The sequence below is a fragment of the Hydra viridissima genome, unplaced genomic scaffold, assembly GCF_058129835.1.
Source record: "Hydra viridissima isolate aposymbiotic clone 2 unplaced genomic scaffold, HvirCarnegie_v1 scaffold_11, whole genome shotgun sequence".
NCBI classification, from domain to species: Eukaryota; Metazoa; Cnidaria; class Hydrozoa; order Anthoathecata; family Hydridae; genus Hydra; species Hydra viridissima.
The window spans coordinates 15,731,243-15,802,125 of record NW_028324310.1 but is presented as its reverse complement, the minus strand read 5'-3'; the positions used below and the strand labels follow the sequence as shown (position 1 = coordinate 15,802,125).

The 70,883-nt window shown below is 29.2% G+C and overlaps 7 protein-coding genes and 3 long non-coding RNA genes across 16 annotated transcripts in view; 6 read left to right on the top strand and 4 right to left on the bottom strand.

Annotated features, from left to right (window-relative positions):
* Positions 1-1,131, bottom strand: part of LOC145191813 (uncharacterized) — a 37,038-nt gene extending 35,907 nt beyond the window's left edge. The window contains exons 1-3 of one of the 2 annotated variants that reach the window (XM_090066189.1): positions 984-1,131; positions 610-740; positions 121-299 (exon numbers count right to left, since the gene is read on the bottom strand). In XM_090066189.1, coding sequence (XP_089922315.1) covers positions 121-299; positions 610-740; positions 984-1,029 — 356 coding nt within the window. In that variant the 5' untranslated portion in view covers positions 1,030-1,131. Of the gene's footprint in view, positions 1-120; positions 300-609; positions 741-976 lie in introns of both variants that reach the window. The other variant, XM_090066190.1, reaches the window with a different exon arrangement.
* LOC145183220 (uncharacterized) overlaps positions 1-3,742 on the top strand; it is a 21,617-nt gene extending 17,875 nt beyond the window's left edge. Inside the window, exons 1-4 of one of the 3 annotated variants that reach the window (XR_016444845.1) lie at positions 1,167-1,271; positions 1,978-2,072; positions 2,270-2,828; positions 2,896-3,742. Coding sequence is in view for 2 of the 3 variants with exons in the window: in XM_090066192.1 (XP_089922318.1) it covers positions 2,314-2,682 (369 nt within the window). In the remaining variant the exon portion in view is untranslated. Of the gene's footprint in view, positions 1-1,166; positions 1,272-1,977; positions 2,073-2,269 lie in introns of those variants that run through there. The other 2 variants (XM_090066191.1, XM_090066192.1) reach the window with 2 other exon arrangements.
* Positions 3,743-4,827: 1,085 nt separating this feature from the next.
* LOC149882427 (uncharacterized) lies at positions 4,828-6,367 on the top strand. Its single transcript, XR_016444846.1, has 3 exons — positions 4,828-4,962; positions 5,097-5,175; positions 5,723-6,367. It is a non-coding gene; the product is annotated as an uncharacterized LOC149882427 (long non-coding RNA).
* A 14,773-nt stretch (positions 6,368-21,140) lies between these two features.
* Positions 21,141-24,994, bottom strand: LOC149882426 (uncharacterized). Its single transcript, XR_016444849.1, has 2 exons — positions 23,490-24,994; positions 21,141-23,314 (listed from the first exon to the last, which is right to left on the bottom strand). It is a non-coding gene; the product is annotated as an uncharacterized LOC149882426 (long non-coding RNA).
* Positions 24,995-26,039: 1,045 nt separating this feature from the next.
* On the top strand, positions 26,040-32,248 carry LOC145191317 (integral membrane protein GPR180-like). 2 transcript variants are annotated; one of them, XM_090066204.1, is made up of 10 exons: positions 26,040-26,621; positions 28,785-28,919; positions 29,045-29,224; positions 29,461-29,567; positions 29,796-29,869; positions 30,186-30,235; positions 30,380-30,519; positions 30,648-30,791; positions 31,175-31,252; positions 31,629-32,248. In XM_090066204.1, exons 1-10 carry the CDS (start codon positions 26,501-26,503, stop codon positions 31,788-31,790), a joined length of 1,191 nt encoding a protein of 396 aa, XP_089922330.1. In that variant the 5' UTR covers positions 26,040-26,500; the 3' UTR covers positions 31,791-32,248. The 2 variants fall into 2 exon arrangements, with proteins under 2 accessions (XP_089922330.1, XP_089922331.1); XM_090066205.1 differs by lacking the exon at positions 26,040-26,621 and adding an exon at positions 27,349-28,055.
* Positions 32,249-32,969: 721 nt separating this feature from the next.
* Positions 32,970-34,362, top strand: LOC145191782 (uncharacterized). Of its 2 annotated transcripts, none has more exons than XM_080068951.2 (5): positions 32,970-33,062; positions 33,341-33,670; positions 33,760-33,850; positions 33,941-34,022; positions 34,192-34,362. In XM_080068951.2, the coding sequence occupies exons 1-5, from the start codon at positions 33,005-33,007 to the stop codon at positions 34,204-34,206; spliced, it is 576 nt and encodes a 191-aa protein (XP_079925077.2). In that variant the 5' UTR covers positions 32,970-33,004; the 3' UTR covers positions 34,207-34,362. The 2 variants fall into 2 exon arrangements, with proteins under 2 accessions (XP_079925077.2, XP_079925079.2); XM_080068953.2 differs by having other exon boundaries at positions 34,183-34,362.
* Positions 34,363-39,108: 4,746 nt separating this feature from the next.
* On the top strand, positions 39,109-48,211 carry LOC145191818 (ATP-binding cassette sub-family G member 4-like). 2 transcript variants are annotated; one of them, XM_090066202.1, is made up of 13 exons: positions 39,109-39,455; positions 40,285-40,359; positions 40,491-40,533; positions 40,692-40,833; positions 41,362-41,418; positions 41,561-41,706; positions 43,831-43,954; positions 44,189-44,303; positions 44,390-44,619; positions 46,388-46,604; positions 46,685-46,785; positions 46,888-47,046; positions 47,191-48,211. In XM_090066202.1, the coding sequence occupies exons 1-13, from the start codon at positions 39,227-39,229 to the stop codon at positions 47,560-47,562; spliced, it is 2,010 nt and encodes a 669-aa protein (XP_089922328.1). In that variant the 5' UTR covers positions 39,109-39,226; the 3' UTR covers positions 47,563-48,211. The 2 variants fall into 2 exon arrangements, with proteins under 2 accessions (XP_089922328.1, XP_089922329.1); XM_090066203.1 differs by lacking the exons at positions 39,109-39,455; positions 40,285-40,359; positions 40,491-40,533; positions 40,692-40,833 and adding an exon at positions 41,070-41,133 and having other exon boundaries at positions 47,191-47,730.
* Positions 48,212-51,252: 3,041 nt separating this feature from the next.
* LOC145191817 (uncharacterized) lies at positions 51,253-57,466 on the bottom strand. Its single transcript, XM_080069002.2, has 9 exons — positions 57,351-57,466; positions 56,224-56,759; positions 54,060-54,150; positions 53,648-53,871; positions 53,359-53,539; positions 52,967-53,110; positions 52,758-52,866; positions 52,171-52,622; positions 51,253-52,096 (listed from the first exon to the last, which is right to left on the bottom strand). The coding sequence occupies exons 1-9, from the start codon at positions 57,388-57,390 to the stop codon at positions 51,327-51,329; spliced, it is 2,547 nt and encodes an 848-aa protein (XP_079925128.2). The 5' UTR covers positions 57,391-57,466; the 3' UTR covers positions 51,253-51,326.
* A 2,998-nt stretch (positions 57,467-60,464) lies between these two features.
* On the top strand, positions 60,465-61,765 carry LOC149882425 (uncharacterized). Its single transcript, XR_016445288.1, has 2 exons — positions 60,465-61,254; positions 61,435-61,765. It is a non-coding gene; the product is annotated as an uncharacterized LOC149882425 (long non-coding RNA).
* A 7,800-nt stretch (positions 61,766-69,565) lies between these two features.
* Positions 69,566-70,883, bottom strand: part of LOC149882424 (soma ferritin-like) — a 2,846-nt gene continuing 1,528 nt past the window's right edge. Inside the window, exons 2-3 of the mRNA XM_090066704.1 lie at positions 70,557-70,649; positions 69,566-70,066 (exon numbers count right to left, since the gene is read on the bottom strand). Coding sequence (XP_089922830.1) covers positions 69,743-70,066; positions 70,557-70,649 — 417 coding nt within the window. The 3' untranslated portion in view covers positions 69,566-69,742. The remainder of the gene's footprint in view (positions 70,067-70,556; positions 70,650-70,883) is intronic.

Sequence of the window (70,883 nt, the reverse complement as noted above, 5' to 3'; positions counted from 1 at the left end):
TCTGGTTATAAACCTTATAAAGTACTCAAACAAAAAAAGTCTTCAAAAGTTGAATAAAATGTACATTTTTAAATACTTTTTTTTTTTTTTTTTTGAGTAAAAAAAATGCTTGGTTTATACCTATAGTAAGAGTCTCTTAACCAAAAGTCTGCAATACAAAAAATACCAGTGTAATTGTCCACCAATGTTATGTTATTTTGAGCTGCATCCCATACTTTCTTGGAGATGTGTTGGATTAAAGGTTGAGTTTTAAAATCAATTAGTTCTCCAGTTTCATTATCCACCAACTGGACCACAGACTAAGAAATACAAGTAACACTCTTTAATCTTTATGATTTCTGAATGAATGATGGGGTGCCATTAATTAATGTTCATCATAAATATTTTGAAAATTAGTCTTTATTAAAGACTAATCCTCAAAATATTTATGGTGAGTATTAAATCATGTAATATCAAAATCAATATATTTTTTCAAGTTAATAAGAGTGATACAAAAAATACAAATCAATGCAAATAGTAATTTACTAATAAAACGCAACTACAAGAGAAAAACAGAAATAAACTTATCACATAATATAAGTAATAAACTACAATAGTTAGTTTACATACAACTATACTCCAACCAATATCCTCATTTGCAGTGTAATAAGGTTGATCTTCAAGAGGAGCGTCAAAATATGTTCCAGGTATTGGATAATCAGGATGCCATCTTAAAGTTGGCTTGCTTAAGACAAAGGGAACTAAAACATTACAAATAGTTTAACTGTAAACTTTTATTTCACAATATATAATTGTTGTAGGTGTCCACGTGTGTACAACGCGTATAATTTTAACGCAAATTTCTTTTTTAAAAATGCGAATTAAGTAAAAACAAATGGAATAACTGATTATGCAACTACGCAAAATTTAAGACAAATTTAATTAGCTGAAGATCAGATTTTGAGTATTAAATAGTATTTAGAAATAGACCCTTTACTATTTACCGCATGCACCAACAACCAATACGATCAAAAAACTCTGGTCAGGCATTTAATATAAAGTGTTTTCATCAAAAATTTTCTAACATATTTCTCTAACTTTAGTGATAAAAAAAAAAATAGTTAACAATTTTATTTTTACTTTGTTTCCATAGTAATTAATGTTTCGAATGTTAGTCGAATGATATTCGAAGTTATCTTATTCTTTTGATTGCAATTAAAACTCTTGGTAGTTTTTTAAATAAAGAAAAAAATAAAGAACACCTTTACTTCAAATGCTAAAAGAACTACAGTGTAAGAATAGATATAAAAAACAATTATATAAATTTGCGATAAATTTTTTTCCTATAACTAAAGATGATAAAAACCGTTTTATAATTGATTAAGATACCAAGCTTTTACTAAGATTTCAATGTTGTTCGAAGAACGTCGAGCTGCATAAAGTAATGTTTTAAAACGTTAGATAAAAAAAAAAAAAAAAAAGTTCGGAGATTTTTAAAACGCTATTCAAGATAATTCACAAAGTTTTGCTGGAAAAGTAGAAATACATCTTTTAGTTATAAGTAAATGTAAAGATATACATAATATAAAAGATGGTTTTTAGGATACATGATGATTGGACAAAATCTGTTTTACATTTTTATAGTTCTTTTTCATAAATATCAATAGGTTGGTAAGTGTATCAATTTTTAAGTATTATTTTTGCTTCCCTTGTCCCCTAAGCTATTGTCATTAAAGTTTATTTGTAGATCATATCGCCCAACGCACCCACGCAGACTTACTTGCATAGGCGTAGAACGCGCTGGGGCTAGGGGGCTCGAGCCCCATCCGGAAATTTGTCCACACCCGGGAAAATTCACCAAGCTTTCAAAAATATTTAAAAAATAAAAACCATAATATACTTAAAGATTAACAAATATAACAATTTAAAAACGATTGTAATATTTCCGCAAATACCTACGGTGATTTTCAAAAGTTTATACTATTTTTTGAATTTCAGAAATTCCACGCTTCTGATGAGTCTCAAGGGAGTTTGAGATTTGTAAAAACGTAACAAAAAGCAAATTAACGGAACTACTTAAACTAAAGACTTGTGTGAGTTAAACGTTCGTTTAGTATTTTTTTTCTTTGATAACTTTGGCAGTATTATTTGTATACTGCCAAAGTTATCAAAGAAATTTTTTTTAAATTTAAAATCATTTGAATTTAAAAAAAAGGTAAGTTTTTGGAGTAATTCTTTAATTGTTCAACAGTACATTGACTTTTAAATAATAAGTTGTACGATGTTGTAGAATGAAGAAGATTAGTGAATACTTTTCAAAAAAAAGAAAATCAAATGGAAACAGTTGCACTATTTTCTGAAACTCAAAATGCTAATAACTTCCAAGATAATACTCGTGAAAGTTTATCATTTGTTCAGTCAGATGATACAACTGTTTCAACCGCTGTTGTTAAGTCGCCGTCTTTTACAAGACAGTCATCAAAAAAGGGAAGAAAATTTAAACAAAACTGGAATGAAAAATATAAATGGGTTTTACATGACCGCGAGAAAGAAAATGTTTTTTGTTCTACCTGCATCAAAGCTACCCAAATGAAAATGCTTTTACCTCGTAGTTCAAGAGAAAAAGATTCGTACGAAGCTTTTATTTTAAACGGATTTTCTAATTGGAAGAAAGCGTTACAAGTTTTTGGTTCTCACGAGTGATCTGCACTCCATAGGGCGTCTGTTAGTATGATCACCTCAGCAACACTGGAATTGACCGTTATCCAACAGCTTAATTATCACCAAAGTAAAAAAAAATGGATAATCGTACGGCTTCATCAAAAATATTTACAACACTTCTTTATTTGGTAATTCCTCAATTTTGTTTAAGAATTTATTTACTGGATAGCTAAATGTTTCTTCTTAATGTGTTAGGGAACGCAAGGCCTTGCCAATCGTGGAAAGGTTGAAAATAATTCAAACTTTCGCATGCTACTCAAACTACGAGCAGAGGATTCTCTGGAACTAAAGAAATGGTTGAATCGTCCTGAAAAGCAAAAGTGGCTCTCGCCTGAAATTGAAAACAAAATCCTACAAGACTTTGATGGCCGATGAAACAACGGGTATGTCCGCGTAAGAACCAGTTTCGATCTGCATTCGGTGTGTTAGCGAAAAATTTAAAATTGAGGAGCTTTTTATGGAATTTTACCAAACCGGGAACATCAAGAGCGTAACTTTGTTAAACTGTTTGATGGAAGTTTTGTATTAATTTAGCGTGTTGATTCAAAATTGTCGGGGCCAATGTTTTGACGGATTGTCTAACATGTCTGGAAGTATCTATGAATTGCAGACTTTAATGAGGGGGAAAGAAGAGCGGGCAATTTACGTGCACTGCCGCGCTCATAATCTCAACTTGGTAGCACAAGATTCAGGAATATTATGAATTTCAAGATCAGGAATAATATGAATTTAGTGCAATCATTCATCGCATTTGCCCGTGGATCTCCAAAACGATTGGTATGTTTCAATAAATTTCGAAATGTAGAGGATGCAGAAAGTGGAACATCACTGTGGCCAGAAAACCATTATATCTATTACGAGTAACTAATATTCCGCCATTATCAACTGGTTAGGGGATTCTGAAAATCATTCTGATAATTCAGCCAAAAAAAAAAATCAGAAGCAGCGGGTTATCTGGAATCTTTTTGTAAGTTTGACACATTTTTCAAATTGAAAATTTTGCGCATGATTTTCATCGAGGATGCTAATACAGCACTCCAAGGTAAATATTGTTTTATTTCATAGTGTCTTTTTTTTTTTTAATATTTATTTTTTTAAGCAAATTATAATGTTAAACGTTGAATGAAAATCATTTTAGGCATGCAGCTTAATTTTTGCAAAACAAGAAATACCATTAACACGCGTAAAGAGCACTGATCTCTATAATAATCCGAGCAAAACTTCAATTTTTTTGACGCCAAAATCGCCATATTGGAAAGCCCCAAAAATTTAAATCCCTTAAGCTTTAAGTTCTGTTTTTCGGCTTATCGCTTTAAATACACATATCAGATTTCAGCGTTCTGGGGCTTTCCAATATGGCGATTTTGGCCTCAATTTTGATATAAGAGATGCGCTATCCAGTTATTATATAAATCAGTGGTAAGGAGGTGTTAAAAGAAGCTTGGGGTGATACTCACTTCAAAGTCTTTTGGGATGCAGCCGTTGTAGCAGCAGAATGTAGTTTACTTGACAAACCAGAGATGCCACGGAAACATAAAATTAGATCAAAATTTACTGGAAGTGGAGTTCCATACTTTGATACGACTACAGAGGACCACTACCGCCAGCTTTTCTATGCATCTCTGAATTGTGTAATAACGGGACTTGCGACCTGTTTCGAACCGAATGAGACCACTGTGCATTTAGCAAATGTAGAAATATTTCTCATCGATCAGTGCTTGGAAGTTGGATTCGTTGAGGTTTTTTACAAAGATGACTTTGAAGATTATAGAAGGCTACAACTCCATCGCGACATATTTTTGGATCATGCAAAATTCAAGAATATTCAACTAATTGATTTTGAATCAGTTTTGAATGAGCTTGTAGACCATGATGGTGTTCTTTTTCAATTAATTCCACTGATTCCCGAGTTTGGGAAGCTGGTAAAAATTTTACTATGTATACCTGTCACCTCATGTACGTGTGAGCGCTCTTTTTCTTGTCTTCGTAGGCTAAAGACTTATTTGGGTTCTACAATGTCTCATGAGCGATTGAATCATCTCGCTATTTTAAATTGCCATCGCGATATTGTCTACACTCTTGATCTTGATCATTTGATCGATGAGTTTATAATGTGTGCCTCAATACGCATGAACACATTTTATGCCCATTGAAACACTTTTTTTTTTCTTATTATAGATTTTCAACTCCTACAAAATAGTTTATGCCCCATCCGGGGAAACTAAAACTCTACGCCTATGCTTACTTGTAGCATAAAAAAGGGTGAGAATTGGAGATTTAAACTATTTGTATCTCTCCCTCCCCCCCCCACCCCACCTTCTTATTCACTTGATTTTATTAAAATTTTTGATCTATTTTTATGACCTATTTAAAATTTTTGTTTCTATTGGTGACAGGTTATTGATTGTAAATTAAAGAATATGCGAAGATCTCTACATACGCAACAAGAATGATCCTACATAATAAACAAACCTGGTTGGTTTTTGTATTTTTATTATGTTGCTAAATCGTTTTTAAATGAATTACTTTTTTTCAACCAAGGAAGTTGTCTCGTAGTGAAGATCAGACTTTTCTTGGGGCCCAAGTGGTGGGTCAAGAGTTAAATAATAATCTGAATATTTTATTTAGAGTAATTTAAATACGGTAATTTTTTTTTTTTTTTTTTTTTGGTGAGCGTGACAATTTTTTCAGAGGTTTGAAAGTCTTCAAAACATTCGCTATTTACGACAACAAAAACACCTTTTTGTATTACTTTAGAAACAAAATTTTAAAGTGTTTTCAGACACAGACGCAAAATATGTCAGTACCCAAGATTTTTTTTTTAACTGTATTTTTATGGTCTGCTAGATTTTTAAAAATATATCACTGGCGTCGTGTTTCTTATTTATGGTTTGTGGAGCCTTAGCTGGTTCGTTTCGAACGAAGTTGTTAACATGAAGTTGAGTTTTATGAGATGTGTGTAGGTTTTTAATGACGCAAACTACGATAGGTTTATTCTATATTTCAGAATTATTCATCATAGGATTCGCTTAGGATGCATCAACATAATGACAAAAAACAGATGAGTCTAACATTGTCAATATTTTTCGCAAGTCTGGCAAGTTAAAATTAATTCAAAGAAATTATTCAAGAGTTTATACATTTAAAAAAGTATGCGACATCTTACCGTTGCTTTTTTTTTCATGGTTAAAGATATTTTACATTCATTTATACTCAACCAGGACTTTATTGATTGAAAGATAAAACTATGAAAAGTATGTCAAGGATTCTAGATTTCATTCGTTAAAATCATAAGGTTTTATTTTCACTTGTTTCAATTACATCCCAAATTTTATGATCTTTTTGCCGAACGTTAATTTGAGATACAGCAATTACAATACAACGAGTCATATATCCTATTCGATATATAAAACTATGACTCGTTGTATTGTAATTTTTTTTTTGAGCTATGCAAGAGCTTATTTTGTAAAGAAAATGAGCGAGGTTGTTATGCTTCGTGTGATCCAGAATCTTAAAAAGATCTTGAGAAGGCAACATCAGAAATTGAAGCATTAGTTATAAAATAAAGAATTATTTTAATAGATCAGTTTTTTTTTTGTTTGTTTGTTTTTTAATTTATTCTTTATAAATCTTTTTTTTTTAAATACTCCTGCTGATTTCAAAGTAATTTTTGTTTTGCTTGTTTCTTTTCCTGCTTGTTTCTTGTCTTGCATATTTCTTAAAGAATTGAAATAAGGAATCTGGCGTTTCTTCAAACAATATTTGAAAACTTTAATTAGTCCATTTTTTCCTCCTTTTGTCTCGATGTGCTCAAGAGATTTTCTTTAAGAAAATGTCATAATTATCTTTAATTAAGCAAACTTCGTTTTTTTATTTTTTTTTTAATTCACGAAAAACATGAGGTTTTTATTAATCGTTGGTTTAACTTTTATAAACCAAATTTTCGTTTTCGTTATTTAAAATAATGCATCTAATCACGTTGAGGAATTATCGATTTGAGTATGTTTAAATGTATAGAAGAAATTTTTTAAGTTTCCTCTCATGGCAACACCAGTACACAGCACCCCTTGCATTTTAGTAGATATATCATTAACTACACCACTGTGATTAATGAATCAAGGTGCGTAGGGATAATTTTCAATCTATGCACTTTTAAAAAACTGACGTCATTAACATAAATGGCCCGGAAATCTTATTAAAGATATAGTTAAAAAAGGAATAATACAAAAGGAATAATACAAATAGAATAAATATTCATAGATTTATTAAGAGCTAATTCAGACGTGCATAACTTCTTTGAAATGAATGCGTATTTCCTGTTTGTTTCCCAAACAATAGTATGGTAAAGAAAAACATGAAAATAATCAAAAACAATATACAATAATTTGTATCATCAAAAATTCTTATGCGTTAAAAATTCTCAATTAACAGTCTCTTAAAAAAAAAGATAGGCTGATCAAAGTAATATAAGTTTGACTTAAAATCAACTTAACTATTAAGATCTGAACATAAAAATTTCTAAACAGCAATTAAAACATATCCACCTGATTAAACTCATTATATTCGTTTAAAAATTTTAAAGTTATCAATAACTTGAATAATTAAACGATTAACTTATTTGCCTAATTAAAAACAGAACTTATTCCCAGAATCAGAATGTTGATGATTTTTTCTATCTTGGTTTTCGGTTGATTGATACATTTTAAACTAAAATGTTGAAAAAAGATGAAAGGTTGAAAATAACGTCTATTTTTATTTATGACCATTTTTATTAAATTTAAAAGTTTACTTTATCAAACAAGAAAACCAGCAATGTGCGTGGTATTATCCGGATATGTTTTAAAAAACAGAATAATTAAGGAAGAGTTGTTTTAATTTATCAATGAAAACATAAATGGGGAACCAAAGGTCTCTTTGTTTTATCTATTATTGTGAAGCACCGGCGGACTACTGCTATAAATAGCACAACTTAATTAGGCGATAATAGAAGCTTGGAAGACAGCGAAGAAGAAGTAAGTTACCACACAGCTGAAATGATGATTTGGGTGTTTTTTGCATGTTCGCTGGCACTAACATACAGAGAAAATGTATGTGGTGCTCCTTTAAAGGATTCGGAATTTAAAGAACTTGATAAAGGATTTTCGTGTGAAAGTAAATGTCACGGACAATATGACTTATGCGATAAAATTGCAAAATCTCTTGATGAACAGATCGTATGCATAAACAGAAGAATGAGCTGTTTGACAGAATGTGTTGGTATAGATCATCGAAAAACAACCCGAAATCCTGATACAATTAATGGCTTAGAAGTCGGAGAAAACGTAAGGATTCACTGAACTGGGAACGAAATATAAATTTATAAAAAAGAAGACATTTTGTTAATAGTAGTTTTATTTTTCTGTTATACTATATTTACATTTTTTTAGCTGTTATCCTAATTTGTTGTACTTTTTTTTTTTTTCCTAAATGTTTTTCTTGTTTATTCTTTCTTTTCTGCTTTTAAATATATATTTACTACTTTTTATTTTTTTAATAATAGTTAAGGTATTTATTACATATAAAACAAATTTTATTTATTTTTTAAAATTGACGAATATATTATGTTTTGGTAATAGATTTATATAAAACATATGTTGACTTTTTTCTATTTAATTTTCCATTAAGTAAAAAATAAAATTTTTAATTTATTTTTAAATCTATAAGCTTGATAGATGGTGAGAGTTTGCTTTTCATTGGGATTTTCCTGTTGTTAAGCTTTGCTAACAACTGCTATTCGTTTTGGTTCTTGTTGATGAAGAGTTTGATCTATTTTGGTTGACAAACGAGACCAGAACAAACAAATGAGAAATAGATGACAAACGAGGGTCTGATAAAGCTTCGATTAGGACGTAAAACATGCGTTAACAAGAATTTAATTCTAGGATTTCAGAAGTTGTGGCAGTTTTAGTTGAAAGTAACGTTGCAGCGGTGTTTGGTATTTTAAAACGATTTTACAAATATCCTTGTTCGATATATAGATAAGAAATTACGCACGGATAGCTCCAAGCCTCTTCAGAGTTTTTTTAAATATTTAAGAACCAGTTTTGTTCATTTTAACTCTGTTAAAGGAAATATTTTCTCAATGATGTGATTGATAAAATTACTTGTTAAAGTTGCTTTATTCCTGATTTTTAAAATATTTAGAGTAGGAAATAAAGCAAAATTTATATTTCTTTGTCAATCTTAACTTAAAATGTATCAAAACAAAAAACTCAAAAAACTATTTGAAATACCTCCGGCATTTTATCATATGACTTTTACACCATAAATTCTTAAAAGATTAAAACATTCCGACAATATGGTTATCAATTACGTTTTATTACGACTTAAAACTCACGTGTGTGAGACCTATTTTCTTACACTTTCGTTTTAAAAAGATCTGGGTTTGACTTGCATACATGCTTCATTTATCTTTCTTAATATTTCTAGGTCAGTGACTTCCGCTAAGTTTTTTTGAAATCCTAATTTCGAAGAATCAATAACGATTTTAATAGATATTTCAAAACTTGAAAAGGGATCAAATTTAAACGAGCGGATTATTTGATAACACTGCTTAAGAGCTACATCCAAAAGTATTTAGACATCAAAAAATACTTATTACCAAAAAAAATTTCAATATCAAATGTTAAAGCATGCAAATAATAATAAAACCAAAAATTGGAACATGTAAACTTTACGATTGTAAAAAATTATGGATCAAAAAATGATTTGAAATAGTTTCTACACTGTAAGAACAGTGTAAAATTACTTCAAATAATTGGTCTTACATCATTATACTGTAGCAATCATTAATAAAACCACTGTTGCAGTATCGTAACCCTATTTAATTGAGCACACCAAATCTTATTAATTTATATATCGTACATATTCTACATTATTTACAATTGAAAACATGGTATATATTTCGCTTGCAAAGATAAAGTTTTAAAAAGAACTTTTAAGTTTAACTTTTTGCACAGATTACGAAAAATTAAAAAAAAAAAAGCAACGTTGCTGCTGCTAAACGCACTATTTGTACTTTTAATTCATCTCAGAATGATGGACGAGAATATTCCTTTTTGGAATCAGCTCATTATCTTATATAAAAATGTGCTAATTTAGTGTCCATCATCTCTGGTTTTACATTCTAATTTGAATCGGGTGTAAATTCTTAAAAATAATTCATCCCGGAATATATTTCTTTATAATCGACCCCTAATTAAAACAGTGCTTATCATCGCAACATCATGTGTTCTTGTGTGTGTTCTTGTGTGTGTTTTTGTGTGTGTTCTTGTGTGTGTTCTTGTGTGTTTGTGTTCATATATATATATATATATACATATCTATAATTTATTTATCTATTTATTTATCCTCAAGAACTATTATATGTCTCTCTGGAAACATTATAATGATTAACTTATTTTTTAATGAAAGGATAAAAAGTTTCGCACTGCGGCAAATATTATCTTAAGAGACACAAAGAAAAGCCGCCGCGTTTAGATTATTATGTATACTTTAATTCCCACACGCGATCTGTTTATTAAGCTAAATTTAGTGCTGTAGTTTCTTATGTTCTTAGTTATGTTTCTTATAAACCTCTAAGAAACTTTTCAAATTTCAAATGGAAGATTAACCAGATGCTTGCGAAGGCATCAGGTTAATCTTCCATTTGAAATGAGAAGTTTTAGAAAAATGTCACAGCCTCCTTAAATAAAAGAGTCCTGAGGAATTCTTTACAAATTTATGAAAGACAAATTAATTGAAATAAAAAAACTTCTTAAATTTACTTTCTTCTTATGAATCACAATACGAATCTTATGAATCAGGCACAAGTTTCCTGTTTTTATAATTTTACTATTCATAAAAACTTTACGTTCCAAGTTCCAATATCTTATTTTTTTGAATTCAAACTTTCAATGAATAAAATTGAAAAACCTTAACTGTGCAAAGAACTGTATCCATAAGTGACTCCGAATGAATCAGACAGGACATGGAATGCTTCTATGGCCATCAAACGAGAAGATAACATTACTGCAAAAGTCTTTAATTAATGAAAGTTCACTATTTATTAGTACTGGGATTTAGTGTCACAAGAGACAACAATGGTATTTATTTTTTGGCAATGAAGACCTCATAATGCATCAATATGTCCCAAAAAACAAATGTTGTTTAGAGTCATGATTCATGAAGTAATTTCTAAAAGGTGATCAGGACATAGCTGATTGACAATGTCAACATTAAGTATTTTAATAGTTTTATGATCATTACAGATTTATTAAAAATTAGGGTTTTCATAGCTCGGTCATAAAAAGTAAACCAATCAGATTTTGTTGATTTGTTGTTTGGCGCTGTAGATATCAAAGTAAACAATTTGGATGGGGGGGGGGGGGAGGAGGAGGAGGTACACAGAGAAAACCTTTTACAAACTATAAAATTTGTTTATATTTTTTGATAAATGAAGTTTGTAAAAAAAACAAAGAAAAGAACGAGTTATTTAATCTGCTTTTGAGGACTTGAATACGCATGAAGTACATGAACATGCATAAAGTATGCAATTGCTGTCACGTATTTAATGCATGTTCACGTTGTTGGTAATTCTTTACTGAAGCTGTGTAAACTAATCGTATTTCTTTGTTTTATAAACATCTTCTGCAGAGCAGCAAAAATAGATAACTATTTTTGTTTTCTTCTATTTACATTATGCATATTAAAACAAAAAGTTATGGTAAACATATTTTTTATGAATTTAATTTTCTATGAATTTTAAAGACAATTATGGAGATTTATTAATATGCATTCATTATATACCCCCTCCTCCCCCTCTCCCCCCCCCCACCCTTCCTCATAAATAAAAGCACTAAACATTAGTATCATAACTTATGATGTAAAAATTTTTTACTCTTTATAGAAAAATAAATACCCTCAAAATACAGTTAGAACCTTGTCATAGGGAAAAAGACATATCTACACTATGACAAGGTTCTAGTTACCGTTACAGTATACTTTATTGTTTCAGGCACAAAATTTCATAGTACGTCACCATTTAAACATTTTTATATACTCATTTCGTTTATCTTCTCTATCAAACTAATTTTTATCGGTACATTTTACCAACGATTATGTTATGCATAAGGCTTGATCCTGAAGAGGCAATAACGGAAACGCAGCCCTAATTTCTTTCTTTTTTAGGTCTGTAAGTTCTTTTGTACAAGTTTGGATTTTTTACCTTTACATTAAAAACAATGGAAGTCGATAACCCAGTGCCAGCATTCTTTTTCTTAGGTTTATCATTGAATTTGACATCAGCACAGTTCATTGGTTCGTTTTGGTCATAGGTAGATTCAAAATGTATTATGTGTAATACTTGAGTAAGTTTTAGCACAGAAACGTTCAAAAAAGGAGCTTTCTATATTAGATTAGTACACCTTCGATTTTTTGTGTTAATATTTTACTAAGAGTGAAAAGTTTTTTCTTTTATGAAAAGTTAAATCGAACTTTTAACTACACTGCTTGTTTTTATTATTGCTATTAAAAAGTAACTTGAATGTTTTACTTTTTTAATATTAACTTATCACATCAATTATATTCACCGACTGACTATTAGAGATAAACGAAGCAAAATAAACATGTATTGATTGAGCGTAAGGGATATGTTCTATTTAATAATCAGAATAGAATAGAAAAAACAGCTATTTTAATGGTTACTATTTTAATAATTACTGTTAAAATAACTATTATAGTTATCTTAATGCTGATAGAAACCAGTACTTTTAAACACGACGTAACAGTAATTAATTTGAGTTAAGCTACGTAACATAAAGTTACGGGTGAGTTGACACCTTGTCAAACTGAATATCAGTAAACTAAACCTTCAGATAGAACTTTAGCATATTAGATCGCAGGAAGTTTTAGTTTATATTGTTCGTCATAATTCAATTAATCCAATAACCTCAATTTTGGCGAAAATGTCAGTTAGAACTGATCAAACCAACATGTCGAAATGATAAAACATTAATTGTAAAAATTTTCAACCATGTTTGTTTAAAGCTAAGAAAAATGAAGGTAAGGAATATAGGAGCTTTTGTATTCTGTTAAACACCCGTAAAAATTTGTGAGGGAGTGGTAAACAGCCGTGGAAACTTGTGAGGGGTAAAAAGGCTTTTAAGGGTTATGTAAACACTGGTCACAGTTGCTAAACTGTAAGTTTTACAACTAATTTGTCATTTTTAACACCTGTAAAAAATATTTGTAAACAAAGAAAGGGTGCTAAAACTAAAAATAATATTTAACCTAAAATGCTGAACACTCAATACGAAAAAAGAAAATAAAAAGAGCAGTAATTCCCATGGAGTTTGAAAAAATTCTATTGAAAATTCGACTGGAATATTATAAATATTTGGATCTACATTTTATGTATTCATGAATATGTTAACGACTGCCAAAACTTACAGTGCTAGATGAACTTTTTATTGACCTGGCGCAAACAAGACAAAAAAAACTAAAATAGGTCCTCAAAAATTTTAACAAATGGAAAAAAATAACAAAAACTAATTATATGTAAAGACAAATATAAATATATTTAATAAAAGTAAAAAAAAAATAATAATAAACAAAACGACAAAATACCTTCATAATGTTTTTTAGTTTATTTGTTATATTTAGTAACATTAAGCATTAGTGATATTTTTATCACTATTGCTTAATGTTACTAAATATGAAGGGGCTAATCAAGATTTCTGACTATTTTATCCGTTTTTCTGATAATTTTATCCGTTTTAATTGACCAAATGATCTTTCTCCATTTCAGTTACTAAAAGGCAGAGTAAATACGTAAGCAATAGCCTTTTTGTTGATTATAACACATTATATTTTATAGAGTATCTTATAGAGCATAGAGTATTTTATGGAGCATTGTTTATAGAGTAATTGTGATATCAGTTACAATTGATGAAAAAACAAAAGAAAAAAAATGTGGCTAAAAAAGTAGGCTGAACATACATATATTGATGTTCAGTGCCAGATAAATAAAGCGCTAGTTGCGCCATTTTTTATTTCGGATTAAAAATGTATATACATTTGCTGAATATTTTCCAGACCAAAACAAATTAATTTTTGCATGGACATTTTTGGACCTTTCATATTATCGAAAAACTTGTGCTACTTATAGATAAGTGTTACTCGTGCTTTTCACTAAATACTAATCTATATATCTTTGCATACTTGTAAACGGTTGTAAACATAAGTGTTTCTTTAATATAAGTTTTTCTTTAACATAAGTGTTTCTTTAACATACATTTTTGTTAATTATGAAGGATACTCCTGTAATCCTTCTAATAATTGTTTTAAACATTTAAAAAAAGAAGAGTAAAAACAAGGTTGTTCTACTTTCAAAGAAGGTGTTACTCATTTAATGAACAGATCAAATAAAGCTGTTAAATGTTGTATATCTTGAGCATATGCTTACAGCTAATATCATGATTTATGATTACCCATGATAAATCTAATATCATAACTACCCATGTTAAAAGTCCTTGGTTTTAAAGAAGCAATTTGCCAACTGATAAAATCCATAATTGGAATCAGTAAGTTGTTAGGAGCTATTTTTGAGAGGACACTTTTTAAACAAATCACCATATTTTTCTTCTTATGAATCACAACATGAATTTTATGAATCAAAATAAAGAAGGAACAAAGTTTCCTGTTTTTTACTGTTATGTATTTTACTATTCATAAAAGCTTGACGTTCCAAGTTCCAATGTCTTATTTTTTTTAATTCAAATTTTCAATGATTAAAATTGAAAAACCTTAACTGTGCAAAGAAACCTAATATTTTAAGCCGATAACCATTTTTAAACATGATGAAGAGCTTGCCATACTTTTAGGCATTTTTGTATGTCAGAATTAAAGAACGAGATGGAGCGATCCTAATAAGACTTGAGCTGTTTTGAGCGAAGTAGAAGTCTTATCGCTCAATCATTTCATACGAGAGATGGGAATCAAATCCTCTCTAAGGAATTCGGGTTCAACAAAAAAAAAATGATTGCTCATTCTGGTTTGGTGAATGTTTTTTTTTGTTTGTGTTTTTTGCAGTAGCAGTAAATATTTCTGAGTAAAAGGAAAAATTCGTATATAAACAAATAAATTTTTCCTTAAATTTTGACAACCATCTCCTGCTAGTAATGCATAATTATTTGAGACCTCCATATAACATAACTATTAGCTAATTACAATTGTGTCAGCCATTTGTTACTAAATAATCCGATAAATACCGTCAAATGGAGGTGATTTCGGACATGGAGCTGAGTTCGGACAAAACCCCAATTATAGTGCAAATGTGCCGATGCCTTCTATAGCAGTGTATCAGACTAAATATTTCAATGCTGAAAAATAGTGTTGTCACTTATTTAATTAAAGATGTGTGAAATTTACTACGTCATAAGCGGTAAAATAAATATTCTTTGAGTGAAGGTGTTTTTTACGTAAAAAGATTAATTCAGCAAAACTCTGTTCTTTAAGTTGCAGACAGTTTATAAAAATGCTGATGTAACGTTTGTGATAGTTATCGTATGTCAACTTTGTTTGAATAGACAAGTAAAAGATTTGATTTAAGTAGTGTTGTGACCAAAGCTAAAAATTCCAACTAACATAACTAAAAAAACCGTAACTAAACTTAGTCGACTAACTTTTTAGTTTAACTAAATTTAGTCGACTAAATTTTTAATTTGCGAAAAATATATTGTAACTGTTACCCAAAAAATACTTTTTTGAAATCTTGCTCTGCGTTAGTTGTGAAGTGGTTTGAGCGCCATGTTTTTAATTCCAAATTGCTGTAAATTACAACTTTTGTCTGCAAAGCATCTATTTCAAGGTTCGATTTTCAGAGTTTTTCAGGTTTCTGGAGAAATGTTTGCGACATATACACTTGGAATTTTGTAACAAAACTTATCTAATTAGTCCCCCGTTATTATTAAGTGCTTGTTTTAAATCTCAATGAAAAGCGGTTCAGATCTGGATTTTTTCAATTTCTAATTAAAGTGAATTATAAATTATAAAACACATGTGAAATCAATCTATAAAAAAAAAAAATGGTGCCATGTTTTTGAAAGGTGTATTATGTGCAGAAGCATTTTCGGATTTCCTTTATATAATACCTGCAATGGTTTTTTGAAGTAATAATACGTAATTTTTTTCGTTCTACGCTCATAAATACGCAGATATTTACAATGACAACAATAAGATTGAAACAGTTAGGCAATTAATGTTTTTTTATTATTTCTATATTGTGTAATTGAATATATATCTTGTTCAACTCTCGATTTTGTTTTTCTTTTAAAAATTATTATTAAAATGCTAATAACTAATAATGTTTTCGGTATAAAATATGAGCTGTTGACGGAGTTGTGCAAACAAACCAATTTTTATTTAATTGAATAAAAAAAATATGGGGCAATACTAGGTACAAACAAAACATTTTTATTACCTAATTGTCACAAATTATATTAAGTGTTTTAAATTTCTTAAAAACAGTAATAAGACTATAGAAAGACTAAAAAGTTAGCCTGCTAATTTTAGTTAGACTAAGAAGTTAGTCGACTAAATCTAGTAAAAAGTACATGTTTTAATTTAGAAATGAGGGGAATTCGGACACAAGTGAATGAGAAAAAATGTACAAATTATGAAGTTGAAATGTTTATGCTTATTGAATGCTTGAAAGTAAAAACAACCAAACGTTGACATATCGTTCCTGAAATAATACTTGGGACGCGGCGTCATGCAGTTTTCAGTGGACAGTCGTAAATGGCATACTTAAGTGATAAATACTTGTAAAGGGTATGGTACCCAACTAGAAGTACTGAGTGAGGTGGTATTGTAATTGTTAATAGAATATTCTAAGGCTTTTTTAAAAACAGCATGTGTGTACGAACTAACATCGCATGAATACTGACCTCCTACAACATGAAAGACAAAAATGTCCGAATTAAACTGCCCTGTAGGGTGAATTCGGACCATTTTTTGACTAAAAAAAAGGAGTAACAGTTATAGCAAGTATACACTTTTGGAATATATGATAGTCCTGGTTGTATATTATTTATAATAGCATTACATGCCCTAATTATATGGTTTATCAATTTTTTAGTTTACTGAAAACCCCTAAAATTGCCTGAAGTTGCCCCAATTGATGGTATTCTGCACAAATAAGTTTTATCAAACGAAGCTCGTTTCGGATCTGATTGGTTTCAATTCCTGTAGTACATACCACTCCGAGTAAAATCTTGGCATTTGAAATATCTAAGAATATTTAAGTCTCATCATTACTGATTATTACAGACTTTTTACGAGTGAACCGTTTAATATTGTTAAAAATCTGTAAAGATTTGGTTATTAAAAAGTAAATTAGATAAGTAACATTTCTGTAACTTATCAGGAAAAATAGTTAACAGAAATTTACTTATCACCATTTACAATATTACGTAACATTTCTTAATGCTACTTATTTTATTTCTTTATGATAAGTAACTGAAATGAGGACAGATTAATATTTTACAGCTTCTTGAGAGGCTAAAAACAAAACACTGCTTGTTTGCTAAAAGATCCTAACTATCCAGAACTATATATCTATCCCAAATGTGAAAAGATTACTATCCACTGCAGAGCTGCACTTTAGGCAACTAGTCACAAAGCGCTAAAGATATTTTTACCTAACTGTTGATATAAGTTAAAAAATATCAAAATTAAAATGATTATGAAACAGCAACTCTTCCACTAATGTTGCAGTTTCTAAGAAAACCTCTAAAAATCTGTTGCTTTTTAAAACAAAAATGTTATCATTTACCATAAAACTAAATCATAAAACTAAAATCAATGAAGGTTAACTGAGTAAAAAACACAACAAATTTATGAAAAATAAACCATAATTTTCCAGTTACAAAACTATATAAAACATTTAAATAAGAAAAATTTATAAAAACAATACAGTAAAATTTTTTAGAAATTTTAAAAAAGCATCTTTCAAAATTAACATCTTTTTTATAACTAAATACAAAATTTTCTAAATATAAATCTTTCTAAATATAATTTATTTATACTTAATTAACATTGAATAAAACTCTGGTCCATGTTTAATAATAGCATCTACAATAGAACGAATGATAACAAGATCAAATTGTCCTCCAGCAGCTTTCTGAAATAAATCTCTTTTATCATTATCTAAATAGTTTGTGACTGGCATCCCTAACTTGTATGCAGTTTCAAATAAACTAGATGAAATATAGGAAAGAAAACTTTCATTTTCTTTATACAAGTTCATTAAATGCTGTTGTGAACTGACTGAAATATTTGTAGCAAGAACATAGAGTAGTGTAGAAAGACCAAATTTTTGGATTGTCACTTGTTGCTGATTTGGAATTGAAATTTGGGCTTCAACAGAGTTAACACGAAGAATAAATCCTTTTTCAGCCTTCCATGCAATTGTTTCTTTGATGGTAGCAACAATATTGCCTAACAAACTAATTCCTTCATTAATGTATGACCTTGTTTGAGGTATATCAGTAACTCCGGCTTTAGTTATTACCCAACATATAGGGATTTTATATTGAAACAAATATGTTTCAAACATATAACGTATTAACTCTAAATTAGCATGAGCTCCCACCCCAACGCAAAATAAACAAAATGAAGGCAATATGCGCTTAATAGTGTAATGTAGGTACCAAAAATCATCAAGTTTTACTTTATCCCACTTTTCGAATCCCTTTGTGTCCCAAAAGACAACTGATTCATTTTCATATGAATAACAAGTTGCAAACTGTGTATTTGGATTAAGGCTGGCAGATGTTGGGACATTTTGACCAGTCAATGCCTTTATAAGACTTGATTTTCCAACTCTTGAAGGTCCACAAACAAGAAACTCTGTCCGATTACTAATAGCTGTAGCAGCGTCAACATTAATCTTATTTTCTCCAAATTTATTAAAACCCAAAACTAGCTGCTGAAGTATTGCATACTGATTTTTTGAAAAAGATTCCTGGTGTTCATCATTCTCACTTTCAATATAAGAGATATTAACGTCATTCATTTTCAAAAAGCTAATAGATACTGTGATAGGATCAAAATTATATTATTCAAATTTTAAATAACATTTAAATCTCTGACGGATTAAAAAAAAAATACCCAAGTTATCGCCCGGTATAATCTAAATTCCGATTAAGCCGGTTCTTCTCTGGTCGGAAAATGTCGCGGCGGGCGATCTATTTCTCTGCTTCAAACGCACATATTCTGTTTCTTACAAATATTTAACTTCTAGATTATCGATTAACTTTTTCTTCACTTGAATACTTTTCTTCTAAACAATATTTTACATTTATTCTAAACAACACATTTTAACTGATAAGACTAAATTTTAAAAAATAGTTCTTAGCGAGAGATAATTTAAGTGATTTTAAATAATTTGTAATGCAGATTTTCTATTTAAATTCTGTTTTTCTCCACCATATCTAGATTTGAGATATAAGAAACACCAATTTTACCTTTTATTTTCATACTTTTACTAAACCATGTTGGCTCACAAACTTGATTTTTACAACTTCAACTTCTTGTCTATTGAATTAATGAACTATTTGTTTTGATTGCGTCATCATGCTTGACAGAATCAAACCAAACTTTCGATATATCTTAACAAGTTATCTCGTCGTTAAGAACACAAAAAAATTTTTATTTAAACGAAAAAGTTGATAATTTTACAAAATCGGATATCTCTTGAAGTATATGCAACCACCATTTTACCCTGACAATTTAATTGAAAGAAACCTTAAATTCTTTTTTTTTTTTTTCTAGACATTTTTCCCATTAACACGTTTTAGTATTTACACTGCATGATATACTTTTTAGCAAGAACTATTTTTGGTGATTTTATTTAAATTTAGGGTACTGATTCTGAATTTGAAATCCATTTTTCTCCATCTTGTATATTTGCATCCACAAGTCCACAAGATTCTCTAAATACTTTTACTCACAAGATCCTTCAAATAATCAAAATTAGCAGAAGTGTATAGAATTATTTAGACAGCATTTTTTTCTAAACTCAATTATACATAATTAAACTTAGTTAAGTATAATTAAAGAACATATAATTTGATATAACAAATTCACATTGTTACAAAACACTTTCTGTAATTGTTCCTTCAAAAAAGAAAGGAATTTCTCATTTCTCAAATGTAGACGATAAAGAAGTTATAGTAGGAATAATTAGGAAAAACGGACTCCAAATTCAAAATCAGCACTACAAAAGTTGTTAAGCTTACGAAAATTTTCTCTCGCTAAATAAAAGCTTCTTTTTTAAAATTTAGCCGTGCAGTGTAGTTATATAGCCTTTAGTTTTAACTAAAACTGCTGCTAAATTGACCAGATTAATAATGATAATGATAATAGTAATAATAATAATAATAATAATGATAATAGCAATGAAAATAATGATGTATTTTAATTATTGTTGTTTATTTATTTTTTTTATTGGATTTATGATAAAACATAATCAAGCCATTCTACTTGGCTTCTTAAACAAGAGAGTGAGATGGAATAAAGAAGGCTTGCCGAATCAATCAACATGAACAACCATCTACTCATCCGTATCATCATCTACTCATCCGTTTGCGTTACAATAGATTGATGCATCGTAACAGATTGATAGTAATGTTGAAAGCTAGACTTTCTACAAAGCAAAATTTTTTCGTTGAAAGTTTCAGAATGAGCCTTGGAAAGTTCATTGAGTTGATAGACGTATAGACGTGCAGTGCCGCAGATCCTAATAGTACTATTGTTAACAAACTCTTTTTTTCTTTTGAGGATTCTTTTCAGATTCTTTTTTTTTTCTTTTTATCTGCAAAAACAGCTAATATTACGGAGTTGCTCTATTGATGGACTAAATTTATTGCGGATTGCATGATTAAAATCACATAGAAAAAAGTGTAGTAATTGCTGAGAAACCAAAGCTGAGCTCTGAATAATTTATGTAAATAGTTTTATGAAAACTGAGTTTCTAATTGGTCTGCTGAAACTAAAAAGCATGGCTAGATTCCGAACATTTCAACCATAAGAGAGCATGACCCAAAGTGTTTGATTTGAGTAAAAATTAATGCTTATATCTTTATTTTCTTTCGTTTTTGCGTCTTAACAATTATATAATACTAAATATTCACAAACAAATGTTAATATGCTAAAACGGTTTTAATTATATAGTCCACCTGCTATTAATTTCACCTGCTTTCTAAAGGTCCGTAACAAGGAACAGCTCTCTGCATCTGTATTTTTTTTTTTAAACTTAAGTTTATTTTTTTCCTTTAGTTATTGACCACTTTTCTTCATGCATCCTTCTCATGAAACTTCTTTATCTACTTTTTTTACAACCAAGAAAAAGGGAATCAAGAAAACCTTTAAAATAATTCACAAAAATAATTCACAAGATAAAATCTACCACATCTTAAGAGTTTGTTTTTTTTTAGATTGCAATTCAAACTGTTACAAACGTGGTACTTCATATTTCAGTTTCTCTTCCTCTATTATACAAAGCTCATTGCATTCTTTTGGTGTTGAAAGTTTGCTGACCTGCATAAATACTTTCAGATTTCTGATTTCGATCAGTTTAATTACTAAAGGCCAGTTATGGTAGTGACACTATGTTTCAAAACTAACTGTTTGAAACATGGTCTCATACACCATTATTGCGTCATGTAAATCTTACATAGACTCAAACTTTATGTAGCACAAAAAAAACCAATTTTCCAATATTCCAACATGATCTTACTTATCTGTCTGATAACCCTTTTACACTTTTTACTTTACAATGTTACTCAACGCTAGGTAGGGCCTAGATTAGTGTCTAGGTAAAAGGCAATCATCTTAAAACTCATTTAATGCAATCAAATGCTTTAATTAATAAATTATCTCTTCCTTTCAAAGTCACAAACAGTTACAAGGTGAAATGAGAGAATTTACTTTTCGACTTGAGCTTCAGCATTCGCTGTCAAGAAATAACGCGTGCACGGATGAAGCCATCTTGTAATAACTGCCCACAAACAACTTTGATAACGAATCACATCGGGGCATATCCGTGAACAATTCAGATTCTCAGATGGTTTATTGACGCTGAAACATAATCGGAGAAATCTATTGGCAGTTGTCAGTAATTGTAAGTGGTTCAGGCAACCCAGGTTTTGCATTGCCATTTGATACTACATGTACTTTTGCTGATGCTATTACACATTTCTAGTAGATACCACTGGTCTATGCTCAATTCCTTCGGTTCCACATCGGACAGCTGTTTAGTTAGCTGGACTGGTCTAAATGAAGAGACAGGCTGTTTGCTACTCGTTACTATCTGCATTCCGATAGATCCAGAGATCCCGCAGGCTTTTAGTCGCGTCACCAAGTGCCTGGAATAGATGGCGCAGGGGAAGCTCATTGGAATGGAGCAGGCATACTAGCCACTGCATAGGATGCTCGAAGATTTCTTCCAATTGCCGGATAACCCCCGATATGTGTTCCGTTTTCACATTTGTTCTGTCACTGCCTTCAACTTTTATTTCCTCTGTTTTTACATTCCGCTCTATCAAACTAGCGACTAATGAAGTGGTTATGTCTTTGCTGGAGTCTAATGACGGAGTTGTGTGGTTAAAGTACGAAGAACCCGGCGTTGCGATTATGCTTAAGTGTTCTCCGAGGGGACTTTTCTGAGGTACGTCAAGAACTTGTGTCAAAGTTAGATCTTTGCGGCCATCAAAGAAATCACCCCATATGTCCAATTGGTCATTATTCTGCTGAAGTTCTTTACGAATTTGTTACGTTCTCTGCGGATCTTGCTTCAATCAATTAATTTAGATTGGTCCATTGGCAACACAATACCAAGATTATACAGAATTGTTGGTGCTAATACAGTAACCAATCTATTTGAAACTAGACTTGACTAATTTTGGAATGTACTCATCGACAGTGGCACAGTCCAACGAGTCCGTGTTATCTTCGATACTTTTGGAAAAACTGGCTTGGCTTTTTCATTTGTTTAAAATTCGCTTCATCCCTTTCAGCTTTTCTCTTCAATTTTGACGCCACCTGAAATATACCGCCGATTATCATCTTTCTTTGTCGCCTCTGGTCATTATAGAACTCGCATTCGCTTACTTGAACTTTGTGTTCTTTCACACATTTACAGTTGGCCACTATGTCAGAGTACTTACATTTTATGAGATCAAACAGAATGTTTGCTTATTGTGAAAGTTCTATAGTCTCCGCTGATAGTTGGGTTGATCCTATTTTTCTTTGTAGACCTTTAGAATTGTGTTGTGCTTGTCGTGAGTTTTTTAATCATTGTGCAAACGTTACCGTTGGAAGAAAGACAATTTCCCATAATTCTTCAATTTCATAACACAGTTTGTGAGATATGTTCAAAAATAAAGGGTAATTTTAATTGTTCGTCTTCAGGTCTTGTCAATGTTTAACATATTTCTTCATGACAATGGTGTATGTCGGTGGAGCTATGGTCGGTAGGTTTCGTGGAGCCCCAAATATCACGCAAGAAATACGGTCTTTTATAACTATCATCTCTCTGAAAATTTACAATAATAGCATAATTTACATAAATCACAATAATTTGCATAAATCACTTTGTTTACTTCCCGTAACTTTTGTTTGATGAAAATCATTTAAAAAAAAAAAAAAGTGGAAAATACATTTTAGTAGTAAAAACATTAAAAAAAAAAAAAAAGTAGCAAATACGTTACGTGAATATTCACCAATTGTAAAGGGCAATTTTGTATAGGTTTTTTGAAATTTTTCACCATTATTATACGAGGTACTGGTAACTGTAAAAAAATATGCCTTACTCACAGTGAGATGAAACTTGGAAACTGGGGGCGTAAACTATACAAAAAAATTCATTGAAAAGAAATGAAGATTCAAGCAACAAATTTTTTTAGTTTATGTTTTTTAGCAATTAAAGAGCATAAAGTGGGACTTGGTCGTAATTTTTTATTTTACAGTTTAAATTTAAAAACTGTATTTGGAATTTAGAGCTATTTTTAAATACCCAACCTTTTTGTGTATCGTGCAGCTCGAACATAAATTTCTGTAGGGACAAACTTTTTCATTTGGCATTGTATGCCGTGTAATTCCTCTGATGGTTTTTATAAAATAACACTCCTTTAAGTCTTAGTTATCTAAAAAATCCCAAATTCGTTACTTCATATCCTGTTACAAGAAAGCTAATTATTTTTCACAATTATGTAACTTCAATTTGTTGTTACAGTCATCTATTTTAGAAGAAATGGCAGCTTATTTATTTGTCACTAACTCGTTCGTACAATTATTTCTCTGAAATTAAAAGACCGTTACGTATCAAAGAGAAAACATAATCGAAGAGGGATAACCATTCAAGAATTCATTTTAAAAACTTTGAAAATTTTATTGGTTTGTTTTTTTCTTGATTGTTAAGTACTTTTTATCTGTAACTTGACAGTTGTCTTTAATTTCAACACGAAATTGCAAATGAAAATGTTGAGGCATGCTTCACATATATTTGATAGCTTTGATTGAAGTTTTATATTTTAATTGACAGTGAGGAAGATATTAAACGATATTAAAAACTTTATACAAATAAAATTATTTCACCCATTTTTTTCTATGAAAGTTATTAGTTTTATGCTTTTAAATTCAATTAAAGTTGGTTATTTGTTTTAACAAAATGTAATGTTTACATAGTTTGCATCAATTGTATTTTAGATATATTTTATTTGTTTGTGTGTTTATGTATGAGGCTGTTAGCACAATAGTGATGTACTTTCCAGTTTTTTCTAGTAAAAATGATAAAGATTTAAATTTCACCTTTTTTCAAATATTTGTTTTAAGTTTATTTTTTATTGTTAATTAATTTATGTACTACTAGTTTAAATAGTTTTTAAAAAAGTTTAATATTTTATAAAGTTTTTTTTTTTTTCTGTTAAAAATAGTTAATCATGGATTTTAACGCATTTTTGCTATAACTGTTCTAGAACTTTCTTCTTAAATTGCTCTATTCATTTAAAATTACAAATGTTATAACTTTATGAAATAATTACTTTTTGCATTTAAATGCTAATGAAAATAGTATATATGCTAATTCAAATATTAATGTCAGTTTTATCTGGAAGCAAAAGTATATGGTGCTACTGCCTCGTTGTGTTCAACATTAATAGTTTTCAACGAGTTGTAAGAATTGTGTGATTTTTTTTTAACAAATTGCAATTGATGCATTAAATCTTTCTTTTTTTGAATTTCCAAATAAGAACAGAATGTCCACAGTATCAATGGGGATATTTGCTAAATTTTTATTGGTGGGGAATGGTATCTATTTTTCCTTTACTTATGTTAATCTTTGTATTGGCCATCTTTCTTTTCTTTTTTCTTTTTATATATATATATATATGTATATATATATATATATATATATATATATATATATATATATATATATATATATATATATATATATTGTGGAATACATCATTTCTGATTTTTTTGTGACTGGATTTTTGTTTATTGTTGTTGCAATCAGAACAGCAATAAATAAAATCTTTCAATTTTTTGGTTATCCAAAAGTTATGGTCGAAAGAGAGAAAAGAATGTCCACTGGCTAACAATTTTAATTATTTGTTCTGACTAACAATTTTATCTATTTTATCTATTTGTTCCACAAACAGTCATCTTGATATAACAGTGCTGTCCTCACACAAGTTAAATTACATAATAAGTTTAATTGTAGAAATGTAACTTTTAGTTAAATGCAACAGACATCCTATTACTTGTGTTCCATGTGAGACAATTGACTGTCCCATACAAACATGACAACCTCTTAATGATATTATGTTCTTAAAGTGCATTATATTAATTTGTTTAAAGAATCCTATTTAATGATCAAATAAATAGTGTTCCTATGGCGTGACATGCTCACACTTTGAGGTTATTGATAATAAATGATTGATATTGGCTATATTTTGAGTTAACTCTCAACAGATATTCTATATTTTGCTCATTAATCTTTTTTGATTAGTCTTTTGATGTATGTAATAATTCCAACTTAAGCAAAAAAAACAATTTTTAAAACTTGAGGATTATGCTTTGCCACTATTACATTCATGGTCTCATACCACAAAATCAAGGGACAATTTTTTTATAACATTTGGTTATCATTTATCTTAATTGGTTAAATTAAACAAAAAACAGAATGTAAACATTTTGAAAACTGTCATAAGTAAAGGGTTAATCATTTATCAAAGTGAAATTTTAAAAAACTGTCATGAGTGAAAGGCTAATCATTATCCAAAAAAATAAACATGGCAAATAAAATTTTTATTAAATCACCTTTGTTTTTTAGAGATTTATCATTACACTGAAGGGTTGCCTCCTCAATGTTTTGTACAACTTTCCTGAAATTTAGCTCTCCCAAATTCCATTGTTTATTTAGTTGTCTAACCATAACCAAAGTTTTACAAGTTAAAAAATTGCTATTCATGCTTTATTGTTTTTGTTCAAGTAAAATAATAACCAATTGATTCTTCAATGAGTTGTTAATTACCATCTAAGTTAAAAAGAAACGTTTTTCTGTTTATGAGTTATAAAGCTTAAGGAGTTAAGTTATCAAAAGTCCTATTGTCCTTTGACTTTGTATCAATACAACGATATTAAAGAAAATGGAAGATTTGAAATAATTATCTGTTATGTATATTTTAATGCATAAGACTTATTTTTGTTTTTTAGAATGATTTCAATAATTTTGCTAATATTAGTTTCATTACTAAAATATATTGTGGGCAAGTCTTTTCATGGTGTTTTTTCAACAGAACCTGGAATTCATTATTTGGATCGATTTTGTTTTGACGGTAATTCTGTTGCTTGAATATTTAGACTTGAATATTTTATTTGTTCAGAGCATCTTATGTGTGAGTCACCTATTCTTTAGATTATTAAATTGGTTATAAAAGTTTTTTTTGGTGACAGGCAGCGATACTTGTATTCTTTGTTTTATTAATTTAATCATCTTCTAAATTTGAGGTTTAAATGTTTTTAAGAATTACAATTCAGAAAATTTATGTCAGTTTTAAAAAACAAAGATTGTTTGTTTTAAAATTTTTTTTTAGTTATTTTATAAAAGTTGTTAACAAAATGTTATCTGGTCAATTGTTTAAAAGAACTACTGATTTTTGAAGATTGATGATCTTGATGATGATCTTCAATAATCAGTCTAAAAATAAATTTAAAAAAAGAAGAATGGCAAAAATAAGTAGAAGATTAGCTGTCTACTGTCCTATGAAAGCAACTTATTTTTGCTGCTATACTATTCAATAATTAACTTGCAATTAAATAATTAACTTGCAATTAAATAAAGCATTAGTATTGATTTTATATAGAAATGATGTAACTTACAAGTTTAAAATTTTTATAAATACTTAAAAGTTGTAAAATAAAATTTACTAAAAAAAAAAAGATAATATTCAAAAACATTTTCTTTGTATAAACTTTTGTTCAGTTTGCACCTGTTTTATTCTGAACATTCTAAAAATAAGTAAGAAAGTGTTGTTGTTGTTTTTTTTTTGTTGTTTTTTTTTTGTTTGTTTGTTTTTTATATGTGTGTTTTTCTTATTTGAAAAGTTTTTTAGCAGACATTTGCTCAACTAATGAGTCTAAAATATAAAAATCAAACTTTTGGAATCAAACTTCAAATAAGAACTTTTATTTACTCTTGTAAGTTACAAGTTCCTTCAATTCATCACATCCAATGATCAATTCATCACATCCAATGATCAATGAGAGAAATTATATTTTTGGTTGAATGTGTACCAAGTTGAATCACAATCTCTTTGAGTTAAAAATCATTATCTTGGATCCAATTAATAGACCAAGACTCCAGAGCTCTGAAGAAGATATACATAAGATTTACAGTAATATTTTCAACAAAAAAAAATTCACTATCTTTGATGGTGAATGGTTGTTTTTAACAATATTGCTAAAGAAAAAAAATTAGGTATTTGTAAAGTGATTCTATAAAATATATATTTTGTAGAATCATTTAAAAAAAAAGCCTAATTTACTGTGAAAGGCATGCTGTGAACAGAGAGTCAACATATTGTAGGCTTAACAACAAATTCAGTCGGTTTTAATAAACTCCTCAACATATAAAATTGCTCCCCGTTCATTTGTTTACTTATTTCTTGGTACTATTGAAAACCAAATGCTGGCAGATCTTTGAGTTATATTATTGAATTCCAAAAGAAATCTAAACAATAAAACATATTTATCCTAGTGATAAATACAAGGTAAAAATTATTTTCACATGTTGTTTTTGTTAATCCTGTTGTAGCTTAATACTTTTAATTATAATTTTAATCCATTAATTGATTATGGCTTTCACAATCAATTATTGAAGAATAATTTATGTTAATTTATGTTTATATAAAATATGTACATTTTATCATCATGCATTCGAGACTGGTAACAGAAATAAATTGAGTGATTTTCGAAATTCTTTTAAATTTCATCTAAAAGTCTGAAAATTGTCTACTGACTAGTCAAATGCAAAACTTAAAAAACTTTTCATTATTAAGTTTAATCAAAAAAGTTATTGATAATTTTAAAAAGCTTCTTAAAAACATAAAAAGTTGTTTATACAGCATTAAATAGCAACTTTCTAAACAATCCTCTAGTTGTATCACTCTTATTCTTATGAGCACAAGAGAGTTTTTATAATTGTAGTTGGTTTAGCTTTTTAAAAAAGAATACTAGTGGAAAGCCTACTCAAGATATTTTAGAAAACCTATGAATCTATATAAATTCATAGGTTTTCTAAAATATCTTGAGTAGCGGTTTTTAAAGAATTAAAACAACTTGTGGAAAGCCTACTCAAGATATTTTAGAAAACCTATGAATCTATATAAATTCATAGGTTTGCTAAAATATCTTGAGTAGCGGTTTTTAAAGAATTAAAACAACTTGTGACATCCAAGAATGCTTTTAGGAAATCCTTTTTTTTTTTTTTTTTAATTTAGTAAATGGCGCACTAAAGTTTGACTTAAATGCAACAGATGATAACTTATATTTACTTTTGTTAACTGACAAAGAATGGTTTTCCATAAAAAATAGTTTTACATGTGATGACTTAAAAACAAATGTGCATCACAATGGTTTGTATTTTTGTTTTAATTTTTTCCTTCAAGCTTCAATGATCTCTTTCCTTCCTCTCTTGATCTCAGTTGTTTAGCATCAAAAACTTCCATTTATTGCCCTCTCTGTTATCTGCTCTTTTTAGTTGTTTTGAACGTGGTATCGAAAGTTTACCAATTTCATCCAACAAAAAAAAAATCTCCTGAGTATATGAATTTGTGTTATGCTAGATGTAATGGCTCAACTGATGTAGCTTATAATATTGACCTTATGAATCAATTTTATGCAGATGGGCAATACTCACACTTTGATTATGGAGAGTCAGGTATCAAGCTTAAATAGTTTTTTTGTAAATAGTTGCAATTCGGTCCATTCAAAAAATTCAACATTTTGAATTTTAAAAAAAGAATTCTTTTGTGTAAATTTTACAAAAACCAGTTGTATTTTAAGTTTGATTTTTTATACAATATTCTATAGTTGTTGTTGTTAATGGTCTTAGTTATCATTAAGTGTGTTCTTCTTAATTACAATTAGAATTTTTTGTTTCAATTTTTTTCATAGATTTATTTAGCTTTGCTCAATTTTTTTTAATTGCTTACTTGGTTGCATTTGCCATGTATGGCAGTCGACTTTATGCTATTGTAAAGAAAGGAGGGCCCATGCATATGGTTAGCATCTTTTTAATTTTTAACTAACTAAAAAGTAATTTTTATTTCAAAATTGTAAATAAAAGTAATAACATGAATAATCTGCAATTTACGTTTTTTGTGTTTTCGTTTCTATTGTCATTTGATCCTCCAACTCTTATAGTTTTTCTATTTCCTTCAATTTGATGCCTATTTTTTTGTTCTTAGAATCTTTAAAAATTTTATAATATTGCTGTAAATTTTGATTAGGCATTAAGAATGCTTACCACAACACAATTGCTCAAAGCTGCATCGTTCTTTGTGATGCTTGTTCACTACTATAGGTAAATTTATATTTTCTCTTTGTATTAAAAGTTGTTAAAAACTTTTTTTTGCTTTATGCTTCAATTTTTTTTGTAAGTAATGCTAATTTTGGTCTTGATTGCCTCTGAGATAAGAATAAGATTGTGTGCAAGATTTCAAATATTAATTTTGTTTTGAAATTTAATATTTGAAATCACTTAGGCTGTCGAGAAATCAAGGTAAAGGACACCAAAATTAGAGTAAATTTAGCATTACTATTATTATAATTGGCCATTATCATTATTATGGTAGTTTGCATAAAATGATTAACAACCATTTAGTGATTTTAATGTTTAGGTATTCTGTAAATGGATTTGGTTTTCCTTTGCTCTTACAGCTTTGTAAAGGTACTTTTTACTCCTCCTAAATATATATACTTAAATTTACTACTCCCTGATTTTTTCATGCCTAATTTACTACCCCCTGATTTTATGCTTAATGTTTTTTTTTTTTTTTATATATAAACATTTGAATTGACTGTTGGTTATTAGCTATTGATGGTTACAATCATTATCAAATGCTGTTGATGATTGCAAAGCTAGCAACAGCTGGTATACTTTCATCTTCAAACACATTTTTGAATGATGAAAAGTTGATGCATTACATCATCCTTTTTGTCAGTTTTTTTCAGGTAAAACTTTGCTAAAGTTATAGTGTTAGCATAAAATTTCTTTTCAAAATGTCTTTTTTGCATTTTTTTAAATTTTGCATAAACAAAATGTCATTTGTTGGCACAAACTTTGTTCTGAATTTTTCCAGGTCATTTTCTTGTTGTTCAGTCATATAGTGCTGTTGTTGCTGCTCAGGATTTTGGTAGCAATTGTTACAGCATCTTTCATTCAAAATGCAATTAGTAAAGAGCGCAGCGCTCTCAAAAGAGATTTCTACCACAAGCTGGTCCGGGTAATATATTATTTATAACATAATATATTAATATATTTTAAATATTTTATTTATTTATTTTATTTTTTCGATTTTGACATTTGATTTCCATTTCTTTTGTTGCTTAGTAAATTTATAACGAATTAAATCCAATTTAAAGAGTTTATTTTTTCGCATTAATTTTATAAAAATTAAGATATTTTGTGAAGTTAACATTTTTGTTAAATTACACAAACATAAGAAAATTTGTGTTTTATCAAAAATCGTTGACATCGCCAAATATTCTGAGGCAGAGTTAAACTCTCGTTAACTATAAAGAACGAGTAGAAGAGTTGAGAGTGAAATCTGCTCTTTTTTCTACATCTTTTTATAACATTTTGTAAAATTAAACTTTTGATTTACAGGATAATTATATATTGTGGTGGTCACTACCATGCGCCACAATTTTGTCGGTTGTATTTGCAGAGTATTATCAACAAAAGGTTTGTTTAATACTAAAGTTGACTAAAGAAAATTTACTTGAGTATGTGGGTTGACCTGACGAACATTTAAATGAGAATGTTATTTGTATCAATAAAGACACTCTTTTTTCAATTTTTAAGCATTTTTCATTCTATATTCACTTTTACTTTTGTCTACATTTTAGTTAAAAATAGCAGTGTGAAAAAAATCCACTTTTCTAAGATCTAAAACTGCTTTTTACCATGAGAAAACACTCATCTCATTTTTGGAAAATTGCAATACACTATAATTGGAAAGCGTTTGTGTGACTTGAATTGGTTCACATTTTTAGCATTTAGTGCTTTATTTGTATGCAGCATTTGAAAGTGTTTAACAATAAAGTTTATATTTTTTTAGCTAATCGCTATTGTAACAACGCTAGGCCAAACGGTTTCTGCCCTGTTTATGTACCAGCTGTTTATTTCGCGGAGTTTGTATTGGGAGGTTTCCTCTTTATCCTCTGCAACACTACCTCTAAAAATAGATAAATCTTTTGGGATGAAGAAATACTCAAGTTGATCTTGATGGCTTTGCGAGTTCATTTTTTCTGTTGACTTTTTATGACAAAAAGTATAAAATATAAAAAAGTTGTTTTCATGTTTTCATCTTTTATATTTATGGTAGTTAGTAGTTTAAAATACGTTTAATTTGAGGAAATTTTTCAATGAAATGTTTTTCTTTGAACTGAAGTATTTTTTTAAAGTTTTTAATGTAATTCATAAAAATTTAACCCAAGTTTACGGAGCTCCCGAGTCGTCCGTGAAACCTCCATTTAGATTTTATAATTTTGGGTATTTTTTTATTAGTGATGCGTCGATATATTTTTAAAAGAAATTTTGGTGTGTACAGATTTATATATATTTATAAAATCTTATTTATTTGAATGAAATGGAATATATGGAACGGTTGTTAATAATGTTAGAGCTAGCAATAAGATATTTCAAAATAAAGAATGGATACAAATTATGACATTCAAATTCGATATTTTCTGATTGTTTCTTATGAAACCAGAGTTATAAATATGACCGTCAAACCATTTTGTTTTTAAAAGATTGCAAATCTTAAATAAGTTGCAAATATTTAACTAAGTAATTTTACAAGTTGCAAATATATAATTTTATTATAGTTACCAGTTTATAAAACTTAAAACCTTGAGATCCAACCGATTGATTTTGGATAAAATAAAAGAGAAACGCATCTTAGCGGAAATGTAAACTTCCTTAAAAATATAAAGTCTAATTTAAAATCTTTATTTATCAATAATTAGTTAGAAAAAAATGATGCATCAATAAATCGAGGCTTGACTGGTCGTGACAAAGCATGAGTTTGGTTTTCTGTGAGACTGGAAGTCTAAGGCTAGATCTAAATCTATTCAAAAGCAATTTAAATTTACAGGGTTTGTTAAGCTTTGTCCTAAACGCAGTTTTTTGAATGTTTGTTGAAGTTTCATGTTTTAAAAAATATTTTTATATTTTCATCTTGCAAAAGAAAATAACGAAGTTATCAAGGCAAAGAAAGTTTTTAATTTAGCAATTATGTTAATTTTTTGTGTTTTAATTAAAGAGGAATACCACAAGTTCATATACTATGAAATTTTAAATGCTTCATGAAAACTAGACTTACTGAGGCATATAACGCTTTCATTTTGGGCATGAAAGCACGAGATGCTGGTATCGTTTTTGTTTGCAAACTCATTTTATGTATCGACGACTTATGCGACCTCTACAAGCAATATGGAGAGCTCTTTAAAGAATATTGTTTGCTTTGTTCTAATATCGTTCATTTCAGGAGGTGCGTCATTTATTTCTAATGGGATAAAAAGATATTATAAATTATTTGTTTTCATCTTTGCATCGCTCTAACTAAATGCTTGCACTAAACGTGCAGCTTTCTTAATCTGGAAGTTCAAAACTGTAAAAAATATATTTGCAAATGCATTTCAATCTTAAATGCAAATTTTGAAAATAAAATTTCCCTCATACTTTTATTTTTTTTTTCATTTTTATCAAATGTTGTTTTACAACTTTGTGTACCACAGTTTTACTTAGAAATCAACTTTGCCATTGTAGAAGCTGTTCAGAAACTTACAATCCCATCAGACACACAGCCTGCGTGTCGCAAGAATGATATTTTTCATAGCGATGTTATTCAGGATCATTCTTTAAAAAGAACCATCAGTCAAAAAAACTATACATATCTCGGACGGGTTCCAACCATGGGAGACTGCATGGCTTTGTGTTGCAGCATGAAGAAATGCAACATTGCATACATGAAAAATGATACGTGCTATGGTGTAACGTGCTTCGATCAAGATAAATGTGGAGTTGAAAATGGAACGTCACCAATTGATCAAGGCACACAACTAGCCTTGATTATTCGCAATGAAACTAACAGGAGAGGTAGACCACAGTTTGTTCTTTTGTCGGTTTAAAAACTTTTTTTAAATCATATTATTGTTATTTATATTGATGAGAGTTTTTTTGCGTAGTTTACGTTACCGCCTACCTGGTTGTGGTGATGTGTGCTTTTGGAGCGGCATTATCAGGAACAGTTTGGGCAGTGTTTGTTTTTTACAAGAGGTAAACGCAATCTGTTGATTCTGTGGCCTGGCAGGTTGACCAGAGCCATTGATTATCTTTTTGAATCGTTTTTGTGGATGCTTTTTTTAGATACTCATTTACTCCAAGTATAAACAAGAAATCAAGCTTACACGCCGAAGAAGGAAAGGAAGCAGAGGAGCCATTACTGCAGGTATAATACTTCAAATAAAGGGAAAAAAATAGGGAAAGTAAAGTGTTACAAAAATCACAACAAAGATTGGATGAAACTTTAATACATTTTTTTGCACATTTTTTGTATGTCATCAAATTAAAGAACAAATTGTGTCTCTGCATATATTTTTTTTTTTCAGTCGAAATAGAGGATGCACTACTAGACTTTATTGAGAGCTCGTAGCTTTATGTTAAATGAACTGTTTGAAAACATATTAATAACATATACCTCGAGATAGCGTCATAATGCATATGTTTAAATATGATGGGTGGTTTTTTAATCTAATTATTTGTATATAAGATAAAATGTTGATTTTTTAGTTGTTTGTTTTCTTCGCTGTTTTACCTTCTGTTTATAGAAAATTTCCAAGACATGTTTATGAAAGAAAAATTTGAAGCAAGCTTTAACATGCCCGTAAAGTTCTTTTTTTTTTAAAAAAAAAACCACTTCCAAAATAAGTCGTAATTAGAATACGATAGAAAATTTTCCGGAATTTCAAATACTCGAACTACACATTTTTAAAAAATGTTTTTTTTTTAAAGTCAAACTTTACTTCAAGTTGATATTATTTAAGAAATGAGGGTGTCGAAGTAATGAGTTATCGGTGGTTGGTATGTGCTTTGAGTCACGAATTATCTACGGTTGAAATGTTCTTAAATTAAGGAGCTTTATCAAAAATTCAATAAAAAAAACTCATCGTTTTTCCATATTTTTTAATTACAAGATATTTGGTTTTTCCAGTAATATCGAATAATTTACGAGTAAAATACAAACTCCTATTTCAGTATTTTCAGATAAAAAAAAAAAAATTCGGATATTTTTTAAAACAGGAACTTCTTTGAGTTTAGCAAAAGTTTTTGATGTCACAAATTTATACTCATACGTGATTTTTTTTACTCTTGAAAAAAAAGTTAAATGGATTTTTAATTGATTAGCATTATTACGCAATATCTTTAAGGGTTGAAACAAAAAAATAAAAATTTTTTATAACTTTGTATATCTCAATATATAAATTATTGGAAATTTGTTTATTACAAAAGACTGATATAGTGGTTTGTACTTTATTCATTTTTATCACGTCAGTTATTATATTCACCAAGCACCGATGCTTAGTGCATATAGCGACGGTATAGCTTCTATGTTATGTAATAGCTTTTTATGACGAATTCTTTTTACAAAAGCTAAATGGGTTTGAACTTGATGTTTACAAGTGTCACGCGACAAGTTATTTTTTTAAAATACCCCCTAAACTTTTTTAAGGAAGTTGTTGAATGAAAGTATTCAGGAAAACGCTTTCATATTTGTAACCCGTTGTTTAAAATGAATTAAATCACGTCGATGCTCTATGATAAAAAAAAAAGGTTTCTCCTGATAAAAAAAAATTTCATTGCAACTTTGATTTTGTCTTTTTCTGCTCAGTTCACGAAAGAAAAAAAAAATTAAGGTTGATACGTAATTTCTCAGAGTCTCTAAACAAGTTTTTCCCAGGACGTTTTTTCTACATATGGTTTCCAATAGCTTCTATGATGTGGATTTTGATTTTAACAATTTTTGGTATAAAACTTTGTCGTTCAAGCTCTAAATATTTTAAATTGAACAATTTAAACGATCGAATTTTTCGTTTCACTTTTTTTAAATGAAATCCGCCCGATCTACAGTTGCTAATAGATAAATACGTGGTGCAATAGGCCATGCTTTGATCTTACCGAATTGAGAAACCAAAAAACAAAGCTCAACCTATATTTTGAAGCGTAAATAAAATTAAAGGGGGTTAACATTTAGACAAAGTAGTTTATTTTTTACACCCCTGAAACTTAACGGAAAATTTTGTTGAAAAAAAAAACAAATCAAAAAACAAATTAAAAAAGTTATTTAAATTTCAAAGCAGTTTTTCCATTTCTTCACAAAAAATGAAAATCACAAACAAACTGCAATATAATACAAAATTATAATAATACTTATTCAGCAGTAGTTTAAAATCATTGACTTTTTTTTTTTGCATTTTAAGAATTTAGAGATTTGTCTCAAATTATGAATTATAGTTTTTGATATACTTCATATATATTTCTGCTGCATAAAGTATATCTCTGCTGCATAAATTAGTTAAGATATGAAATCAAATTACTTAGCCAGGTAACTAAGCCTTTAGCTAAGTAAAAAGCTACTTAACTAAAAAGTTGCTAACCAATTCAAGGCTGAGAAGTTTGATAAAAAGCTAAGTATTTAGATTTATGTTAAGCTTAGCAACTTCAATTTGAATAAAAAAACATTTTTTAATCTGACAAAAGTAACTTAAAAAAAAGGCCTATAGTTAAAAATTTATTGTATAAAATTTATTTTTAAAAACACAAATTGTATTTCGAAAGTATTTCTCAGCGAAAATTTTGTCGATTTTAAAATGAAGAGCGTAAGGGAAAAAAGGCAGGTCCGAAGACAAGTTCTCTTTTTTTTTTTATACGAGTTCTATATGAATCTCAAAACAACAAAAGGGATTGCCGTTTTTTCCCCCGTCGTTTCCAAATGTTTTTATAAATTTCATTTCCAGCGAATGTCTTAACAAGCCTAGTTTATAGTATTTCCGGAATGTTATAGATTACCAAAAGGGCTTTTTTCGGCGACTCCAGGAATCGTACTTATTGGCACGTACATTAAATAGCATTAGGGAATCACGTAATCATTAAAACAATCATTTGATTTTCGATCATTTGGCATTTTGATTTTAAAAGACATTAGTTTTTTTTTAACAGATATTTAAACAGATCCTTGATGTTTAAAATTAAAGTTTTAAAATTTTAATCGTAAAACTCACGCAATCTTCAAAGTTTTCCTTGATCGTCTTAAATTTGAAATCGGCAAAAAAAATTTGTTGATTTCACGCGACAACAGAGTTGTTTTTTTGACCCCTTAAACATTTTGTTGCCATTTTTTTCCTGTTGGCTTTCAAATCTTTTCAATGCTTAAATATAAAGTTAAGTTTTTTGTTGTTTTTTTTAAATGAATTTTAAAACTCTTTTGTTTGCATCGGGATAAGGGATTTTATGATTTATTACAATATTATTTATTATTTTTTGTTCATATTATTTTTTGCTCATTTAACTGTTGTTTTTTTTTATGTCACGAATTCGGCCAATGATATTCCTGCCACATTTACGGACGATATTTCTACGTGTCTTATTTTGATAACATCATCAAAAAGTTTCTTTTCCTTATATAATCCATTTTTACAATAAAAATCATTAAATAATAAAAATATTGCTGCATTTTACCCTTTTCATTTTTGATTTCTCTAATTTTTTGTTGATCTTCAATAGTCACCCTGATCTCTTTCCGTTAATGAAACAATTTCAATTTCTGTCGAGTTTACTTCTAATATATTATTCATATTTTCTTCTACCTCAACAACTTAAACTATTCCAGAACAACCTCTATTGCAGAACAAGTTTTCTTGCAGAAGATTGGTAAAAATAAGTAGATTACTTTGGTGAAAGGGCATGTGAACAAGTAGTTTGGTAAAGGGGTCTGTGAACAAGTAGTTTTAGATCATGGTTTTTTCACAGACACAATCAATTATATTACTACTCATCTCTATGAACTGCAAATTTTTCTAAGAGTTTTAATTATTAGAATCATTGACCAGTAATGTGACATCATTAATCATTGGTGTGACACCATTGATCATTTATGTTAGACCTTATAGTTCGTGCTGATGAAAATAAGAAAAAAATTTCAAAAAAATATTTTGATAATTAAATAAATTTTTGTGCGTTGATAAACATAAAAAAGCCATGTGAAAAAGTAGTCAAAATTTAAGCTTCTTCCTTCGGAAGCAAAAAGATTTTTAATTTGAATATTATCATACTTTTTAAAATTGTTTTAAATCCAGAATATTGAAAATGTGATGTATCAAGCCAACACCAGATACAAAGACGAACAATTTTTAAAGAACTTGTAAAGATTTTTCGTTTCTGAGCTTCTCTTTTGAATGCTTGATGATCTGATTTTTATTCGGTCTACATATGAAATATAAAATTTTTACTTGAAAATTATTTAGAAGCTGAAAAAATGTCCGAAATCTTAAATTTTGTCGCGTTTATTTCTTGAAGCAGATATTTTGGAGTAATTTTTATAACTAAAAAAAAAAAAATGCTTCACCTTAACAGCATTTAAAATTCAAGTTTATCACTCTAGAGTATATTTAGTTGCTATACACAATAAATATTAATTCTGTCCGAAAAACATAGTCTTTGAATGAGACATCAGGTATAGGAAATAGATAAAATTTATTTTATCTATTAACTATACATAAATAAAGTGAGTTTTATCTATTTACTAAAACTCATGTCGTTAAAATCACGACTTCTTCAAAAGTGCTTGCTGTTGTAATTGACAAGACAACTTTTCAGCCTATTGGCATGAATGGTTACTTGTTCGTTTATATCTTTGGTAGTGTTAGTTAAGGTTCTAAAGAATATTTTAAAACTAAGGTTTTTGTGTTCTACTGAAATTGACACTTTGTCTAAATAAAATATTCAAACTAAAAAGCTTCTAGTGCAGCAAGAAAAAAGCTTAAAATTTTGAGCACTTCTTAACATAGATTATCTATCAACCCACAAGTTCTTTTTATATTTTACTGCCATTGACCAGCTACACAAATTGTGAAATAAATAAACTCGTTTTTATTTTTGCAGATATACTAACTTCATTTTGGGATATTTTTGGATCTGGAAAGAGCGCAGTAACATCCCATATGAGTTGCGTTCTAGGATCTGCTCAAATTAGTTTTTGGCCATTTTTCACAACTATGTTTAGTGTATATAAACCGTGCGAACATTCGAAAAAATAGAATTAACCAATGAAGTTTTGTGACTTCTCCGAATCAAGATAATTTGCTGACCAACTTACAAATTGCATTTACCTAAAAACATACCTATATTTCTTGCTTTAATCCTTTCAAAATATAAATTAATATTTTAATATTTTATATTTTAATGTATTTAGTATATATTTTGATTAAATAAATTAATTTTTAGAAAATATATTTTAGGTCACGATTTTAATTATTCTTATATTTACTAAGAACTTAAACTTTATAAAGAAGATGTCAAATTGATAGAAAATAATTTTGTCATGATGAATATTCTCATGGCATTATCAATATGTTAAAAGTATGTTTTAGGTAGCCTATGAAGTTTAAAATGAAGGAAAAAAAAGATTCTGTTTCTGTTCCACTTACTAATTGCTGTCTTAAAAGTGACAAACCAGAAACTATTTCAATTGCAACAGATTGTAAAGATGCATACTCAGTTGAAGGAGCAAACCTTATAAATGGAGTATCAATTTTTCAAGGACCTAGCATTAATATTGATATTGAATTCCAGGATTTAACATATGAAGTGAAAATTAAAAAACATGGTGAGTTTAAATTCATAAATCCGTTTCAGCTGTACTAACTTTTTTTAAATAACTTTTTTGTAAACTTAACTACAACCAAACAATTATTCTCCAAAACTGAGAGCAAGCATAACAAAATTATGGCAATAAAATTTTTTGTGTCACAACAAATTGGGTAGGGATTTAAAAACGAGAATCCAACTTTATAATATTGTGTATTTCAAATTAGGTTCAAAGCTGTCAGTTATCTTTTAATATAAGCCATCTTAAGGAAGTGTATGCAAAGTATTACATTTGTAGTATCTCATATACTATCATAATATATTTCTAAAAGTCAAACAATTGAAAAAATTAAGTCATAAAATTTATTTTTCTTTTAAGTTTGTTAAAGTAATATTGATTATTTTTTTTATTATTGTTTATTTAATTATCTCTTTTTGTTATTTCAAAGTATTCTAATTTTAAGTTATTCCTGAAACCCCCTCAATGTTTTCCTTCATATTATACTTTAATATTGGCTTTAAAGAAAATTAACAGAAGTTTATATAGTTTTTAATAAGATCCTTAGAAAATCTTTTTTTTTTTTTTTTCTAAAATGCCAAGTTATTGTTTTTTTTTTCAGTTGGAAAAAGAACCTAACAAAACTAATAGCATGTAAAAATCAAAATGTAGTATAGAAATTGGAAATGCTTGAAAAATTACTAAAAGGTCATTACTATGAGCTCTATACATTTAAGTGTGGGCTTCATATTATCAACAATCTATTAAATATTTGTTAAGTGTGAGTTGTTGTCAAATAATTATAAAGTTCTATGTCTTTTAAAATTATAGTATAAAGTTTTTAATTTAGAAAAGAAAACAATTCTCAAGAACTTGAGTGGATTCTTTAAAAGTGGAGAACTTGTGGCTGTGTTAGGGCCATCAGGTAGTCATTTATCTCGATAAAAATCTTAAAATCTTTTTTTCAATATTGCAGTTGATTTCAATCTTATTCATGAGAATCATTAGCATTCTACTGTTTGAAACTTTAATGACAAATATTCTCTGATAAAATAGGTGCTGGGAAGTCCTCATTGTTAAATATCCTTGCAGGCTACAGGTAATCTTAAAGATTAAAAAAACAAAAGGTTTTTTCTTGAATTTTGCAGTAAATTTTTAAGACCTTATACATAATGTAAAGCATGTTTTTGGATTTTAAACTTTAAAGCTTAAATTTTAAAAATTCAACTCTCAAAAAAAATGTTCGGTATCATGTAGTTCAAATGAAAGTGGTGTTATTGGTGGCAAGATCCTTGTAAATGGTGTTGAACGTAGTTTAAGAAGATTCCGAAAACTATCTTGTTATATCATGCAAGATGATGTGCTAATGCCCAATTTGACAGTTATTGAATCTATGATGGTAGGGATCTATGGGTTTTTTTAATCATTTAATTCTAAAATCATTTAAAATATTTCTTAACTAAAAAAAAAGTAGTTAAAATAATTTTACTGTGGGTGGTTATTTTAAAAAAAATCATTAAAATTGTGCAATATTTTGACAACCTCTTTATTTATTATCATTATTTTTGTTTGTTTTTGTTATTTTAAGGGCTTTAAAGTGTTGCGTTTATTATGAAGGTTGTTTATTCAAGTTTCAATGTCACATGAAACTTTTTTGTAGCTGTACAAAAAACTTAAAATCAGATATAGTGGTCATGCTGTAATTGCCATTATTTTTACTCATTTTTAATATTTCAATTTGGTTTTAAAATCTCTGTTAAAAGATTTTTAACAAACCTTTTATAAGTGTTAAAAAAAAAAATGTCTGGACACAAAAAGTTAAAACACTAAAGCATTTGCAATAAAAACCAATTATTAAGTTATTATAGCAGCTTTTTTTTTTTTTTCTTTTTTTTTTCTTTTTAAATTTCTTGAAACTTTAAATTAGGTATCTGCCAATCTTCACTTAAAGTCAGTGTTGGGATATAAAGAGAAGAAGCGAGTTGTGAGTTTTATTTACATTTTTTTTTTAATTAGACAAGGTATAATTAAAAGTAATTTTTTGTATTTAAACTGTTTATCTCTGCTTGTTTTTGACCATGTTCATAAAGTTCCCTAAAAATCTAAATCACTTGTATTACTAAAAGGTTGCGGATATTCTATCAATTTTTGGCTTATCTCCAATATGCAACACTTACATGAGCGAGATATCTGGGGGTCAACGAAAGAGATTGGCAATTGCTTTGGAGCTTGTAAATAATCCACCTGTTATTTTCTTAGACGAACCGACAAGGTAAAACTTTTTAATAAAATTGTAATCAGGTTTTTTGTCAGTCATTTTGTTAAAAATACTTACCCAAAAATTTGTTCTTATTTTTACTAATGCGATAGCTATTCATCTATCATCTATGTCTTTTCTGGCATGTATGTTTGTATGTATGTGTATGTATGTATGTATGTATGTATGTATGTATGTATGTATGTATGTATGTATGTATGTATGTATGTATGTATGTATGTATGTATGTATGTATGTATCTATGCATGTAATGTATGCACGTAATGTATGCACGTAATGTATGCACGTAATGTATGCATGTAATGCATGTATGTAATGTATGTAGGTAATATATGTAGGTAATGTGAAGTGGTTTTTAAAAAAATAGAGAAATTAAGGTTTTTTTTGTTTAAATTTAAAGAACCATAAAATAAAAACTAAAGTAAAATATTGAACTAATTCTTTTTATTTTCAAGAAAATTTGATCTTAATTAAATTTTGCCTTAGGGAATTGTACTAAAGAATACAATTATATTTTAAAATTTTATCAAACACAGCAATAAAGTATATCAATAAAAAACATTAGTTAAAAACAAAAGTTATAAATCAAAATTGCCATAACAAGAGTAGATATTAAAACTAGTATTTAAAGTATCCTCTATGTGCTCTGTTGCAAGCTATGCATTTTTTTTTTTTATTGATTTAAAAGTTCCCTAAATGGCTTCTAAGTTGTTTTTTTAGGCTTCTTATGGACCTTATTTGGACCTTGATTAATTCTAATCTGGTGATTGAGTTGCCTGGGGCATTAAATTTGTTTCTTTTTTTCCCATGCAATGTGCGAGCTGTGTAAGCACAACCAAATCTTTTTGAAACTGCTACCATTCATTATTATCAATCAGCATGTCTGCTTATGGATCCATGCAATTCTCCAGCATCTCTATGTAAATATATTGGCTGATTCAACCTGTATTTATATTGCACAAACCTGCTCCATTAAAATTAAAGCACCCCCAAATACCAACTCTGCCACCATCTCCTTCAAACCAGTAAAAAAAAAAACAGTAAAAGTATAACAAAACAGTTGGAATAATTTTCAAGTTTAATTCTTTTAACCAAAACAGCTTCTTGTTTATTATTTCAAAATTATTTTAGTTGCTGAAATTTACTTGCTTCCACTTTTCCATATATCAAGAAATTCTCATCTTACATCATATTAATCCTGAGAGCCTATCTCTGGTCATCACCATCATCGTCACCAGCTGCTTAAACAACAATGGTTTTCCTAAGTAAAATGTTTCTAACTTTGGAGAAACGTTTTTTCACACCTTTTGTTGATTTAATTTAACCTTGGATTGGTTCTTATTTTTGTTAAAGTCTAAGGCTTTTACTGTGCTCCATAGTTTTTTATTATCGTTATCTGGAATTCTTAGTAGATGCCCCAGCATTCATTTCAAATGTTCTCAGAAATTACTAATCGACTTGCTTTTTCTTTGTTGTTGATCCTGAAGCCATACTTTATGCTTATTATCTGGCATTTTTAGTGTTTCTTTTACTAATTTTTGACCAATTTCTATTTATTTTAACTTTTAGATCTTCACAAAATCTCATTTAAAAAATCTAAATTTTCTTCTTGGAAAAAAAAAGCACTAGTATCAAATGTAATTAAACTGGTCATCATTTTTTTTTTTTTTTTGCTAAAAGAAAATTGAATGTAAATCAGTTTAGACTTTCTGGGTGTATTTTTTTTTTTTTTTTTACAACTATTTCCAGTAAGTTTTTATTTTTTTATTTGCACTTGATAAAGCTGGATTAATAAAAAAGTAATGATCTGACAAACTTGTGATCTGATGAATTAATCAGATTAGTTGTAGAGAAATATTTTCCTGTTATGCAAAAAAGAAATAAGTTGTTGTGTTGATAAAAAAGAATTAACAAACAGCCTCAGTGCGCCAATTTTTTTGAAACCATTTTTTTGTATTTATGTTTAATTAAGACACACTTAAGTTTACCCTCAGGAAGTTGTATCTGAGTTTAAACTGAGTTAATTTTCATTAGGAGTTATGTTAATGCTTCTACAAAACCCATCATGATTTTTGCTTCTTACATTACACAGCTGTAATGTAACTGTTTTTTCTTTAGTGGTTTAGACAGTTCATCTGCATTCCAGTGTATCAGCTTGTTAAAGTCACTTGCTCAAGGTGGAAGGACAGTGATTTGTACAATCCATCAACCCAGTGCAAAACTTTTTGAAATGTTTGATAAGGTAAAGAAATTTATTTTAATGATTCCTTGTCTCATGGTGTTTTCAAATTTAATCTTTAAAAATATTTTAAAGTGGGTTTATAAAGTTTGATAAAATTCTTTTATTTAACTTTATAAACCTACTTTAAAATATTTGAAGAGATATTTTTTTTTTCAAAATAGTTGCAGCAGTATTTATTCCAAGAAACAAAATAACATGAAAACAATAAGAAAAGTTAAATTTTTTTTATTTAAGATTTATCTGCTGACTGCTGGTCACTGTATATATAATGGTTCTATTATAAATCTTTTACCATATATGGAAACTCAAAATCTGATTTGCCCAAAGTACCACAATCCAGCAGATTTTAGTAAGCACAACCAATTGATTGCTTATTTTACTTTTTTGAAATTTGACTACTTTTTGAAAATCTTTTTATTATATTTTTTTTACTAGTCATTGAAGTTGCTTCAGGAGAGTATGGAGATATCTTACCTCAGCTTGTAAAGGGGTGGAAGATTCAAGAAAAGAGAGAGGAGTTAAAGCGAATGGAGAGTGGAGATTTTGGATTAAATGATAATTCAGATGCACTACTTGCACAACAGACAATGATGTCGATGTTGCCAAGTTGTGGTTTCCGATCAAGCACAGACAGTCTTTCCAGTACAACTAGTCAAACAACACAGGCAAAATTTTAATAGATTTTTGTTTTATATTTTTATTTATTTCTATTGCAAAGTTTTGATTTAAAAAAGTTTTATATTTTTCTATTGCAAGCTTTTAACAAATAAACAGAATTGGCATAAAAATCATATAGATTTTTGTGTGCATTGTGTGTTTTAATAGAAAATGCCAATAGAAACCAATCTCATAAGTAGAGTCAGATATGTTGCATAAAAAAGTGAAGGAATCAATCCTTTTGATTGAATCCTTTACTTTTTTATCTAGTATAAGTTGTTGATTGTAATGATAGAAATAGCCTTTGACCTAAGAATTTTGACCAGTTGTATTATATACACATTTCTAAGATTTCTGTTTACATTCTTTCAATTTACTCAATTCAAATTATAAACATGATTAAATTATACTTTATATTTTACTAGCTATCTATACTAAAAGATAAAACTCTAAGTTTAAATTAAGATTACTTGTGGTGATTTGCACACTAGCATTTAATAGCTGTTGTTGTGGTGGCATTTGTAATTTTAGAATGTTGGTGTTTTTATGATAGCAAGCAGTCATCAAGTAAAACCCAAATTTTTTGAAATCTCTTTTTAATCAACTTCATACCTTGTCACCTTCAGAAATGTGAAATATAATTTTTTTTTTTTTTTGCTGAAAAATCAGAGCTAATTGTGATCTTTCAACAAAATCCTTTGTGACAAAATCCTCCATCACACTACAAATTTTGTATTGTCTAGAGTCAACCAAGATTCTCTAAATCTTTTAAAAAAATTGACATCTGGTTCAGAAGTATCACCTTAACTGCATCAAACAGATTTCTCAAGACAAATTTATAATGTGATGTTGCCACAGAAGGCAAAGTAAATCATGATCAATTATTTTGTCAAAATCTGTTCAAGCACTTCTTACTTTTGGTCACGATGTTATCAAGACACAATCTCTATATACTTTTTTGTCTTGATTTTCCATCACTTAGTGAACAGTAAGATCTCTTTCTGCATTTGAACTCCAAGTGTCAATCTAATTATCCTTTTTTACCATAACTTTTTCAACCTGCCATTAATGGTTCAATCTGGAAGTGTTTTACTATTTCAGTGCATAAGTCATTTTGTTGCATTTTTCTTATATTTTGTTCTTTAAAATATTTAATACATGGGCAACATTAAATCATCAAACTTATCAACAAATTTAGGTTGTTTTTTTTATCTGACTCTCAATCTCTTACCATTCTGTAAACAGTGATATAACTTTTTAAATGATCATTTGCAAATACACTAAATTTCTAAAAAACAAAAACTAAATTTGCACAATTTTCGGTGTATAATTTAACTATGTAAACACGAGAATAGTAATGTTTTTTGATTTTTATGAAAATCTTAGTGTTATTTGTCAATTTTGATTTTTCTTTCAATAGTTACAGTTTATTGCATAGTGTATTGCAATAAAGTATACTATAGAGCAATAAAGTATAGTATAGAGTTTATTATTATAATTTTTTTTTTATAAGTATTATAAAGTAAAAAAAAAATTAAATAAAAATGCTGTTAAAATTTAAAGCTTTGCAATCTATGGGAGCCATATTATCTGATTGAGTTTTTAATCTTTAAATTTTTTTAAAGATCAATTCTTACAAAAAGTTTGAAAAGCTTTTGAACTTCAGAAATGAAAGATCCAACTTTGTGTTACAATTTTATAAGTTGTGTGTGAAAACTGATCCAAAAAATATTTGCGGTTAAAAATTTTCTAAAATTCATCCTATTCTTATTTCAGTTCACTGTTCTAAGTAAACGCGCAATGATTTCAATTGTACGCGACAAGATGTTTACCCATTTGCGTCTGGTTTCAGTGTTGGTAGTTGCAGTGGTTATTGGATTATTGTATCTGGATATTGGTGATGATGGCAATAAAGTTCACAACAACACTGGCTGCTTATTTTTTTCCATGCTGTTCCTTCTCTTTATCGCTCTAATGCCGACAGTTCTCACGTGTAATTCTTTTATTATCTTTCTCACACGTAATTTTGTTAAAGTTTTTTTAATTCTTTACTGAATGTTTTTTTTTTTTTAGTTCCACTTGAGAAAACTGTGTTTATAAGGGAACACCTAAACAATTGGTATAGTTTAAAATCATATTACCTGGCCAAAACGATGTCTGATATGCCATTTCAGGTACGTCATTTCATTTTCAGGTCAGTTAGTGTTCTACCTTTTAAACCTTTGTGTGTTGTAAAAATAATTAAAGCTTTCTTTTTTTTTTTTTTCTTGCTGCAGGTTATTCTTCCTATCATATATTGCTCAATAGTATACTTTATGACAGGCCAACCAAAAGATATCAGCCGTTACATGCAATACGTCTCAGTGACTATACTAACCTGTTTAGTAGCTCAGTCGATTGGGCTGCTCTTAGGTGCTGTTGCTCCTAATGTACCGGCAAGTAATTTTCTTGTAGAGCGGTTAACTTTTTTTTGTTATTATTCTTATTAAAGATGAAAAACTTTGCAAATGCAAATTTTAAAATATATTAAGTTTTTTTTAAACTAGAGACACAAAACAACTTTTGTACGATTCTTTTAGACGGCAGTTTTTGTGGCGCCAGTAACTGGAATACCAGTTTTGCTCTTCAGTGGATTTTTTGTTTCTTTTGATACGATACCAAAATATATGCAATGGCTTACATACATATCCTTCGCTCGCTATAGTTGGGAAGGGATGATGGTGGCTATCTATGGAAATAAACGTGGCGCTCTAACTTGTGAAGACCCTTTGAAATGCCGTTTTCAGCAAAGTAATGATGTTTTAGATTCCTTAGATATCAATGAATCGGCGCTCAACATCAACCAGGGGAAGTTCTATTTTGATTGCGTCGTTTTATCGATGTTCTTTTTTACCCTTCGTTTGATTACTTACATCGTTCTCAGATACAAAGTTAGATCGACTGCAAGGTAGCCAACGACTAATGACTAGTAGGTACCCTACAAACAGTTGGCTTGAATCCAAATTTAGTTGGATGAAAAAAAAAAAACTAAAATAATTTTGTTGTATATTAGATTTATATTTGTTTTACCTAAACATAAAATATTTAGCAAATCTTAAGATTGCGAAAAAAAGATCATCCACTCAAGAATGATTTTTAAGATTTAATGCTGATTTTTTTAAAAATGTTTCCTGGTGAATCTCAGTATGAAACCTCAGTATTTATACTGATCATCTTTTAAAGCTTTTATCAAAAGTGAAACAAGGATTTCAAACTTTCGTTTTGTTTGGTAAATTTGTTAATGTAATAATTATAACATGCTCCAACTAAAAAAATTTTTCTACATCTATAACAATCGCCGTCTAGTGACGAATTTTCTTGAGTTTTTGTCGTAATAGTTTTGTAAAGTAGATTTCGCATGAAAATGTGTTAAATAAAAAACCAACATTTAATTTTTAAATATTGGAAATATTTTTAATTTAAAGTTTCAATGACGTATTGAGAAATGTATGCTTCAGTTATTTTATCAGTTCAGTTTTTTTGATCTGACTCTGTGTGTCTAATTCGTGATATGTATTTGATAAAAATTTTTGTCTAAGAATATATATCAAAAGCTTAGAAGTTTTTCATTAACAACTTCGTATTTTGTACTGCTCAATATATGAGGGGTACAAATTTTTTAAAGAAGCCCTTAGCCATTGAAGAACTTAGAGCCCTCTATTTGTATTTTGTTTTTTTTCTCAAGTCTATAGCATTTTAACTGACATTTATAATAATTATATTATACAACAAGTTTGGACCCTAGCTTGAGAACCGCCCCTAAATGGGGTAAATACAAAATAAAAACCTTATTTAAAATGTCATTTTTACAAAATTAAAATAAAAAGATAAAGTTTTCTTATTACTATCGATTAAAAGCAGTTAATCCTCGGTTATGTGTCCACGTACATCTCCCAGTGGTATTTATCTTTTTAACATTAGCCCATCACACCCTGGTCATGTATCCAACAAAATGTTTCCTTACAGCGAAATACCAATAAGATAATATTTTCTAATAAGTTTTTTTGATTATAATATTAATAATATTATAGTTATTCTCGCTCTGGAAACAAATTTTGTTTTGGAAAAAATGAGCGATACATATGTCATATATGTCATATATTGTTGGGGCCGATTTATAAAATAAATGTTCAAAATCAAAACTCCCTTTTGAGATAAAATTGGTGAAATGCACAAAGTTATACAACATTTTCAATACATTTACAACTGCAATAATCTCACCAAGTTTATTTTTAAGCTTCTGTTTAAATTTTTTTGGGGATATCTGTTTTGTGGGAATTAAGCAAATTTCGCAATATACTTTAGTTTTATTATCTTGAGACATTTTATTGCCTTTCACAAAGCTCACTTTAAAAATTCTAACTCAACTTTCTTTCAAGTCCATCAACTAATTTTGTTTATGTTTGTCATTGAAATAGTTGTAAGTCACCAAAATATTATGGTTATCTATAGGGAAGGTGAAAAAGATAACGAATTATTGGAAATAATGCTCTAATATGTAGAAAAAGTAATAAAAATTATAACAAAACATCAACACCAAAAAATATATTATTTTACTTTGTTAGAAAGTTTTATGACGAAACTATGAAATTAAAATTTTAAATAAATTTTCCAAAATTGAGTCCATAAGCTTTCTCAAATGATATTTATTTTTAACTCCTAATGACAAAAATTTGGCCCCATTAAAAATATGAGCTGTTAAAACTTATTGAATTTGTAATAGCCCAGTCTCACTTTCTTTATTTTTTTTGGTTTTTAAGATATTAGTTTTCTTTCACTAAAAGTTTTGTTTAGTTACCTTTGATTAATGAAAAAGTTATCGCAAAATGAAGCCGACTACTTTAATTGATTAATTGTATAGTTATTGTAATTTGCATCCTTCCACTAAAATTTAGGACATTGTAAAGTGTTTTTGTTGTCTTTAATTAAAAGAACCCCAGAAGAACCATCTAACGTTTTATGGCGAAGTTGGAGAACATCTTGTAAGCCTGGTAATCTCGTAATTTTGCTTTAGAAAAATCGATCGTCTTAAAGGTCTTTTAAACAACCGGAACTTTAACAAGAAAAAATGCGAATGAATTCAAGTGTCATCATTTCTACATCGTAAAAACATTTTTAAAAAAACCATTTGTTTTTTAAAGAAAAAACATACTCTTGATCACATTTATGAACAGAGCAAATGAACCGTGGGAAAAATTTGTCACAAATTTAGAAACCGTGAATTTATCATTAAAATGATGAGTCGTATTTTACATTTAAACGTACGAATAAAAAATCTAAAGCTGGATTTTAATCAGATGAAATGAAAAATCCATCAAAAGATAAAAAAGCAAAAGCAAATTAAAAAAAAAAATTCTTGTGTTGACTAGCATAATCTCTGAACTATTTATTATTCCTGCAGGACTGGCCATAAACCGAACGTTGTGAAAAAATGATTGCACCGTCGAAAGATTACATCTATAGTAATTACGTATTTTGGCCTTACTTAATCTCTTCACACTATGCCTGAAGTATGACTACTTTCCTGGATAAAAAAAACATCCATAAAGTTACAAAACTTGATAATCCAACTTGTGTCTAAGGACATTTCCAAGTGATATTTTTTTTCATTATTAGTCTCATCACACCTTGGCTTGTGTCCCAGAATTTTATCTTTTCGAGGATTTTTGGTCAATTCTTAAAGGCTAAGTGTATGACGACAATTTGGAAGCTGAAAGATCCAATGCGAAAAAGAATCCGTTCCAATTTAAAAATGAACAAAAATCTTGTACAACCTCTGTGCGAACATGTACACAGAAAAGTGAACGTAGTGCATCGTAATGGCGAGAAAGCATTACTTCAGTTTTGAAAGTAAAAATGAGAATTATCATTATTTTGTTTAAACTTTTTGTTTGTTGGACTTTTCTCTGTACTACGACAACGTTCTGTTTATTTTGCGCCAAATTCTTGTCACCAAGGGTAAGTGATATGGAGGTATTATGATTTTTGACACCTCTTTTCTTCACATGACTCTTATTTCTGTTCCCACGATTTAAACAATTTATAACATAATCATTTTTTCAAACGTAAATTTGTTTCCAGACGGGGGAATGAACTGATATTACTGATTTTTAAAAAGAAAATTCATAATTGCTAAAAGCCTAATCTATTCTCAAAGAGGTAAGTTTAAAATCTTGTAGTAAATTAAAAAAAAAAACCTTTCCAAGCAGCAGTAAGAGCACACGTAGTACTATAGTAATAAACTTGAGGTAACTCCTATAGCCACCTTACAATCCATTACCGATGCTTATAAAAAATCAAGCTCTCTCACCTCAGGTTTGCCTTAATTATTACTCCCATTTAAAATATTAACATATATCAAGCAAAGTGCTTATTTTGAAAAGCGTGAGGGTGCTTCCAATAGAAATTCTCGACTCAATAAGAAACCACGAGGAAAGCATGAGAACCTTAAAAAAAGAAGCGAAACTATGAAACCTTGGCAAACTTTTCACTCGAAAATGAAACGATTGAAATGTTCTATAGAAACAAGGTTTGCAATAACTAAAAACAAATTCACATATTTTCTTCCTTTAGCATTCGAGATGTCAATGAAAAAAAAGAGGTAAGAAGAAAATTATAAAATACATTCTTGATAATAATTATACTGATTTTTAAGACGTAAAATTTTGTTAAAATCTTAAACGGAATCTAATACTAAGTTATCGTCAGTAGAATCTTCGTTTAAAATCTGTGTATTATAGTTCGAGTTTTGTTCATCATCAACAGGATTAAAATCGCTATCTTCTTTTAAATCGCCTCCAATCTCTTTTATATAACGATCGCTATCCTCTTGTTTGAAGACCATGTTATTGTCAAGCGAGCTTGAGTAATCTACACTACTGTCGCCGTTATACATATCTGTATTATCTGTACTATAGATAACAGGCATGTCTGTATTTTCGGACCCCGTTGTTACGGGGTTCATACCCAGAGCTTCAGAAGAAGACATATAATGACCTGAAGAAGAATCAATGAGATTATCATCCTGAATAATATTCGGCTCCATTTCCATGGAGACCTCACTTGTTTCTAAGTCATTTGGCTGAGTGATGGCGATCATTGTCGAGTTACCAACGGTTTCAAGGACGGTAGCATGAATACCTGAGTTTATGCCAAGGGCCTCAGCTACTTCTGGAAAATTTAAAATCTCAGCAGCGGTTAGCGGGTGACCACTTGCAGTCATGACTCGCCCATCCGATGAAGTGATTATACCAGCTTGAGCTAATGTTTGTGCCGCTACCGTAGCAGTTTTAGACTGAGTACCATCGTTTCCTGTCATAGATAGAGATACAATAATATCAGTTGATGTCAGCTCATGTTCTTCTCCTGACATATCATCTTCCTCTTCATCGTCATCATCGTCTCCGGCAATTACTCCATCATCATCAATAGGAATTGTGCCGTCACCTAAAGAATCCATAAGTAATGAGTTGTAAACAGAATTAAAACGTTTAAAAAAGTCCTAAGAACAGAGTTTTTACCTTCGCTACAGTGCATTCGCTTAACATGCTTGTTAAGAGATGAGCGTTCTTTAAACATTTTGCCACATTGTGGACAACCGTACGGCTTTTCATCTGAGTGAGACAGTTGATGGCGCTTGAAATCGTACACACGTGTAAACTCCTTTCCGCAGTCACATATAAATGGAGTCGGCGAAAGGATTTCTTTATCGATTGGGTCGGGTTTTTTTTCACAAAGCATAAAGTGGGTTTTTAAATCAGATTTTTTTGCAAACTGCATATCGCAATATTTGCAATGCACGCTTGTCCCGCGAACATCGTTGCGCCCACACACGTTCCTTTGATGCTTTCGTAAGTGTGACATACGCCCAAACTTTTTACCACACCCGTCGCAGGTAAATGGCTTTAGGTGATCATGGCGTGTGCGAATATGCATTGTAAGTGTAGAGTCATGTCGAAACTGAGCTCCACACCTTAGGAGGTAAAAACGAAAAACTTTTTAACATTAATACTAAAAACACTTCGTTTTAACTTTAGAATTGATTGCTTTCTCCTCAAATCAAATTGACAAATGTGACAAACTGTGGTGTGACAAAAAAGGATAATACCTGTTGCAAACATAAGGTTTTTCTCCTGTATGTATTCTCTTATGAACATTTAGTTGATGCAAACGTCGAAAAGTGCGAGGACATTCATCGCATTCAAATTTTTTGACATCTAAAAACAAAAACAAAAAAAATTCAAAAATGATGTAAAACTTTGGAGTAACAACAATGATAATGATAACAAGTAGCTCTCTTGGTAAGAACACGTTCACCTGTATGTATTTGTAGATGTTTTTTAAGATCTGAAGGATACTTAAAGCATCTTCCACACTGATCGCAACTACGAGGATCAGTACTTAATCTTCTACGAGGTGCCAGGCCGACTTGTGAAGCTGCAGAGCGAGCAGCAGATAAAACTGAATTTAAAAAAAAAAAAACAAGACAGGTAAAAATTGTTTGACATTATGAATTTAACATGTCTATTTTTGTTCTAAACCACTAAAAATTTCTAAAGATTTATTTAAATCTGGCCTATGGGTTTAAGCTGAAAAAAGGTTGTTTCACTGGAGTTGGTTTAGGAAAGCTGTGTTTATGTCGTATTTTTTTTTAACATAAGACAAATCCTAACTTTAAATAAAGTTGTAAATAAAAAAGTGAAACCTACTGTTTCTTTTATTTCCAAGACCAGTGACATTGTGTAACGTTAAGTTTCCAGATAAATCACTTGCAGCCATTATTACTTGTCCATGATCAATAGCACCAAGAGATTGAAGGTATGCAACCATAGGCTGCCCATTTCCTGCTTGTTGAAGTATTGATTGCTGACCTGGTATACTCAAAACAACCTGAAAAATTAAACTACTTTAATGTTCATCAATACCCTTGTTTAAAAAGTATGACAGAGTTGATTGCTATAAGATGAATGATAAAGAGAGACTTAGATATTTCCTAACCTGCTGCCCATTATCTGAACTGAGAGATTTGCTATCAACATTGATATTTGAAGAATTTGCCATTACAACTTGTTGTAAACTCATTCCTTCTTGCACCAACCCAGCATTTGCTAAATCATTCTCATCAACAGGTTGCAAGGTAACATACGGTTGGTGTTGCTGCTGTGGATCTTGATTAGATAATCCAGGAGCGTGCATAGCAATAAACATTTGTGACTGGCCACCTGTTGGCAGGGAAATTAAAATTTTAAAGACTATCCATCACAAAACTATTTACAAAGATAAAAATTCTTGAAATTTTTCTTCAAAACCCTTGAAGATTGAAAAAACTAAGAGATTTTTCAGAAAGCACTTTTTCTTGTGAATAGACATTTCTTAGACAGCAATTATTGTAAGTAAAAAACTTAAGTACCTCCTTCTCCATCAGGTGCTTGAAGTATGACATATGTTGGCTGGTGACCTCCTTGCTGACTTTCTAATGTCACCAGATTATTACTTGATGTCTAAAGACAAACAATTATTTGTCAGCAACATTATGGAAAGACCAATAGCATCTGTTGTGTTTTGAAATTTGTAATTTTTAAAATTTTAATATTTTTAGTTGAAATAAGAAAGTACCATAATGAAAATTCTGTCATACAAAAACCACTAAAAGCAGTTGTTAATATCTAATCAAGATATAACTTTATGCTGATGCTTTGAAGGATTAGAGAGTATTTAAAGAGTCTTTAAATATACTTCTCATTGGGATGTGCTATTGATTTGAAGTAGTCCTGGATTAAAGGGCTTAGGCACATCCTGTTTCAGCTGTGCTCCCTCAAAAATTGACATATTAGAACTTGTGATGTTGATAGCCAGATCTGTTTGGTAAGCTAACATTTAAGCCAAACTCTAAAAACTGCTGTATTCTGAGGATTAGAGCAGGAGGAGGTGGAGACACCTAACCATTAAGGAAAACAGGGACCACCAGAGACTTCTCTATCAGAGCCAAAAAAACACTTGAAATTAATTGCAATACTTCCAGATTAGGAATTGTCCATATATTATGTCATACAATTTTGGACTCTTCCTCCTCCCTCCTCCCCCCCCCCCGCCCCTTGTAACATTTTATAACATTCCCCCCCTAACAAATTTTCATCAAATATACATAGCTGGCATTTAATTTTTTTCCAAAGTTTTATGCAATAGTTTATAAATTTAAAATTCAGTATTTTATATCCCCCTAACAAATCATCACAAAAACACAAACTCCTCCCCCTCCCCTCTTCAACATGTGACATAATATATGGACAGCCCTTCAGCAACTGAATCAGCTGGTCAAAAGGTGTGTCAGAGCTAACTCTTATCTTAGTTAATAAATTCCATTTGGCTCTGTAATGAAAATTTGATTTGGTTCTGTAAAAATAAAATGATTTTTTGAATAGTGAGATGTAATAAGATTTTAAGAAAGATCAACAAAACTCTTTCCCAAACAGTTTCCCAAAAACTCTCAAACCTCAAAGGATACAAATAATCACTTATAGTTTGGTTAAATTAAATGATGAATTTAAAAAGAAGACTTCAATGTAAGATCTTTTATCTCCTTCCAATTACTGCTTTGAATGGAAATGACTGATTTTATAATGCCACTTTCTGAAGACAATCAACTTTGATATCTTTTTAACATATCATCTATTGACATCATCTGATAACTTTGCAATATTAGGAAATTTTTTTACAACCAGTTTTGACAACAAAATCTAATCATAAATATTAGGAGCTCCTAACTTAGTTATTTTTGGCAATTGTGTCAATCCAGACAACTTAATTTGGCCCAAGAGCTTGTAGTACTTATTTTACTTATTCTTCAAAGAATTACTATCTCCAGGGAATATAGAATTGAAAACTGGAGTCCAGGCCCAAACATAAAAGGAGTCATTGTTCACTAGAACAATTTTGCTGGAACATGAGCATCACATAGAAAACAATTTTGCTAGAACATGAGCATCACATCAGAATTTAAGTCAGATTCAACACCTTTTATATTTTGAGAAATATTCCTGAATATTATTGAATTAGACAAAATCTTCATTTTGTCAAAAAAGAGCAACATAAATTAAGAGATTTTTAAAAAGTATTAAAGAAAAAACACTTTGATAAGCCCATGTTTGAAGAAATCCTAAATTTACCAAACTGCTCAACCAATTTTATGAAGCTTGACCCAAAAAAAGATTATTATCAAATTGAATATGGTAATTCCATACTAATAAAAATGAACATACCATTTGGTGAGTACAGATATACATGGCTGCCTTAAGATATACAATCAGCAAATAAAGAAATTGCAACATGGATAATGAAAAATTTTTTTTTTTAAAGAAATGAAGAACTAGTGAATATTAAATGCTGATTGCAATCAGAAGGGTAATAGCGAACAACCCTCATGAAGCAACACATGAAAATGGCAACAAACATTTTTGTGTTTAACTTTTAAATATAAGATTTTTTGGGACATGATGCTCAAAAAAAGATTCACATTTAACAGTCAAAAAAAGTCTTAAAGTGAATTTCATTTAATAAAAATAGTAAATAATTACCTGATATGATCCAGATGTTGAGTATTGTAAACCCATATTGGATTGTGTATAATTCATTGAACTTGACTGGATATTTGAAGTTGAACCAGTAGAAGAGTCAGAGGAAACAACTCCCATTCTTATATGTTGACTGTAATTTTGACTATCTTGACTTGTTTCATGTTTTTCTTGACTGGCAAGTAAGGCATGATTTTGTTCTGTACCAGAAGTTGATAATAAATTGGAACTATTTAAAGAAGCATTGTAAATTTGAGGAGCTTGAAGCTGGCGACTATTGAATGCAGAAGATATATTTGAATTATTACTGCTATGAGATGATAGTAATGGATAATTTAGATTTTGGCCATTGCTTGAGTTATCACTAAGATGCAATCTGTTTGTTGCCAATATATCTGAGCTTGAATTTTCATACATTGAAGTGTATCGCTGCTGTTGGTGTTGCGAAGTTGTTTGCACAGAATACATAGCAGCATTCGTGTTTGGGTTCTTGTTAGAAGAGAGTAATTGATTATTTGACTTAAAAGGAACTCCATGATCTAAAATACAAAATGAAAACTATTAGCAATTTACTATACCCCTAAAAAAATTTTTAAAAAATTAAAAAATTTATTATCTATAAAAGATTCATCAACCCCATCTATTAAAGGCTTTTTCTATTTTAAAACATTTATCTACTTTAAAAAAAAAAGTTAAAGAATTGAGTTGATTAATTGAACAAAAAAACAAAAACTTGTTAAAAGCATAAAAAGTTTAAAAGATAAACATGAAATAATTTAATAACTTTTAAAAACTGTGATACACTTATGTAATTGTATATATACATATATACTTATAATGTATCAACATAAATTGTTTTCAGTAAAAAAAAAAAATTATTCAAACATAGAAGAAAAATTTGAAATAGAGAGTTTTTCTGAGTTCTTAGAGGTACTATTTTTTTAAAATAATGCCAGGTTCAGAGCAGTGGATTGACATGAGTATATAGAGTAGACTGGGAAGAACAACACTATATGGAACCTGGACACTGGAACACAAGCTCTTCCCTCTCCTCCAAACCTTTAAAGGATTATAGAGCGGCAACTTTTTAAGTTAAATAACTTTCCATGCACAAAGATAGAAACACTCACCATCAATTTTCAAAGAATGAGAGTTATTCATTTCATTCATGATTTTTTAATTTTAGTACGATTTCGAAGACATCTTAGTTGAAACGTTTTCCGACCTTTTTTTTTTTCGTATTAATAGTCACGTGACAAGTTTGTGAAAATAAATTCGTTACCGGTGTTTTAGACACCTGTGGGCTCCGGTTGATCCAAAAAAAGGCACAAACTTAACAAGTTCGACAACACATCGTAAATAAATAGGTTATGTTGAAATAATAGTATTTGGGGTTAAAATATTCAAATTTGTTAATAAATATATATACTATGCGTACCTTTGATTCTAACATTGCGCGCAAACGCATTCATCCACGCGTTAGGTTTAACTACATGCATAAAAATTTTTTAAGCCAAACACAACATTTTGATACATTACTCTACTTTACATTTGTATAAAAGTGCTTTTTAAAGAATTTTGATAAAAAAAACTTTCAGATTTTTTATCTTTATTTTATTATTTACATTACAATAATTTTGATACTTTCATCTGGTAATGGTTTTCCTTGATAATTCTTATGTTTTGTAACACGTTAACTGTCGCTTGCTATTTTTAGCGAACGGATTTAGGAAAATTTGTATAGCCGGCGTACAATTATACGTATTGCGTAGGCACCGCATGACATGCAGGCGACATTTGAATTTGAAGTTTTGAAACTAAATTGTACGCCGGCTGTTTGTTGCCGATGGAAAATATAATTTATGTAAACTATTCGGCATATATAAAAACTTATGTATTTTTGTTTCGGCGCCACAGTGAGGAAGATATATGTAATACAAATGAAATTTTCATCAAATTTTAAACGTTATTTATTCAAAGCTTAATAAAGAATTATATCTAAAAAATTCAAAAATGTACCTAAAAAATCTAAAAAAATTTAAAAAAATTCAAAAAAGTACCTTAAAAAATTCAAAAATGGCAAGGAAAGCATACAATAGAAATAAAAGGCTTATCAGGACATGTATTACAATAAGCGGTAACACGTTTGACCATTTTTGCTGCTTCTTTACATCCTAGCTCCTCCGTCAATTTTTTATAGCAATCTGAGCACATTTTTCGAATTTCTCTATTTCTTTTGCACTTTTCTTCTGTTTCTTTCATTTCATGCGGCTCTTTCACTTTTCTTTTTCTGGTTGTTGCATGTGGAATATTTAGTAGTGATTCCACTAACTTCTCCCAATATTTGGTAATAGAAATTTTGCAATTTGGGTAGATAGTCAGTGGCGTACCAACATGTTTTGGGGCCTAGGGTGGCACTTGGTAAATGGGGTCTATATATATATATATATATATATATATATATATATATATATATATATATATATATATATATATATATATATATATATATATATATAATTACTTTTTTTTTTTTTTTTTTTTTTTTTCAGTTTTACATTCAATTAGTCGTAATATAATAAAGTCCGTGATATATGCTCTCCACGGTCGTTCAGAGGTGACAAGTTATTATACGCAAGCGCAGTAGTAACTTTAAAAAAGTCAAATTTTAATAATGGCTACGGTCCGTAGCAACGAATTTTTTTATTTAGTTGACTGATTATTTATAAATGTTTCCATATAAATCAACATTTTAAACTCTTTCTAAAACTAAAATCATAATAAGTATATCTCAGTTGCATAAGAAAATGATTCAAATAAGATAAAGTTTATATCAAAAAGTTTAAAGTTGCGCTTTTCTAAGTAAATTAACATTCTTGAATATGCTGATTTGTTTACACTTTTAAAAATATATTATCTAATTTTCTGAGCGTAGAAATTAAATAATTTTTTTTTTAAAATTCAGATGAGTTTTTATAGTATTTAACACTTTTATCAGATCTTAGCACTCAATTTTTTCTTCTTGTAAATATACATACATACATACATACATACATGCATACATATATATATACATATATATATATATATATATATATATATATATATATATATATATATATATATATATATATATATATATATATATATATATATATATATATATATACACACACACACACACATAAATACATATATTACATTCAAACATACATATATTTTTTCTTTTACATTCTGATATTTTTTACCTTCTGAATTGGGTTTGATTGCTTTTCGTTTGCTTAGGCAATTCAATAAGCTATCCAGTTATATTTTAAGATCAGTGTATTAGAGCAATCGCGACCAAATTTAAAGTGGAGTGAGCTTATTTACAATCACTATAGGTGGATACTTTATTTAGACGAAAAAAGTCATTATCAAGCGTTAGTGTTTGGTTTTTCCTTTTTTTTTAACGAATGATAATGAATAAAGAACAAATTTCTATATCAATCTTTTAATATAAATCAAATTTTCTGAAGTTTGTTAAAATAAAACTCTTCATACGTTTAAAACAGCCAGGTTTTTGGTGTGAAATAGCAAGATTTGTTTAGTTTTTCAGGTGTTTTTTTTTAATTTTTATTACTTCTCATCTCACTCCTTACTCTAAAAGGTTTATTTACTTTTGCTTTGTATTCATAATTGGTCTCTTTATTGTTTGTTATTACATTTAAAATTTGTGTGCTATTTTAGGATCAAGGACATATATTGATGCAATGTTTTCAGCTGTTTGGCAACTTTTTACTGATCAACTTTAAAGATTAAATTTTTTTAAAATTAGCTTGAAGTTTCCTTGAGTCACAATTTTGGTCAAATTAGATTAAAAATGTGCTCTAAATAGAGTGGTTAGTTTTTTCTTTAACACTTTCAACATTTTTCACTGAATTATGTGATTAGCCTTTTTTTTTTTTTTTTTAATGTTTGATATGATACCAGAACTATATTTGTATATATAAACATGATAAAACAAATTTATCTTTTAACACAAAAAGTATAAGCAAAAATTTTATCTATTACCTATTTATATATATATATATATATATATATATATATATATATATATATATATATATATATATATATATATATATATATATATATATATATATATATATATATATATATATATATATATATATATATATATATATATATATATATATATATATATATATATATATATATATATATATATATATATAGTGGACCAGTGAAAAGTTGCCAAACAGCTGATGAAACATTGCATCAATACATAGAAGTTGTTCAATAATATGAAGCAAAAGGAAGGGCAGATTGTAAAAAAACCTGGAAGAGTAGGGAGTTTCCTGCTATTGGTTTGTTTAAGCCTCTGCTTAAGCAAACAAATTACCAATTCATCAAAATATATACTAACATTAATGGCAATGAGAAGATAAATAATATCAAACTGCAACAAAAAACTTTTTTTTTCATGAATTGGTTTTGACAAGGCTATGTGGGTGTGTTTCCCTCGTCAGTTATGCCTTTGCCACAGCAATCTTGGTTTCTAGTTTGGTAATGTAGAGACAGTTATGGAGAATATAACTACATCTAATTAGATAATACAGCTGTTTTATTGACAATAAATATTTATTAAAAGCCTTAGTTAAAATTAGAAACGTTGTTGATGAATAACTGATGATGAAGATGATGAAGATGATGATGATGATGATGATGATGATGATGATGATGATGATGATGATGATGATGATGATGATGATGATGATGATGATGATGATGATGATGATGATGATGATGATGATGATGACGATGAAACCAAATTAGATGCAAATGAGAATATTGATGATGATAACAATGGGGCTGATTGTGGTAATATTAACGATTTATCAAGGCAGATGCACTTATGATTAATATCTAAATCATATTCTTTGATTGAATTAAACTTTTTTTTACATATTCATGCAATAGTCAACATAATTAAAAGAGAATTTGTTTTAATACTGGAAATCAAATCTTCAGGTAAAATAAGCTGTTTATATTTTGGACATGTTTCATTGAGTTGGTTAACCTTTATATTTTCCACAAGACAGAAAACACAAAATAAGTGTTCACATTTTTTTAGAGTGCTGGTTGTTTTGGTATTTTACCATAAAAATTACACTGGTAAAGTTGTAAATGAGGATTGATTTCTTTTTTTAGTTCTTCAATATCTATTTCCAAGTCATGTGCTGTCACAATGCTTTTTTTAATGGTAGCAATCATGGAAGATGACCACACTTTTTTACCAATACCAGGGCAACCAATAAGCATTTTTATTTTTGTTTTAGTGATTTAGTAACATTTAAACTTTTACTGAGTTTTTCTAACTGCTGATAATAGCATTTATCACAATGAGTTTTCCAGTTGATATTTAAAAGAAGTGTTGTTGATTTCATTCTTTTGATCATATTATATATGGTATCATAACGTTTTGAAAATTTTTAGATGAGTGTACATTCTCTAAATCTGACAACATGACATGGAATACATAGTTCAATGTTCTTTTTTTGGTTTATTCCAATAGGATACTTTTTTTTCCCAACCAAATATCCACAGACCCTGTAAATAAGATTCAAATTTTTGTAATGGATTTTCATCTAAAAATAATTAAACTTTTTGGATAGTTCTTGTGAATAACCATCAAACTTAACCACATGCATTATGTAGTGTTTATATTCATGAAGTAAATTAAGCTAATAAATCAATAAAAAACTTCATATAAAGTAAAAGATTTTATTTAAAATTATTAAAAACATTTAGTCAAGTTTTTTACATAAGGACAATTTTTATTTCACAAACGATATAAATAAAATGTTATCAATTTAGGACAATAGTTAGATGTAAATTTTGAACAAGAAAAAAAATTGAGTGCTAAGATTTTTTATAAGAAATAAAAAGTTAAAAGATTCATATAAGTAAAAGTAGAAAAACTTTTAAGTTTTATCGCTCAAAAAAAATGTAAAAAGACTTCCAAATTTGTAAACAAATCAAAGAAAAAGTTTTTTTAGGTAGATCCTCTTCAATCATAAAATAATATTCCTCTTTCATTTTACTTACTTCTTAATAAAATTAAGTTACCGAGACATTACTAACAGTCTAAAAGCTGGTTATCAACGTAGACGACTTTAAAAAACGTGATAAGAAATGAAAAATTGGTCGCTAAGTAAAAATTCATTCTGTAACGAAGGTCCGTAGCCATTTTGAAAGTTCTAAAATTTTCATAATCCAACTGCGCTTGCGCACAATAACCTGTCGCTTATTAACAGAGTTTGAACGACCGTGTCTCGTAATACAACAAAATCCATGATTAATATTATATAATTATATTAATTATATTTGTTATATTAATTACATTTATTATATTTATTAAATTTATTATGATAATTATATTTATTATATTTATTATATCTATTATAATTATTATATTTGTTTAAATTATTATATTTATTATATTCATTAATGTTCACAAATAAGCTAGATATTAATTGGATTTATGAACCATAAGAATAATATGGGGGATTTAAAAAAAAACGATTTTAATTTTAATGTTTTCGGAATCTGGGGCCCCCAAAATGAATGTTATGGTCTCGGGCTTAAATTTGTCCATTCCACCTATGGTAATAGCTCCTTCCATATGGTAAATTCGATAGGACGAGCAAACAATATCAAAACTAAATGTTTTCTTACTACTGATAAAAATTATTGTTTACCAAAATACGCTAGGCCTACTCATTTTTAAGGTCAAAATTAATTATTAATAACCAAGTAATTAAGTTGACAATACGGATAGTGTTTAAGGACAGGCCCCTTATGTGGCTTCAACATAAAACGACGTGTGATATAAAATTATAACCTGATAACTAAAATCTTCTCACGTAGCCTTGTTAGGCCTATATGCAGGAATAAAATTATAACTTACCATGTAACTTGGTGATGACGAACTGAAGACGTGATTTGCTCTCGAATTATTGAGGTACTGAATGATAGAGTATATTAATCACATTAACGAAACAACATAAACATCTGTCAGTCTGCCTAAACCATCATGAACCATAGACTCGTAGGTAGGGCGGGCAAATCTATTTATTAGTACTCGCGGGTGTGGGGGAGGAAGCTTCGCGGAGGGCCTCAAAAACAGTCAAGGTGGTTTTTATTGGCCAAGATGTAATTTCAATTTCTTACATCTTGGCTTGTTTTCTGTGGATGTTTATTTTCTTGGCAAGCAGATATGATCATTTTTCAGGTTCATTTTTGTTGTAAACAATTATGATTACAGAAGAAAAATTATGACTATTACAAAATCCGGCTGAAGTAAAAAAAATATAAGTTGTATTAACATTTGGGGGCCTACTCCCAGACGGGGCCCCCGCCCCACCTTCGGTACGCCACTGTAGATAGTTTAATACACGATTAATGCATTGACTACTGATGTTCCCATTAATGATTCAACTGCAACTTTGTTGTACCATCTAAGAGATTTTTTTGGTCAGTATATTACTTTTTTGGTGTAGGGATTGACCGGGGCACATTAGTCCTAGGGGCTGGATGGCCCTTTTGTTCTCTGACTATGCGCTTCGGTGCGCTAGGAATCAAGGGGAAGATTGACAGTACTCCTCCCCTCATTCCTCAGAAGTATCTCAGATGTCTGAATACAGTTGGAAGTATTGTATCTTTTTATCAATTTTGCATACGCTGAAGTATATTTTGAACAGTTTGTTTGATGTGTTTGCGTTCACTATTCTTCGACAGAAGCGCTATAGGAAAGTATCTTGTTTAAAGCTTAAAGTCTGAGGATTATTTTAAAATACAATGTTACTCAGTATCTGTTGATGGGTTAAGAAAAAAAAATTTTTTTACTCTAAATATGGCGATGTGGCAGGTTGACCCAGCACAAACGAGGCACGTTGGCCATGTGGGCTAACGTACCCCGTTTACGCATGCACATTTCTGATTCACGTTAAATTGTTTGTGATGGAAAAAAGTGCTACTGATAGAATGTTTTTTTTGAAACGCTAATTTTATTGAGATTTTTTAGCCAGTTTCAAAACATATTAGATAGGAATTAAGCTAAATAAATCAATAGGTATTTAATATGTAATATTTAAATATGTAATATTGATAAAAAAAAAAAAAAGCAGGCCAACGTCCCCGCTTTTTTTTCTTTGATTCCTAACTTTTTCGCATTTCGTGTTTTATTTTGTTTCTTTATGGGAGAAGATTGCTAAAACTATATACAGAAAATGTTACTCTGAAATGCATCTTCAAGCATTTTAGACTACACTGTTAGAAGAATTTCTGAAATAATTGGTATGCCAGAAAATGGTCAAGGTAAAAATGGTCAATGTATTAGGAGTGGGCTTTGAAGGTACTAGCACAAATACTGGTGCTACTGGTGGAATTATAAGACTCAAAGAAATAAATCTCGAGAAAATCTTCGTAGTGGCTCCCCTACCAGCTTCATGCAAATGGACATTATTGCATCATCTCATAAAACATCTCGATGTTGGAATATCTGGACCAAAACAGTTCTCAGGACCAATAGGGTAAGATTTGCCAAACTGTGAGCTTCAGCCCGTGTGCAAGTTTTAGTTGTGAACTTCCCGAAGTGATAATCCAGAACTTAAGCAACGACCAAAGGTATTTGTATAAGATGTGTTACAGTATAAGCAATGGAAATTGCTTTGAAGATCTTGCTAGACGAAATCCAGGGAAGATGGCTCACTCACATCGGCTGATAACAGCAAATTGAATTCTTCGTTTTTATATTTCCACAAAAAAGCCTGAGCAAAGTTTGCAGCTGTTGACCAAATTCATAGTGCAAGTGTATGCTCCTGTGTGTTTGCTATCAAAAACACTCCCAGTTTCTAAACATGTTTGGCTTACTATTAAGTTATTGACCTGTAATTCAAAGGAATGCCTACTTTACCCACCCTGAAAATCTACTACTAGATTTTCTAAAATCTAAAAGCTCGTCAGCAGCAGAGAACTGATGTTAGAAAGTTTGTCATCCCACAGATTAACTTTGAAGCAGCAAATTATACTGAACTCATCAGCTGGGTTGATAATGATGTAACCGAACCATCTCTATTGTCACAGATTCCGACAAATGAAATATTAGGTCGAATATTTAAAACCAATGGTGCTTTGTTGCCACTTATCAACGTATCATGTCACACTCAGGCTATGGAGAGACATGTGAAACTCGTTTCAGAAGCAACACAATCAGTGTGTAGTGATAGAGCTTGTAATGGATTCATCAAGAACAGAATTGCATCACGAGAATAAATGAACACTTTTTACAATAAGAAAGACTACTGTTGTGATTAGTTGTCGATAATACTGACATTAAGAGCAACAATAAATCTTTGTACCTAACAGTCACACTAACCACATCACTGTTTATGATTTGGTTATTATTAATTTGGTGTGGTAGAAATTACTGTAGTAATTGTGGTACTGAATGGTATAAAAATACTATTATAGTGTAAATCGCTGTTTATTGACTAACACGCCTATAATACATTAATCTTCAATCCTTTTGGGGCACCTCAAAATGTGATGCAATGAGCTCAATTTTTTACTTACAAGTTCAAATCACCTAGTCACAACTTTTTATGACTATTATAAGACTAATTTTTGCAAAAATATTTTTTCCTATACTTTTCACACCACCCTAATAAAAAATCTAACAAAGTTATCAATATTAATTTAGATAAAAGCAAAAACAGATAATGAGTCCTTGACACTTAGAATTTCAGGTGTGAACTGCTGGTTAAAGTATATGGAGTTTATCCTTCATTTGAGTCATAAAATAGAAACTAAAAAGAATGAGACAAAAAAATTGAGGATGGGGTTTTATCTGTTGATTCAAGAAAGAAAGTGATTTAGTTACACATCAGATAAATGGTACTTACTGCATAGCTCTTTCATAAATTTGAAATTTTCATTAAAATTGGGGTATATTCAGAGGATGCACTGAAGAGTTTGAATAAACAGATGAGAAATTCTAAGCTTCAACACACACCAAAAGTATGGAGGTTAAACAATATGATGAATAAGATGCACTACTTTCTTGTATGATCAGATCCAAAAGTATCAAGCATGTCTTTTAACGCGTTAACTGCCGCATGTACAGCCGACGGCCAACAACAACATATTTTGATACGCCGCTCCACGTTTTACTACGGTATGTGCCAAACGCCGATGCGTTCGTTTGTTTACAAATGCACGTGCATGGTTAAAGTGTACTAGTCAAATTATAGATTTGTAGAATTTTTTTTATTCATAAGAGTTAAAGGTGTTAAGAAGGTACGTTCAACTTTTAAATTATATGTTGTCAGTGTAGAATTAATATAAATATCAAAAATAATGATTTACATTTTTATTCTAGCGGGTGTAAATAAACAAACTGAACAGTTTGTGTGAACTGAACAGGATGTAAACCTACAAACTGAACAGTTTGTGGGTTTACATCCGGTCTGAATCAATCTTTCTGACCAAATGAAGTTTCCCGCCATTTTCATGTGTAATAATTTAATAAAATACTGTTAACAAAATGGACCATTCGTATTTCTTCAATAACTCTCCAAACTACAGGTGACAATTTGAGTATATTACTTGTATAGCTTTAATTTATTAAATATTGTTTTAAGAAACATAGTTTATCGTAATATACTTTTTAGAAGTTTATTAAAATGTTTATTATCAATTTCGAATAATTATTTATTGTTCAAAATACAAATTTGAAAAAGCTTTACTCAACAACTTCAATTTTTTGCTAAACAAGTAGAATTACTCGATTAAATATTGATATTTTTATAGCAAATCAAATGTGGTGTTTGTCAAACCAATAGTAACATAATATGTGAATCAATGTAAAGTAAGAAAGTGGACTGTTGCGCTCACCTGCGGTCTTTCTCCTATAAACTCAGCGAAATGTTTTTTTTAGCTGAATTTAAACCAAAAATATGTGTTCTATTTTATTTTAATCAAAAAATTATCTTAAAAGTAAACAATGGCTTTTATTTAAATTACAAAATTAAATTTAAGTAAAAATATCGCTTTTCAGTTTTCATTGAAAATAATTTTAAATTTTTTAATTTCTTTTAGCTATAAAATATAATAAAAAAGTTGTTTGGGGTTCATTGCCATTTCTTTGCTTTTTTGAGGCATTGTGCGTTGTTATTTTGTACCTTAGTTTCTACATTAAAACAGTAGGTGCGGTCCATAGTAGAAATAGTACGAATAATGTAGCAACCATCATAAAAATAATAAGTAACAAATAAATAACATAATTATCTGGAATGATCGAAATCAATTAAAATGTGGTGATACAGAGGAAATTCACTTTAGCATTCTCTGTATGTATGTATGTATGTATGTATGTATGTATGTATGTATGTATGTATGTATGTATGTATGTATGTATGTATGTATGTATGTATGTATGTATGTATGTATGTATGTATGTATGTATGTATGTATGTATGTATGTATGTATGTATGTATGTATGTATGTATGTATGTATGTATGTATGTATGTATGTATATATGTATGTATGTATGTATGTATGTATGTATGTATGTATGTATGTATGTATGTATGTTTGTATGTATGTATGTATGTATGTATGTATGTATGTATGTATGTATGTATGTATGTATGTATGTATGTATGTATGTATGTATGTATGTATGTATGTATGTAAGACCTATGCATACTTTATGACTCATTTTACATAGGCGCCATCACTATTAGTAGTCTCGGTTGTCATTTTAGAATAAATGGAAAAATCTAATTTCCAGATCATAGGTTGTTTATTTTATTATTATTTTCAGAAATAAATATTTTATCTTTAGTTTACTATTGAATTTTATCAGCTTAATAGACTTAATTGGATTGAGAAAAAAAAAAAGAAAAGGTAATGTTTTTAAAAAGAGGTTCTAAAGATGAACTATAAATGGTTGATCTTTAATAAATAAATATCTGTTTTTTAGCCTCTTAATGTATAAAGTAAGTTAATAAAAGATTTAGAATTTATAAAAGGTATTTTAAAAAATGGATTTCATAAAAAAACCTCTCCCGGTAACAAAAAAAATTAACTTTGCCTGCTTCTATAAGAGCGAATCACGATGATATTTATTTCAACATAATTTGAATGAGTCTGGTATAACAATAATTTTTGATAACGAAGCTTCAGTTATAACTAATAGCATCAAATGTGGTAACGTCTTCTACAAAAAACGATTTTTTTTCCGAGCGACAAAAAGTATTCAGTTTGTGAATTAAAAAATAAACGCTATATTTTCCTGACTAATAATAGGGTAGGGCGGGGCTAGTTGAGCATGGGGGTAAGTTGGGCAACTAAAATATCTCAAAAACTACGCATCAAATGATAAAACATCTAATGGATGAAAGGTAGGTATATATAATGGTAATACAATGCGCATAAAATGGTTGTTGGACCGTGGTCAAGTGAGATGCACGGGCACTTTTTTGATTTTGGACCAAAAAAGAAAAAAAAAATTTTTTTGCTATTTTTCTCTAAGATTCTTAGAAAGATATTTATCTGGCAACACTTAAGTGTTGATATTTTACCCATTTATTTGACTTTCGGTTATATTTAGCCATTTTTCTCTAAGTATTATGGCTCTTTTTATAACCTAACTTTTGTGTCACCTAGTCTAGTCGGGGTAAGTTTTGAAAAAAATTAATAAAGTTAATTAACAAAATTAATTAATAAAACGGCATTATCGGATACGAGAAACAAATTTCTTTGGGTAAACATTTTAAGATTCATAAACACTTTTAAATTAATCATTATTAAAAACAGATATTATTTTAAATTGTTAAGAATATTTTTACTCAAATATTACTTAGTCAATAAAATCAATATAAGTCAAAAGTTCAGAAATAAAAATTTTAACTTACTAACTTTACTTTTAACTTACCCCACACAGCTGCTCAACTTACCCCCCGCTGGGGCAGCGGTTGAGCAGCTCGGTAAACTTTAATATTTTCTTAAACCTAAATCTAAAAACGCTTTTTTTTTCTTAAACCTAAATCTAAAAACGCTTTTTTTTTCTGAAGCAATTTTTAGCAGACAAAACTTTCTTTCTAATAGTGAAAAAATTATGTAAATCCGACGCACCGTTCAGGAGATCATTAGATTTAGTAAAAAGTGCTCAACTAGCCCCGTCCTACCATACAAGCAACGATAGGAAAGAGGAGGTTGTTGGTAGGAGCGATTAGTCCTGACTAGGCCCCGGGGCCATTTAATCTCACCACGGCTAAAAAACTAAACATATAACTTTTTTTATTATCAAGAACTAAATTTTTTTTTACTAATATAACTAATGTTGGTAACACTTATGGTAACTAATCTTGGTAATATAATGCTATATATTTTTTTTAAAACTCGGTTAAATAAATAAAGTAAAATTTTATGGAGCAATTCCAGGGAAATATCTACTTCATGCTTGACATGGTTTGCTTATCAAAAATGTAGGTGCCAAGCCCATCACCGCATCTCTTTGCATTTGTAACCAGTTTTGAAATTTCGCTTGCCGATTCAACTTGCTCTGTCAAAAAATGAGAGGTTATATAATCGGATAAATGCGGGTCGTCGTGTTTAGTGCTAACTGAATTTAATGCCAGCAAAGATTCGTTGACTTTCTTTTCCAATTCAAGAGCGTCTTCTAATGCTGAAATGGGAGTACTCCATTCGCTCGGAGGAGCTGTTACACCATGCAACACAATTCTACCACCACGTTTGTTTTGGTATTCCATTAACTAAAAGAGTAATTGAACTTAACTATTCGTTAGTAGCTGCAAAACAAAGAAAAAATTTTTTACACTTTTAAATTGAATCCCCTTAATTTATCTTTCTTAAAAGTTATCCGATATAAAAAAAGATGGTATTCATTCTAAACAAGAAACGAGTAAAATTCATAAAATTCACATATTCCCTTTCTTGTATTTTTTTCAAACCATCAGCACATTTTTAAAACTTTTGAATTTTTTTTTCCTTACTAAAAAAATAGAAAATAGATTTTGATGTCACTCCGCAAAACTAACTTGGACCTGGAAACTAGTAATCTGTAAGTTAAAAATTAAGTTACGTAAGCTTAAAGTATATGATTTTGCGCAGTCCAGGTTTTTGATTATGGTCGTTTTCACGTATTAGATTCACATAGTTTAGTTTATAGCCTGCAGCTAGATAATTACATATTTTGACCTTTTTACAAACTTTAAATGTTATAGAAGTTACTCCTATAAATACCTTCTGTGCGTGATCACGCTCTTCATCTGATTGGTTTTTGAAAAAATTGAAATACCCTTCAAGTGCGACATCATCACGATTAAAATGGTAAGCCTATAAACATAACAAGAAATAAAATAAGAGATACATTTAAAAAGAAAGTGTTTGATAAAAATTAAGACTTAATTTTTAAATAAAACATAAAAAAACGTTACAAAATAACTCTCTCATTTCAGTAATCTTGAACGCCAATTAATCATAAGTTTTTCTTAATGCCAATTGACCATCAGTTTTTCTGGCAACCAAATGATTTTTTTACATAGACTTTATAAATAATTTCTTAAGCAA

Coding starts and splice junctions, on each gene's coding strand:
- LOC145191317 (XM_090066204.1), top strand. CDS start 26,501: ATGATTTCAATAATTTTGCTAATATTAGTTTCATTACTAAAATATATT. Junction 29,225..29,460: donor CTTTGATTATGGAGAGTCAG/GTATCAAGCTTA, acceptor TTTTTTTCATAG/ATTTATTTAGCTTTGCTCAA. Junction 29,568..29,795: donor AAGGAGGGCCCATGCATATG/GTTAGCATCTTT, acceptor AATTTTGATTAG/GCATTAAGAATGCTTACCAC.
- LOC145191782 (XM_080068951.2), top strand. CDS start 33,005: ATGGAGAGCTCTTTAAAGAATATTGTTTGCTTTGTTCTAATATCGTTC. Junction 33,063..33,340: donor AATATCGTTCATTTCAGGAG/GTGCGTCATTTA, acceptor TTGCCATTGTAG/AAGCTGTTCAGAAACTTACA. Junction 33,671..33,759: donor CAATGAAACTAACAGGAGAG/GTAGACCACAGT, acceptor TTTTTTGCGTAG/TTTACGTTACCGCCTACCTG.
- LOC145191818 (XM_090066202.1), top strand. CDS start 39,227: ATGAAGTTTAAAATGAAGGAAAAAAAAGATTCTGTTTCTGTTCCACTT. Junction 41,419..41,560: donor ATAAAGAGAAGAAGCGAGTT/GTGAGTTTTATT, acceptor TATTACTAAAAG/GTTGCGGATATTCTATCAAT. Junction 43,955..44,188: donor TTTTTGAAATGTTTGATAAG/GTAAAGAAATTT, acceptor TTTTTATTTAAG/ATTTATCTGCTGACTGCTGG.
- LOC145191817 (XM_080069002.2), bottom strand. CDS start 57,390: ATGAATGAAATGAATAACTCTCATTCTTTGAAAATTGATG. Junction 53,540..53,647: donor GTTCAGATAATGGGCAGCAG/GTTAGGAAATAT, acceptor TTAATTTTTCAG/GTTGTTTTGAGTATACCAGG. Junction 53,111..53,358: donor TCTTGGAAATAAAAGAAACA/GTAGGTTTCACT, acceptor TTTTAAATTCAG/TTTTATCTGCTGCTCGCTCT.